General features: G+C 41.8%; 2 protein-coding genes across 3 annotated transcripts; both read right to left on the bottom strand.

Annotated features, from left to right (window-relative positions):
• Positions 1 to 7,659: 7,659 nt before the first annotated feature.
• On the bottom strand, positions 7,660 to 34,253 carry FECH (ferrochelatase). Of its 2 annotated transcripts, XM_087927416.1 has the most exons (12): positions 34,005 to 34,223; positions 31,279 to 31,384; positions 28,770 to 28,889; positions 27,741 to 27,889; positions 19,644 to 19,778; positions 19,004 to 19,110; positions 18,388 to 18,486; positions 13,345 to 13,452; positions 11,704 to 11,868; positions 10,132 to 10,191; positions 8,295 to 8,433; positions 7,660 to 8,202 (listed from the first exon to the last, which is right to left on the bottom strand). In XM_087927416.1, exons 1-11 carry the CDS (start codon positions 34,045 to 34,047, stop codon positions 8,299 to 8,301), a joined length of 1,227 nt encoding a protein of 408 aa, XP_087783542.1. In that variant the 5' UTR covers positions 34,048 to 34,223; the 3' UTR covers positions 7,660 to 8,202; positions 8,295 to 8,298. The 2 variants fall into 2 exon arrangements, with proteins under 2 accessions (XP_087783542.1, XP_026571130.1); XM_026715345.2 differs by having other exon boundaries at positions 7,660 to 8,433; positions 34,005 to 34,253.
• Positions 34,254 to 40,346: 6,093 nt separating this feature from the next.
• On the bottom strand, positions 40,347 to 71,078 carry NARS1 (asparaginyl-tRNA synthetase 1). Its single transcript, XM_026715327.2, has 15 exons — positions 70,953 to 71,078; positions 66,006 to 66,088; positions 65,225 to 65,290; positions 62,020 to 62,112; positions 60,814 to 60,903; positions 58,974 to 59,052; positions 57,607 to 57,677; positions 55,755 to 55,841; positions 53,148 to 53,369; positions 51,391 to 51,590; positions 49,693 to 49,828; positions 47,521 to 47,634; positions 45,016 to 45,147; positions 42,867 to 42,998; positions 40,347 to 41,499 (listed from the first exon to the last, which is right to left on the bottom strand). The coding sequence occupies exons 1-15, from the start codon at positions 70,993 to 70,995 to the stop codon at positions 41,368 to 41,370; spliced, it is 1,680 nt and encodes a 559-aa protein (XP_026571112.1). The 5' UTR covers positions 70,996 to 71,078; the 3' UTR covers positions 40,347 to 41,367.
• Between the last annotated feature and the right edge of the window lie 1,011 nt (positions 71,079 to 72,089).

The raw sequence follows: 72,089 nt of genomic DNA, 5'->3' as shown, positions 1-72,089 counted from the left end.
AGATGCACAAGAAGGGAGAGGTTCTTTTGGCTTCGTATTTCAGTTTTTAGAAATGGAGATTTGGAATTATGAGAAACAACAAGAAATGCCTGCAGAACAAGAAGATTGCGACAAAGAAGAAGCCATCTTTAATGAACAAGTAATCTTAGGTGGGGGGAAAAAGGAAATGGGGGAAAGAGAATGGAAAGTTTAAGATTGGGAAAAGCAATTCTCCCCCTCCCAAAATAGAGTGAAAAATAAGTATAAAATCCGAAAGCAACAGAAGAGGGAAATGCAGAAGAGAGCATTAGAAGTAGAGAGACAAGGGGGTAAAAAGGGCGGGGGAAGAAGATGAGAGGGAAGAAAGAAAGGAAAAGAAGTTATAAAGGACAGAAACAAAATATAGAGAAACAGGGCCTATTTAGAGATAATGGGTGAAAATTTAATGGAAAAGGGGATTCTGCAAAGATACATAAGATAGTATTGTTATATTAGAAACAGAAATAATTTTAGAAAATGTGAAACAATGTATGATTTAAATGTTTGATAAAATAGCTATCATAATTCAGTGAAATGCTTGTTAATAAATAAATGTAACAAAATGAATATTTAATGATTTACAAAACATATGTGAAGAGAAATAAGGGAAAAATTAATTATGGAGATCATATGTGTCTTTAAGGAAGTATGATATTTAATTGAAAAGAAGTGTTAAAGATGTTAAGATCTTAATTATTATTGATAGAACTGAATTGGAATGGAATGAGGGTTTATAATTACATATATTTATAACCCTTTTTTTTTAAGAATATAGTATTATAAGAATGTACCAAGCAGAATTCGATTGGGAGTTATGTATTATGTATTATATTGAAGGTCATAACCTTAAGGTATATATTGAAGTTTAAATAAGAGTTGAATGAATGTAATTAAAAGATATAAAGGTGTCATACTCCAATTAGTAACTCCAGGAGAAAATTTGTTTAATGAGAAAAGATACTATGAAATTGAAACAGAACAGACAAAAGTATAAATATAATGATTTGAATTGAGATGAGATGATCAAAATAAAATTGAGAAAATTTAAGAAGGGAAAAACTATATAGAGAATGTAGAATAATATAAGATATGGAATAGAACACAAAAAGGAGCATAAAATTGAGTTTTGTGTCTGTATAAAGAAGTTCAACCCGGGACCATGCTATTTTCAAAAAAGATGTTTTACTTGTATTTTGTGTGTGTGAAAACCCAAATAAAACTTTATTAAAAAAAAAAAGAATCAGTGGTGGGATCAAAGAGTTTTACCACTGGTTCGGTGGGCAAGGCTTGCTGGGTGCGCTTTGGCATGCACACACTTTGCGTGTGTGTGAGCACCAAATACACAGTTTGCACAGGTGCAGAGGCGTTCCAACTCACCTCCTGCAAGCCTGCACTCTCCCGGTCGCTTCAGCAGATGCCGCGTGGCACTCTGCTGTGCCATGCAAAGCAGCTGCGCTTCAATAACAGAGGATAAAGGAGCCTGGGCAGGCGGGTGGGCCCAACAGCAGAGTGGAGGAGATAACTGGTTCAGTGTCTGCTGCTCATCGCTGCTTTCGGCTCAGCAGAACCGGGCCGAACCGGTAAAATACCACCACTGATCAGAAGTAAGCTGGAAGGGACCTTGGAGGTCTTCTAGTCCAACCCCTTAATCTCAAAAGAGGACAGCGGTAGGGTTTTGTTTTTCCTTCTCTTATCTGCTGTCATGGCTTACAACTGTAATTACTGGCTCAATGATGATCATAACTCGAGGACTACCCGTCACCAATTTGGCAGGGCCTGGATTAAAGACAACCTACAAGCAGACAATGTTACCAGAAAGGATTAAAGACGACATACAAGCAGACCCGTACTCCTGATTAAATGTAAAAGGCCATCCAGGGCTTCGTGAATTTGAATTCACCCCCCAGAATGCCTTTGCTCCATAAACACACAGAGCACAGATCAGTAATGAGAGTTCGCTAATGGATTGGCTTAAGTATAGGACAACATCCCATCACTGTTCCAGAAAACAATCAATCAAGCACTTAATTTTTAAGCGTAAAAACTAAGCTGCCTAGAGACTGTTAATAGATAACCAAATAAATTAACAGTTGTGGGTGGGTTTTCGTTGGAGGCAAGGTCAAATTGCTTCCAATCACACACACACACACACACACACACACACACACACACACACACATCCCTCTACTTGCCATCTTTTTTTTTAAGCTCTTTTTTGAACGCTGTCCTTGGGGGTGAAGCTGATTTTTGATAAGAGGCTGGGGAAACTGGGTGAGGCTTCTCTTTCCTCCTCTTTGACAAGTCCACAAAAGCCAGAAATTTAGGAATAGAAGATCAGCTTCCCAGAAAAGGATCTCCTTTGCTCCTCTCTTATCACTTTTCCCATGCTGTCTTCAGCTTCTAACGGATGTCAGAAAGTTTGATAAGGTGGCTGGACACAAAGGGAGATAGGCCTAGCGGCAGCTGTACAAGAAAAGAGGTTTTTAGCAGGGGCCACCAGCTGAAATTCTTTCTTCCCTATAGCTGTCGCTGCTGCATTGAAGCACTCACATTTTAAAGGCAAGGTCTCAAATTCAGATCCTCTCATTGCCTAGTGAGGACTAGTCCCTTAGCCCAAGGGCCTCAACAAAGTGCTGCAGTAGAAAATTATTTGGAAGGTCATGATTTTCACCCCATAGAAAGCATTTTTTTTCAGTAAGGTTTGGCAAGCCTATCTAGGCCTGATAGAGTACTTTGGGTGGCTATATAATATAAAGCTAGGGACATGGTGGCTCAGAGGCTAAGACGCTGAGCTTGTTGATCAGAAAGACCAGCAGTTCGGTGGTTCGAATCCCTAGCGCTGCATAACGGAGTGAGCTCCCGTTACTTGTCCCAGCTTTTGCCAGCCTAGCCATTTGAAAGCATGTAAAACTCAAGTAGAAAAATAGGGACCCCTTTGGTGGGAAGGTAGCAGCGTTCCGTGCGCCTTCGGTGTTTGTCATGCTGGCCACGTGACCACGGAGACATCTTCGGACAGCGCTGTCTCTTTGGCTTTGTAATAAAGATGAACACCGCCTCCTAGAGCCAGAAATGACTAGCAAGTATGTGCAAGGGGAACCTTTACCTTATAATATAAAGCTACAATCTGCTTAACTGTAAATTGTTGAACAAGCCATCATCATTTAGGTTCATGTTCATGCTATGTCATAAGTCACAGTTTATAAATCACAGCAGCTAAGCAAACCGCACCTCACGCTTTATGGAACCAAATGCACTCTCCTTTATTCACCCAACAAACTGAGCACACAAAGGCCCTTATAATGGTGGAATCCCTACAGGAGATTATTTCACACTCACACACATCCTGGTGAAAGTGTACAATTTAAAATATGCTTCAGAGTCCAACGCCGTTGCATCTTGGAAGCTGTCTGAGGTCAGAGCAGGAACGCCCTAAATACATTAAATAATAGCTTTGTCCCACCAAAAATCAGAGACCTTTTGCAACTGTTTGTTGTTTAAATTTGCTTCCAAGGATCTGAGTACACGTAGTCTTTGACATACGCCCACAATTGAGCCCAAAATTTTTGATGTTAAGTGAGACATTTGTTAAATTTGTCCTTATTTTGCGACCTTTCTTGCCACAGTTAAGTGAATCACTAGTTACAAAATTAGTAATAAAGTTGTTAAGTGAATCTGGCTTGTCAGGAAATTGCAACCGGTGATCACATGACCACATTGCAACCGTCATAAATATGAATCAGTTGCCAAGCATTTGAATTTTGATCATGTGACCATGGGGATACTGCGACGGTCATAAGTGTGAAAAAGGGTCGTCTCTTTTTTTTCAGTGCCGTTGTAACTTTGAACGGTCACTGAATGAACCGAGAAGGGTGAGCACCCACCACCTTCTAAGATAAATGGCTTATTTAGGTAGCTAGGAAGATGGCCGAATACTAACCGTCTCTTCCTTACAAGGCAGACTATTCAAAACAGGAAAATATTTGAAGAGGCAATTCATATAGTGCTTGTTCTTGGCTCTTCTATCTTTTTTCAAATACAAATGGAGAAAAGTTATTATATTGAGGTTGCTGAAAAGGTGCCAGTCACAACCCTGTGGCAAGAGAAGTGCATGCACACTAATTACATGCTCTCTTCCAATCAAAAAAGCCACCAGCAATCTTGTCTCTCTATCATTGTCTCGTCCACTGGAAGCTGGAAAATTGTTACCCACTGTCTGGGCTAATAGCAAAAACCTAAATATACCAAGCCAACTGGAGTTAGATCACTTTCTGAGCCAACTCAGAAAGCTCAAACTGCCCAAGGAGCTGCTGATCCAGTTCTACAGAGGAATTATTTAGTCTGTCATCTGCACCTCTATAACTGTCTGGTTTGGTTCTGCAACAGGACAGACACAGATTTCAGAGGATAATTAGGACTGCAGAAAAAACAATTGCTACCCACCTGCCTTCAACTGAGGACCTGTATACTGCACCAGTCAAAAAGAGGGCTGTGAAAATATTTATAGACCCCTCACATCCCGGACATAAACTGTTTCAACTCCTTCCCTCAAAACGACGCTATAGGGCACTGCACACCAGAACTAGACACAAGAACAGTTTTTCCCCAAAAGCCATCACTCTGCTAAACAAATAATTCTCTCAACACTGTCCAACTATTTACAAAGTCTGTACTACTATTACTGTTCTCCGCTCCTCTCTGCATTCCCTGGGATGAAGAGGGGGTGAGGGGGTCTTGCTCTGAATTCCCTCTGCCTTGTTCTACCTCTCCCCTGCTCTACCCAGCCGGACTTTGCCCTTCCCCAGTTTCTTCCACTGCCATCGGAGCCACGCTCCCACTCCCTGTCAGCTGCTCAGCCTCCCCCTCGGAATCAGATTCCGACAGGGGCGTGACAGTTGACTCAGCCTTCCATCCTTCCGAGGTGGGTAAAATGAGAACCCAAATTGTTGGGGGCAATAGGCTGACTCTGTAAACAGCTTAAGAGAGGACTGTAAAACATTATAAAAAGCAGTATATAAGTCTAAGTGCTATTCAGTGGTGGGGTTCAAATATTATTGCCACCGGTTCGGTAGGTATGGCTTGGTGGGCACGCTTTGCACACATGCACACACTTTGCGTGCACGTCTGCGCCAAATACGCACTTTGCGCAGGCGCAGAGGCGTTCTAACTCGCCTCCTGCAAGCCTGCACAAGCCCGGTCGCTTCAGCAGCTGCCGCACGGCGCTATTCTGTGCTCCGCAGCCATGCTTCAAATTCAGCGGATAAAGGTGAGTATAGGAACCCGGGCAGGTGGGTGGGCCCAACAGCAGGGCAGTGGAGAGAACTGGTTTGGTTTCTGTTGCTCATCGCTCCTACCGGGTCTCCAGAACTGAGCAGAACCAAGCGAATACCACCACTGGTGCTATTGCTATTGTTATAAAAGAGAAAGAAGTTTCTATAGCTTTTTAGAAAGAAGAGAAATCTGCCTTTGTAGAACTTTTTATACCGACCTTAGTGTTAGGAATTAACAACCATCACTTCCAAGAACAGCTGATATTAGAAGTGTAGTTGGTTATGCTTTTTTTTAAAAATTAAATAAGCTCAGAATGTCCTCTTGGAACACTTTGGAGACTTCATGGTTCTTTGAACAAAGGATGACATTTTTATCTAGATACCCCATTCTGGATGAAACAGTAGGAAGTCAAAACCATGCAAGTGGTCCCCAACTTACAATTGGCTGCTTAGTGACCTTTTGAAGTTACAACAGACCTCCCCAGGGTTAGTTACAGCCCATCTTTGAAGTTCCAGTGCTTCCCCCACCCCCCCGGTCGTATAATTGCAATTTACGGGGGGTTTTCTGCTGGCCAGTTTCTTTACTGGCCGGTTTCTTTCACAATGCACTTGTCCAAGGAATAGAGGGGAGGGAATCCTTCTCGAAACACAAAAAGCACATAAGTTTAAATTTTTGCAGAAAACTAAGTTTAATCTCATGACGCCTTAAAGACTTAACAAATGTTATCACGTAAACTTGCATGAATTACATTCTAATGAAGTGAAGAGTTACCCTTACTTCCTGCAAGAATGCCTGTATTCACACGATATAACTGACTGGGACACGAGCAGGATTAACTGTGCTTGGCAGGCATCTACATCCAGAGGGCTGTGTGGTTCGAATGGGGAGCTTAAACCCCCCAACAGACCTGCTTTGGTTTGGATTAAAGTGTATGGCCTCCCCATGAGCCCTTACCAAGGAACATCATTCTAACCCAATCAGAAATAGAGCATTTGCCCACTTCTGCCTATTCAGTCCTCCAAGGAAAAGAGTTTGTGTTCTAGAGCAGTTAGATAATCCAAGACTTCTATAACTAAAATCACTGCCAAAGTCTTGCCAGCCACCGATGTTCCATACCCACTGCCAGCTTTCCTGCTTCAAGGCTGATATTAGGCACTTTTGGAGGATGTAGGAAGGTACCCTGTTTTTCAGGGGGGGGGGCCATTTTTGACATACAGCAGAACTTAAAAGTTTGCAAACCCTTTTTGTGTATAATTACCATGGGATCATTTTACTCAATGAATCAATAAACAAGTGTTGAATTTATATTTACCGACAAACTACTCAGTAAATATATTAGACTAGTGTAGATCTATTTAGTTCTCATCAGCTAGCCATACCCTTCTGGGATTCGAACCCGGGCTACTTGCATATTAGGTAGATGTATTAATCTCTTAAGCCATGGGCTCTCCTCACTTTGTCAGCTATACCAGGGGAGAGATTTTTTCTTTTGGTGAGACTGGCCTATCAGGGCACCCTGGTCTACCCAATTATGGGATGGAGCATACTGCTTTCGTTTTCGCCTTTCAGCCCCAATCCAGGAGCCTTCGCAGACATTCGCTTTCGCCACAAACTATTTTTATGTGTTGAATGCTTTACTTCTTTTGTTGGTAAATATATATTCAACACAAAAGCAGTTTGTTGCAAAAGTGACTGCCTACGAAGGCTCGTGGATTGGGGCTGAAAGGCGAAAACGAAAGCAATACGCTCCATCCCATAATTGGGTAGATCAGGGTGCCCTGATAGACCGGTCCCACAGGAAGAAACACTTAAATAAATAAGTGGAAAGGTTTTGGCTCAGTTGTTTGATTGAGTTCTCTTTATCTTGGTTTAGGACTTGTGTGGAAAAGTTTTAGATCATATTTATGCAGAAATATTGAGAAGTCAAACGGGTTCACAAACTTTTCAGTGCTGCTTTAAGTAGTGTGATCCTGTGCTACTCATAACATTGACAGTTAAACATAGTTTGTTAGCCTTTAAGCTAAATGCAATGTTCCTCAACCTGAACCTAAGATGGATGGATGCATGCTGGCTGGGGAATTCTGGGAGTTGAAGTCCACCCCTCTTAGTGTTGTTCAGATTGAGAAACACTGAGCTAATGCAAGACCTCCTGTTATTTTCATGACAGAAGACTAATGTAGCAACGCCTTAAGAAGCAGAACTTTGCAAACACAATGCTTCAAGTTCTGCATGGTGAAAATAGGAAATAGTGACTGCGTATACAAAAAAAAAAATATCAAATTAAAAATATATGCCTACTATTCTTTTTTAAAAAACCCAAATTATTTATCTATACACAAGATGTCAGCTGAAATTATTGGAAAACTAAAAAAGTAGTTTCATCATCAGACCTTTATTAGTCACAAAGCTCTAATACCAGATCTATGTTTGCCTAAAAAAAACCCTAATACCCACCAAAATGGCAGAATTTTACCAGGAAGGTTTAACTTAAACATATCTATGACAAGTATTTTTATGAAAGGCTTTCTGCAAAGACATTCGACTTGCATCTTGGCTGCAAACCTTGGACGCAGTCTTTTTGGAACCAAGCTTCACCATTTTGAGGAAAGGTTCATTCCTGCAAAGTGAACAGATTTTCTTCAGCATCTCTAGCAGAACAAAACTGGAGAACCTGTCCAAGCAACCAAAATTCTGTTCTCCTTCAGAGCACATTGGATACGAAGAACCTCAGACACTCTGTTTAATTTTATAAAATGGGGATTTTCAGCAACTCGGAGGACGAAGCCCTTTAATATGAGGTGTCTCTTCCAATGCAAAAGTCCTCAAGAGAAAACCAAAGTGGTGGAAAAAGGTCTCAGCAGGATCTCTTGTGCGAATCCCACGTGGGAATCCCGCTTGGGACAGCAAAACGCAGACCTGAGAGAGGCAAAAGAAGGCAGAGTAAATGGGCACTTTTCACAGAATCTGTACTGCCTACTCCTGCCAATGAACCGACCACCACAGCGTACGTTCTCACAGTGCCTGACTAGTGAAGAAGGATTTGGTCTTTCGACAAGTGGGATTCACACAAAGCGGGCAACTCAGGGTTAACTGCTTGGAGCATAGTTCGTTCGACTTGAGGTGTGAGCAGACCAAATCTGCCAGAGCCTGAAAAATACAAATATATATATATATATATATATAAACATTGAAGTAAAATGAGCACAATAATTTTCTAATACAGGGGTCCCCCAAACTTGGCAAGTCTTAAAGTTGCCAAGTTTGGAGACCTTTGTTCTAATCTGTTAGCAAGCTATTCTATGAACAAGTAATATTTTAAGATAATGCTAAGGTAAGACAAAACTTTTACTGTCATTTTTTATTGTGGGCACACTGGAACACATTAAAAATGAAATTCTGTTGCCTGCTCTCAAAAGTGTACACATACATAATAACACACATATAAACATGCTATATACGTATACATATGTATATGCCTACATCCATAAATATAAATACATATACCGTATTTTTTCAGAGTATAAGATGCACATGACTTACTGTATTTTTTACTTACTGTAGTATAAGACACACTTTTTCCACCCCCAAAAGTGGGTGGAAATATCTGTGCGTCTTATACAGCAAATGTTGCTGAAGCCCCGCCCACCCACCAGCCTCCACCCTTCGGCCTCTGCCTCCCAGCAATTTGCCTCCTTGCAGCAAACAGCTTGTTTCAGCTTCAGCACAGCCTGATTAGCACAAGCAGCTGACTGTCGGTTGAATTGGCCTCCCGACGATCAGCTGTTTCAGGCTGCAGGGATTGCCATTTGCCGCCTCCACGCATCCCATTTTCATCCTCCACATCCAATTTTTGGCCTCCGCGCACCCCATTTTCCACCTGTTCTGATCCCCACCGCCCAGAATTGGCCGAGACCCTCTGAAGTGAACTCAAAGAATCCTTTATTAGGAATGCCAGCAGCCCCAGCAAAAAGTTTCTCTCTTACAGCAGGCAAACAAGTCTGGCCAGCCAGAAGATGCATCATTGTCTGCCACAGAGAAATATTCATCTCTGCCCTCTGCCTTTTATCCCCAGAGTTAGGGTGGGGCTTCGCTATCAGAAGTGGCTCTTCCATCCCGAGGATCGGCCCATGGATTTCCACTGCTCTCCTCTCCTCGGTCTTCTGCACATCAGTGTGTTAGGCACTGGACCCAGCTGTTCCTCCTCTTCCTCATCGGCCATCTCCAGATCTGGGGGCCGTTGACTCTTTATCTCAGAGCTGATGGCCGGCCCAGGCTCTGCCTCTGTCTATCTCTCTCTCTGACAGCTCCATTCCCTCTTCCTCCTCGGAGCTCTCAGGTTGCCTTGATGCTGACACTGACTCCCATACTTCCTCCTCCTCCTCCTCCTCTGATTCAGCTGCTGGAGGGGCCAGTAGCCAAAAGACCACAACATAATAGAAGACTTGCCTACTACCACGAAAAGCCTATAATAGGCCTATCATTCTGTAAGCCGCCTCGAGTCGCTATGGGCGAATAGGCGGCAATATAAATTCAATAAATAAAATAAAAATAAATAAAAAAATGTCACACTTTAGCAGAAGCATTGCAAGCTGGCAGAATTCCTCCATCTAAGAGGCCAGCTTCCATAAATAAAGTGATCCCATCCACTTGGTGGTCCTCGGCCCTCCCAAAATGTTACATGTGTCCAGCAAAAGAGGGCCATTCCTGCCAGATAAACGGGAATCTATCCAGGGTGGCTTCTCTGGAGAATCCCACATTTCTCCCTCTCTGAGGAAGATGGACGGTTCAGAAATGTGAAAAATAAATAAAATAAAAAACTTTCTCAGGGAAATAGGGAAGCGATACCTTGGCGAACAATGGATTTCCATTCAGGGATTCCGCTCTTCTGATATTTTCAACTCCACACTGAAGAATAAAAGAAGGAAAACAGTTGAGACACAGTACCCTACTGGTCTTTGGCTAAAGCAATAGGAATGGAATTAGAACTGCATTTAGCTCATTTTCACAGGCACAAAAAGAGCAGTTTTCCCATATTTTGTTCTCATTTATTTATTCATTCGATTTCTATGTCTGCCCAGAGTAATTTGCTATGGATGGCTACAGATACTGAAAACACAAAATAATAAAATAAAGTAAAAAATAAAGTAAAACCAGAGGCGGTGTTTGCCGGTTCTCTGTAGTAGTCAAAATTTCCGCTACTAGTACACCAGAACTGGTCCGAACCGGCTGAATACCACCTCTGTCAGAGACTAACATCAACTGCTTATCCCAATGTTTCTCAACCTTGGCAACTTGACCATATTAGGGTTACAATTCCCAGAATTCCCCAATTAACATACTGGTTGGGGAGTTCTGGGAATTGAAGTCCACATATCTTAAAGCTGTCAAGGTAGAGAAACGCTGCTTTATCCTACCCTACTCACCGCGAGCCAATAAAAAACAAGGTTTCTTTTAACACACGAGTACATAAAATATTGTTGTCAATATGATTAAAGGCTTCAAGTTTTTACAAGGATTAAGGAGATCTTGGCTCAAACTCATACTTAGTCATGGAAGCTCATTAAGTGACTTGAGTTCAATGGTGCTTTTAGCCTGAATTGCTATTCTGGGGAGGGGTGACGGGGGACTAAAGAAGATGTACTATGTATGTGATTTTCGACTCTTAAGGAAAGATGGAATAGAAATTTAAGTAACAGTAGTAGTAGTTGTAATGTAATGCTACTAATGCTAACACTAATATCCAATCAATAGCATGGGAGTAGGATCTACAATGCCTGCAGAGACTGCCTTTGGCACCAGTCAGATTCTCTGCTCCATCCTTTTTTTATAATTTTTAAAATAATGACAATGATCTAAAATTCTTAGATCATGTACACAGTGATGGGTTAAAGATCACCTGTCTACTTGGACAAGAAGCACCCTGGGAATTAAAGTCCACATATCTTTAAATTGTCAAGATTGAGAAACACTGCTATGTGGGCTAGAAAGGAAGGTGTAGGGAGCCCTCACTTTCTTGCCTTTGGGGAAATAGTTGTTTCCTGGCTGCCTATTGTCATTCTGGTAGCCATCTGTGACTGCACAAGCAACATCTCCTCAAAATCCCATCTGCCAACATGGATTTTCCAACAGTAGATGGACATTGGCTAGGCTGGCTTGGAATCCTGGGAGTTGTGGTTCCAACACCTTTAGATATCACTTGGCTGAAAACCACTGAGTCAGAAATGGCCCTGTGTCCTCATCTCTATGAGCCAAGGTCAAACATGCACCTTCTCTCTTTCAACTTACAGCTCCTTTGTGTAATATTGCAACTGTTGAAAGGCTGAGGGAAAATCCAACCTGTAATAATCCTTTTTGGGAACACTTGCTTCCTGTTAAGGAGCTACAGGCAAACAGTGGTGAGAAAAACAATGGCCTTACCTCATTGGCTAAGACCTGCGCATATTCAATGTCAAGTTCATAGAGTGTTTCAATGTGATCGCTGGTGAACGCAATTGGAACCAACAAGATGTTCTTCTTTCCCCTTTGGCAAAGTCCCTTAATAGTGTCATCTGTCTGAGGACCCAACCAAGCCATCGGGCCGACCTAAAACAACAAAAGAGAGAAGGAATTTTTAGAAAGGACAATTTCCTATTGTTGTCGTGGTGATGGTTGTTCACATTTATGTCCAATTCTTCATGACCCCATGGACACAACAGGCCACGACCCCCTGTCTTCCACTGTCTCCTGCAGTTTGCCCAAATTCATGTTCATTGAGTTGATGACACTATCTAACCATCTTATCCTCTGCCCTTCCGTTCTCCTTTTGCGTTCGATCTTACCCAACCTCAGGGTCTTTCCCAATAAGTCTCTGTGTCAACTCCTAAAACATTTTCTATGCCCATTTTATAGCTGCCAACAGAAGCAGGAGGATGAGTTTGAAAGAACAATGCAGCAGTTTGGAAGTGAAGGTACCATACATTGAAAAGATTATACTAACCGACTGGAGTTTCTGCTGTGCAAAACCCCAACTGGAGAACATGATTGATGACTCTTGGCTATGGACGTGTTTCGCTGCAGAATATGCATTATGATACACCCAGAGGGGTCGGGGAAAACCAGGGTCAAGGGTGACAGTGAATTTCGTGTCTCAGAATCGGCTCCATCCAGGCAATGCCAATATGTTGCTCCTAATGAATTCTTTGAAGCTTTTTGAAGTTTGGCTCAAGGGTCATGATTTAAATAGGGCGATTGCTGGAATCCCGACACTCTGCTTTTTTAACCCCCTCTCTCAAAACATTAGCTTCACTTCAGTTTTTTGATAGCAAAAGATTTGGTGCCCTTTCATTCTTCTATCATATTTTTAAATGTCCTAGTCTAGCCTAAAACCTTAGTATTTCCTCAGTAATCTCTTATACAAGTATGGTCATCACCATCCTTAATTTCTTCTGGGTCCAACATCTGAAACAAGTTGTCTTATTTGAGTGATGTATAACATCAAAACATACTTTACAACAATCAGCAGATGAAGCCAGAGGAAGTCCCAGACCCATCCCCTCTTCATCTTAGGGCACTCAGGGAGGAGTGGATAAGGGAGAAATGTGAATGGCGTGGTCTAGCGGAAGGAAAGGGCCTTGATCGCCTTCATGGGCTGCAGCTGTGAGGACTGTTTAAAAGGACAAACTGCGCACAGGCCAGTGCTGGAAGCAAAGCATGAAAATATTTCTAGTCTGTCTGTTCTTATCTGAGTTCTGGCGTCCTTCCCAGTGTGTGTATTTCGATATCTGTGGACATCTTCAAGCCCTTATCCTGCCTTATCACATTAATTGCTTCAGTGTGGTTTGTGTTGTTTTTTCCTATTTATAATTTATATGTATTTTGAGTTGGAATGGAATTTCTTCCTTTTCACAACTGTTTGTGGGGGGGTTTTTTCTCGAGTCAATGATAATTGGACCTTTAAAGCCAAGGTGAAGGAATGAAATGGACTTCACCTGTTTTTGTGACTTTGTTGCTTTTGTATCCCACCCTGGGTCATCACAGATGGAGAAGCATTTTATCAGAGTTCCCTGTGGGATGGCATACCTTGGACTGCCACACAAGCCTATATGGATTACAATGGCCGAGTTTCTCCATCACCTTTTGAACAGTAGCTCCCACTTCTTGTGGATATGGATCACCACGATTAACTACCTGCAGCACGGAAACAAGAAAGAAGACAAGCAATTTTTCTGAAAGAAGAACACTTATTTGATTAAAGTGAAGGCCTTAAATTATTTTCTAGTTCTGAGCTCCCAAAGTCCCTTAATCTTTATGATTTTTCACATGCGTACAAAGTTAATTTTCATTTCTTCTATTTTAATTTTTTAATTTGTTTTTATTATATAGAATGCAAAGAAAAATAAAATAGGAAATTAAGGGAAGGAAAAGGAGCAGGGATAAGGTGGTGGTGTGAGATACAAGGGAGATAAAAAAGAAAAGGGAAAAAAAGGCATTGACTTCCGACTCTTCTTAGCACAGTACACGATAAAACCATTCCAACCTCTTTTTGCTTTTACACATTAACATATAACTAGCCATTACTATAATGACAAATCTTTTTGATCCACAAAAGCAAAGTCAAAGTTTCATTTTTTTTAATCATAAGCACAACATCCAGAAGTGATATCCAAATGAGAATATATTTTCCTCTTTGAATAAAATAATCAATTTCATCATTCCTGCTTTATCTTCTTTGTTACAAAAGTAGTATGCATTTCTAGTTGCACCTATTTATCTCTCTGAACTGTCACTATTTTTATTAACAAAACTCATTGCATTATTTCAATTTCTTTAACCTTGATGAAAAGAAACCCCCTCTTTTTTTACGGCACTAAACTTTTTAAAGCCTTTTTTTAAGTCAATTTTTTTAAATATTTAAAATGTATAGCAATAGCACTTATATAGCACTTCACAGCCTTCTCTAAGTTGTTTACAGAGTCAGCCTATTGCCCGCAACAATCTGGCTCCTCGTTTTACCTACCCCAGAAGGATGGAAGGCTAACCTTGAGCCTTGTGAGATTTGAACTGCCACATTGCAGGCAGCCAGCAGGCAGCAGAAGTAGCCTGCAGTACTGCATTCTAACCACTGCACCACTGTGGCTCTTTCTAAGTTAACTTTAAAACCAGGAAGTGACCATGCTACAGAATCCTAGTCCAGAATTTAGGTGATTGAGAAGAAGCAGAAAATACCTGTCGGCCTCCCACGTTACATTGGAACATTTCAAACTTGGTTTGAGAGACCCATACCCCACCGGGTCTCTAAAACCACTTTCGTGGCAGAGCTAAGATCAAACTAATGATATTTCAGGGACGCTCAACTATGCACAGAAGCATAATCGAGCTGACCTTATTGCTGATTAGCAAAGCATTTGCTGAAATGTCCAAGAAAGGGCTACTGCAGTATATCTAGTCCTCAATTTATGACCAAAATGGACGCGAGAATTTCAATTGCTAAGCAAAACAACTGTTAAATGAGTCACCCCCGATTTTATAACCTTTTCTTGCCATGGTTGTTAAGTGAATCACGGCAATTGTTATGTGACTCATGCGGTTGTTACAAGAATCCAGCCTTCCCCATTGATTTTCATGTTGGAAGGTTATAAATGGTTGCCAAGCACCCAAATTTTGATCAAGTGACCACTGGGATGCTGTTGTAAGTTGAGGACTACCTGTGGATAAAGCAACCATCTCTAAGCAAAGTGAAGTTGCTGGTTAAAGATCTGTCTAGCCAGATAAGCTAGCTGCCTGTTTTGTTTTTTTTCAAATGGTCATCCTTTTCCAAAGTCCATTAAAAACAGTCACAATTTCTCCTAGCCTTGAAACCACACTGATTAGGAAATAAATATATTTATAGATTTTCATTTTTAATACACAGGATTGCTTTAACTGGAGTTATTCTCCAGCAGCAGCATTATTTGCGGTACGGTTTTCAAACCTATTTTGGATCTACTGCATTACTGAGTTGTTTCTGTTTTTGCCAAAGACCACTAGATGGCGCCAGGTTTCCACAAATTGCAAAACCTGAAGTGCCAGGAGACCATTTCAAGTTTTAATGCCACATTTCTTTCTATAAACGGAACATTATCAGCTCTGCTTTACACTATTTTGTTACGCTGTTAGAACCGTTTGACAATGACTTCCAGAAAAAAACAGCATTAACATTTGGAGTTCATGTTCCTTCTTTTAAGTTACAGAAATTACTCTAACAAAGAATGTGGATTCAAGTACGAAGCCTATTTTTTATAAGGAAGATATGAACAGCCTAGCAAAATACCTTGTGCTAAATTTTAAGCCCGGTGGGAAAAAAAGTTTCCCGCTTTAATTCTTTGCAGATTGTTTCCTGAAAAGAATTATTATTATCTGGAATTTCATCATGCCCGCTTGTGTAGCCTCAGTCCTGGCAATCACCCTAACAAACAAGCATGTTATATCAATCAGTGTGGACTTCAAAGTGGTTTACTACCGGTTTGGTGGGTGTGGCTTGGTGGGCACACTTTGTGCGTGCGCGCACACACTTTGCATGTACGCACGTGCCAAACGCATGCTTTGCACACACGCAGAGGCTTTCCTACCCACGTCCTGCACTCCTGCACTCTCCCGGTGGCTTCAACAACTGACACGCAGCAATCTGTCGTGCCATGCAAAGCATCTACACTTCAAACGCAGGAAGTATGGTCAGTATGGGAGCCCTGGGGGGCGGATGGAACCAACAGCAGCTCATCAGAGAGAACCAATTCGGTCTTAGCTGATCTTCAGAGCTACTGGATCGCCAGAACCGGCCTGAACCAGTAGCATCCCCACCTCTGAAATCAAGGTATAACTTTAAGATAGATGCTGTTCTTCTTCTGTGCTGCTTCCTGCTCTGATCTTTCTCTTTTTCCCAAGAACTCCCCATTGGACGAGGAGTGTCACATGTCAACCAGGTTACCCAGGGGTGGGATTCAAAATTTTTTTAACAACCGGTTCTGTGGGCGTGGCTTAGGTGGTGGGCATGGCTTGGTGGTCATGTGATTGGCTGGGTGTGGCCAACTCAATATCACTCACATCGAGGCACGCATCTCCTCGCCTGGCCTCTCACGACTGTGGGGATGCTGCAACAGTCGTAAGTGTGAAAAATGGTCATAAGTCCTTTTTTTCAGTGCCATTGTAACTTTGAATGGTCACTCCACACAAGCAAAGTACCAGCAAAGGTGGGGAAAAAAACTCCAGAGACGTTCCTGAGATAGGAAGTCTAGTCCTGCCAAGAATGTAATAAGGGTTAACGGAGAGGCAGTTTCTGTAAGCAACACCAGAATGTTTCCTTCCTGCCTTCCTTAGAAGGATTAGGCCAGTAATTTCTTCTAACAACCGGTTCTCCGAACTGCTTAGAATGTTAACAACCGGTTCTAGTGAATAGGTGCAAACTGGTAACCCCTGAGATTACCTCTGTGTAACACTGGGTTAAAAAAATGCACTCCATCTCTTGTTTCCTTCAGGGCTGACTTTTTGGCTGAAGTAACCTATAGAGAAGGCATCTGCTATAAAAAGTGCCTTTTTTACCATCATAAGCAACTTGGGTGAAACTATGCTTGGCAATATTTACTATGAATAGAGGTAATAGAGGTCTGTTACCACAATGAAATTAATTAATTAATTGATTAATTGATTAATTGATTAATTGATTAATTCATTAATTCATTCATTCGGCACCCATCTTGGCAACTGGGCTTTCCTTTTGGAATGCTTTTTCCTTCAAAATGTTTCTCTTCGAAATGTTTTCAAGGAAAAAAAAACAATCCAAGAAAGTCTGCTTGTTTTTTGGAAAAAGAATCTTTGGGACGACTTCATTTCAAAGTGATTCAGGGCAGGTGAACAGCATAAAAACATTAACAATATCAAAAAATATATATTCCTAATCCATAATGAAGCATATGGTAGAAGCAAAACAACTGCAGAGTTCAGGTTTAAAGTTGAAAGCAGGAAAATAAGGGGTGTGAAAGCTATTAAGGAGACCTTGGGAGAACATCAACACGATTTTTTGTTAGATCCTTCGGTTTATTCCTATTTCTGCAGGTATGTTTCTGGCCTGCCATCAAGAACAGGACACCTAGAGGCATGTTTCATGTGCTTTTAGGTAATGTTCTCCAGGTTGTAAACTTTTCTTTTATCACTAAAATCTTGCAAGGCTTCCGTCGTTTTCACATGACATCATGAGAAATTTCTGAGGTCTACACACAACGATGCAAAAACATAGAACTGAGGTTGCTGAAATCATAAAAGATCCCAGAATCTCATGAGATTCTAACCATGTTGAGTATGTAGGCAAATATGTATGTATGCATTTATTTGCCTGGACCATTGTGCAAAATCAGTTAAGAATACACCTACTGCTAACAAAGATCACTATACTCAGTTTCTTTTCTTGCTGTGATTCAACATCAATCTTTGCTATTTCACCCTGTTTCAGGGCTCCATCTTTACACAAAAATAAACAACCATATAGTTGCTATATGGGCTGTTGGTCTGAGCGCTGAGCCTGGCACTGTGGTTGCAAACGTTTTGTCACCATTCGGGGAGAAATCGTCAGAGTGCTTTGAATTGCTATATTCCGTTATCCTGAACTGATGAAATGGCTCAAGTATAAGGTAGATGTCAACTCATAAAATATTTCTATGGTCTTTTTTAGAGTTGCCAACAGAAAGGGAGGGGGGAGCAGTGCAGCAGCTTGCATTCCATAAACGTTTTCAAAGATAGTTTCTAGGTGACCAAAGTTTCTGCTACGCAAAATTCTAACTGGAGAGCATGATTGATGACTCTTGTCTATGGATGTGTCCAATTGGAGAATATGAATTACGATACACCCAGGGGGTGGAGGGAAAACAAGGGTCAAGGGTGACAATGAATTATGTATCTCAGAGTCAGCTACACCCAGGCAGTGCCGGCATGTTAACTCCCAATAAATCCTTTTTAAGTTTTGGAAGTTTGGCTTGAGACTCATGATTTAAATGGAGGTAACTGCTGGAATCCTGATAGTAGATTTCTATTAGAAAGATGGAAAATACTTTCAGCTTTAAAGCAGAGATTTAACAACTGACTGCTGTTACTCACTGACATTGGTAGAGAATGAGCAGAGAAAAGGATCACCGCCTCTTTTTTCTTATCCGGTGGAAATAAGTCTAGTTCTTTCTTTATGTGGTCTGCAAAACACTGAAAAGCAAAAATAAGGAACGTAAGGATTTAAGGGCATTAAATACAGGTAGTCTTCGATTTATGATGGTCACTTAACAAATGTCTGAAATTACAATACGAACAGTAATAAGTATGTTCCAAAGTTCCAACAGCTCCTCCCCCCTCCCCCCCATGGTCATGTGACTGCATTTCAGGCTCTCAGCAACTGGGCCATATTTATGGCTACTTGCAATGTCCTGTGGCAATGTCACTTAACAATCAATCACATGATTTGCACTCATGACTGCCATAAAAACTGTGTAAAAATCAGGTGTGGTCCTGTTTAGTGCCTTGACCGCAAGGACTTATGTCTCAAATTCTAAACCCGATTGTAGTCGTAAGTCAAGGGCTCAGATAAAACAAAGGACATCCAGACAAGCCTACCAATATAGAAACCCTTTCTGAGGAGAAGTGGGAGGAGAGGAAAACTGAGAAAGACATGACAACACTCTTGAGAAATCTGAAATAACTTTGTGTGAAATCTCTTTCTCCATACCTGAATGAGGAGAGGATGCGTTGGCCACCTGTCAATCGTACTCCACTTCATCTTTGGTTTTTCTCCTTTTTGGTGATAGTAGCGATATATTGCATTCAAACTGCTTCCTGAAGGATGCAAAATAATGAAGTAGAACAAAAGGCTAACCCAAGAAAAGATCATCCCCTTCCCTTCTTACAAGTCTTTTTTTCAAATCTCTTATCCTGCAGCCATTACCAAACCTGAGCCCCAACCAATAACTCGCTAACGTGATGTTTTGAGGTGGGACAGAGATAAGAACTAGAGTGTAAGCCCTAAAATGAGCTACACCCTTTAAAAAAGGAGCGAAACTGCTTGAAAGCTGTAAAAAAATGGAAAATGCTGATTTGTTTCATGACATTAAGACAGGTGGACTTTAATTTCCAGAATTCCCCAGCCAGCAACGTGGCGAAGTCCACCTGTCTTAAAGTTGCCATGTTTGAGAACACTGTCCTAATCTATCATCCCCAAAGCAGACAAGCAAGCTGAATCCATTTCTTCCCTCTATCTTGTGACATAATTATGTCTTCTTTAGCCCAAGTTTTTAAGTCACCCATCCCTAGTTTTGACCCACTCCTCCTTTTGGAACTTAGCAAATGACCTTATGCTGCAAGGAACTCACCTGTGGTGGAACAGCTATACTGTGGATACTGCGTGAATGCAATGGCTCTTTCAATACCATCTTTTTCCATCTCTTCGATCGCTTCTTCCGTCAGAGGATGGACATAACGAAAGCCGATATAATACTTGTGTGGAGCTGAAAGCAAAAGAGAATGAGTGGCTATCTACCAGTCTATGGAACAAACTTTTTCTTGGAGATATATCAACTACGGCAATTTTCCTCAGTCTATACCACTGTTTCTCAATCTTGGCAATTTTGTGGACTTCTGAACTTCTTGGATGAGAAGCAAAACATTTTCAAGGGGAAAAAATATCAAGAAAATCCAGCTGCCTTTTGAGAAAGCATTTATGGGACAAACATGAACTGGTCGATTGAGAATCTCTAAGACATTTGTGGACTTCAGTTCCCAGAATTAACTATCAACTATCATAGATTTAGAAACATTGATCCACACCCTCCAGCTATTTGGGACAGCTACTCCCTACAACCCTGGCCTACCACATTGGATAGAGTAATTATGGTCCAACTCCCTTCTCTAATGGGATACACACCTAATGAGAAGCACACATTTCCCATGCTGTCAACAAGACTTGGCATTTTATCCAGGCTTTGGGGTAAATAAAGGGAGGATGACTAGAATTGGTTTTGGGGTATCCCACGGTGATGACTGAAGCACCAGGTTATGCTTTGTTTTATGATTTTTATGGTTGTGGGTTTTATTGTTGTGAGCAGCCCAGAGTTGTGCTTTAGGTTGGGCAACCATACAAATCTTTAAATAATTAAAAACTCCAAAGCATCTGGAGAAGTGGAAAAAATTGCTCAGATGAGCAACAATTCTGGAGATCAGATGAAATGAGTCTGCTAGCAAACGAGATCATAAGAAGCTCCCTTTAGGGTCACCTTTGCATAATATGTGGGCCAGTCCAGTATGGGAATCAGCCAGTTTGCACCGGTTCACATAAACCGGTAGCTAATATTCTGAGCAGTTCTGTGAACTAGCTGTTGGCAGAAATCTTCCAACAGCCCTTTCTTTTTCCCACCTTACGGGATTAATCCTGTCAGGAAGGCAGGAAGGAGGCGTTCTGGTGTGCCTCTGTGTCTTGTTTCTAGCCTAATTCTTATCTTTATTATTGCCCTGCTTAAGTGTTTTCCAAAATTGCATCTGGTTCAAACTTTGTTGGCCATGCCCACCCAGCCACGCCTACCCAACTGATCATTAGGGCAGAGAACTGGTTGTTAAATTATTTGAATCCCACCACTGGGCCAGTCCTACTGTTAGGCAGAATGGCAGCCTTAGGTAGGAGATGTTTGTGGGCACTGTGTACAATGTTGTGTGCGTGATAAGACTGGTTTTACAAGACTGGTTCTGCACTCCTTAAATTAGTCCGTACTCTCAAGGACAAAGACACTTCACTGTCACCCATACTAAAAGAAGATTCCAAGGATGCTGTCTGGTCCTTCAAAGACTTTGAACCAAAACTGCTTTAGGTATATGGAGATTTTCAGCCATCCAGGTCATAGTTGTCTCAAAGGTGCTTTTTCTCAAAAAGCAATTGGATTAGTGTTGTTGTTTTTTCTTGCATAGAAGAACAGCTCTCAGAAAGAGAGAGAGAGGAAGGGAGTGAGGGAAGGAGAGAGAGAGAGAGGGAGGGAGGGAGGGAGGGAGGGAGAGAGAGAAATAGAGAGAGGGAGGGAGGGAGGGAGAGAGAGAGAGTTAATGACCTGATGACTGCAAAGAAATACACTTTTTACACACACCAAAACCCATCGTCCTGTCAGAATCTATCCTTCCATCCCCCAACCATCCAGTCTCACAACTGAAGAAGGTTCTTGACTGAGAAGCAAAATGACTTCTTTCTCAAGGAAGAAACAGTCCAGTTGCTTTTAGGAAGGAAAAAAAAACACTTTTGAGACAAAACTGCTTTAGTTTCAGCCCTTTTCAAAATAGATTTTTTCCCCTTCCTTCCTGTCAGGCACAGTTGGCAGAAAATGGATCCAGCATTAACAACAAGGAGGATTTGCTAGAAAGCTTCTCAAGTCCTGCTGTCAATATTGAGGTTGATAAAGCTGTTTGATCTGGTTTAAGGTAATTTATGGGCTAAAAGACTGTCCAAGCTTTCTCTTCTGGAAAAAAAAAAAGTTTTGGTTCCATTCCTCCGGGAGCAGTGCTTCTTAGCCACTCTAAAAATGTGTGGGCTTCAGCTCCCAGAATTCCCCAGAGATCATGCTTGGTTGGGAAATTCTGGGAGTTGAAACCTGCAGGTCTTAAAATTGCCAAGATTCAGAAACATTGCTCCAGAGGATTACATAGAAAGTACCGGAAAGATCTCAAAAGCGGATTAAAAAAGGACCTAGTGGAAAAGGAAAAGCCTATTATTTGCACATCACATTTAACCCGATTACTAAATTAAGGTATTTTCTGGGTTTAAACAATGCATTGAGTTATTAACTAACCAACGGGCTGGATCACTGTAATATATGGAAGCCATAGTACAGACAAAACCCCAGCTGAGTTAACGTTGAACAGATTTAGCTCATTTTGCAAATGCAGCTACAGTGCTATGTATTTCAGTGATTAAGCACAACATGCTACCAGCCACAAGGGCTATACATCAGGGGTGTCAAATTCGATTTCATTGGAGGCCGCAGGGTTGTGTATGAACTGGGGGGAGTGGGTGTGGCCAGAGGGTGTGGTCAGCTTGACATCACTCACATTGGGGGTGCCTGTGGTGGCCTGAGCGCTCTGCCAGAGAAAATGGGCTCCCAAGCTCTGTTTTCGGCCACAACGGCCTCCTGCAGCCCTCTGCCAGCCTGAACTCCATTTTTGCTGGTAGAGGGCTGCAGGAGGTCATTGTGGCTGAAAACGGAGCCTAGGAAGGCCGCACACGGCCCTCTCTAGCTCTGTTTTCACTGGCAAAGGCACCGTGCGCCTGTCCATCACAGTTTTCAGAGTGGCTCCGCGGGCCAGATTTAATACCCTGTGGGTCAGACACGGCCCACGGGCCTTGAGTGTGACACCCCGGCTATACATGATACTGCTACTGCAGTGCCTTTGAGTACTATATGCTTGAAGATACAAATAGGCAGAAGCTATTTCTTAGTATTTACAGCTTTTCTAAGGGCATCTGGCTAGCCATTCCTGGAAATGGAAAACCTGGAGAAATAGATGCATCATTCTCTAGAGCAGTATAAAACGAGCTACACCCTTAAAAAAAAAAAGAAGAAAAGAGCTAAAATGTTTCCAAGCTGTAAGAAAATGGACAATGGTGACTTGTCTCATGATTACTATTTACAGTGTTCCTCAGTATCTGGCAACTTTAAGACATGTGGACTACAAGTCCCAGAATTCCCCAGCCAACATGCTGGCTGGGGAATTCTGGGAGTTGAAGTCCACACTTCTGAAAGTTGCCAAGGTTGAGAAACATTGCTCTAGAAGCCAGGAGGTCAATTATTGCAGGTGGTTAAAACTCTAATTCCGGAAAAGAAAGTGTGCAGCTCATTTTCTACAGGAGGAAGAGATAAGAGATCAACACTGGAGACAGTCTAATCAGAATCAAACCTTTCAGCGCTCAGCTCTCCTACAGAAATCAATGGGCTTTAACTGCTAGAAGCTGCTATGAGTCAATCCTGAGTTCAGGTGACTGCCTGGACTAATAACTTTAGCTTTGTTGACAAGTTTTTTTTATTCAGAAGTGGTTTGCCATTGCCTGCTTCCTACTTCTAAGAGTGAGTGATCAGCACAAGGTCACCCAGTTGGCTTTGTCCCTAAGGCAGGAGTAGAACTAAAAGTCTCCCACTGATGCCTTAACCACTAAATTAAATTCATTCATTCATTCATGTAAAATTTTACCTGGGACTGGATGGGAAATCATCAAGAAATCCTAGATCATGGGCTAAACTGGGATTTTTTTTAAAAAAGAAAAATTATAGATGAAGTGAAAGCCACATCCAAATGGTTTCCAAGAAAACTACAACGAAGTGTCTCTATAGTCACCAACAGTTAAGCTCAACTTGAGTGAATATTTACTCTTTTAAAATCCTTGATACAACTACAACACAGAGGACTTTAAATCTTCAATTGCGACCTTTTCCTCCACAAGGAAAAATGGTGGGATTATGCCTTTATTTTGGGAATAGCTATATGTGCCTTTTATCCAGGTGAAAAATATAATATTTCAAAAGCTTCTTGCAATAATAAAATGTCACTTCTTAAAAAAAAAAAATCAGTGCAACGGGCAGCCCCCCCACCAGCTCAACCAAGAACATCACAAATCCTGCCTTGATCTAAGCAGTGCTTCTCCTCGCTGTCCTGAAAATTTCTCCTGCAAAGACATTAGCATTCTTGCCATGGTGTAGAATTTAAAAAAATAAATACATTCTGTGACATAATCAGAGTCCATGTTAAGATGCAAGAGACATTCAAACAGATAAAGTCAGGGCGGCTTTCAATTGGGAAACCACACTGTGAAGTAAGGAGTGAGAAGGTCTGACAAGTGCAGATAATACTTCCTAAACCATTAACTTGCTGCTCTGAAGTCCCAACCCTTTAACTGCCTAATTTGATGAAAAGGTGTCTGGCTGTTGAAGAATGGAAAGTCCTCGGGGCTCTCTGAGCTTGGTTGTTGAAGGAGTTCTTTCCATTTTCTGGCCTGCATCCCAAAATTTGGATTGCCCACTAGGTCCACAAGGGACATGGTGGCTCAGTGGCTAAGACGCTGAGCATGTCGATCAGATGATTGGCGGTTCAGCAATTCGAATTCCTAGTGCTGCATAATGGACTGAGCTCCCGTTACTTGTCCCAGCTTCTGGCAACCTAGCAGTTCGAAAGCATGTAAAAAATGCAAGTAGAAAAATAGGGACCACTTTGGTGGGAAGGTAACAGCGTTCCATGCGCCTTATTGGCGTTTAATTATGCCGGCCACATGACCACGGAGACGTTTTCAGACAGCGCTGGCTCTTCGGCTTTGTAACTGAGATATGTAATAGAGATTAGAGCCGGAAGCGACTACCACTTATGTGCGAGGGGAACCTTTACCTTTACTAGGTCCACACCTACTAGGAATTCACACCTACTAGGAATTTCATTGCCCCCTTGCTTGATGTTGCAGCAAAGGAACAACATGGCACAGCCTGAGTCCAAATTACATGGAACAATGTGAATCCACGTTGCTCAAGGAACTGTCTCACCCTATCGGGATAGGCCTCACTTGCGCAGGCAGAAAAAGCCTGCTGAGATCCTGTCGGCTAAGGAATCTGAGCTGGTGGGATCCAGGAGAAAAGCCTTTTCTGCCACGGACCCTGCCCTCTGTTATCCCCTCAAGGTCCTCCCTCAGCCTTCTGAAATCTAGCTCTGCCAATTAGCCTGGGGACCGGATTTTGAGGGGAAGGGTGCCATGCTGGAAGAATTTATTGGATTAAACAGAAGATCCCACCTCCATCTGTTGTATTCTCCTGCCATTTTAACTATTATATTTACTTTTTTAATCTTTCGTAATGCTGCTTTTAATAAAGTATAAGCTGCCCAGAGTCATCTGACTACGTTGGGTGGTATATAAATTTAATAAGTAAATAAATAAATAAATTAATAATAAATGAACTCAATTATAATTATTATTAGCATTAGTGGCACAGTCAACCACATTATTATTAACAGTATTTATACAGCCGTCCATCTCACAAGAAATTACTCTGGGCAGCGTGCAACAAGCAATAAGCACCATCAATATGTAAAAATGTTCATTATGAAAATATAAAAGGCCATTATAAAAAAAGGAAAAAAGCCACTATAAAAAATTAAAATATACAAACCCAGAGAGAGTAAAAAAAAAATCAACCACAATGAAGCCATCTAAGAACAACTCTGGCTCCTTGTCCCCTTGCACAAACACTGAGAGGGCTGACAGAAGAATATTCACATACTCCCATACACTCCCTCAACTTACAACCAATTCAACTGTTCAAAGCTACAACGACCTTGAAAAAAGTCACTTATGACTTCTACATGATCCTATTTGTCTGAATACTTATATTTGTTCAAACAATGATCTTAGCTGAACAATAACTTACTAACCTATGAAATCTATGTCAGCATTTGTGAGGGTGATGGAACCATTTGAATAGAGCAGAGGTCCCCAAACTTGGCAACTTTAAGACGGGTGGACTTCAACTCCCAGAATTCTTCAGCATAGCATAGCTGGCTGAGGAATTCTGGGAGTTGAAGTCCAAAAGTCTTAAAGTTGCTAAGTTTGGAGACCTCTGCAATAGAGGGACTTTGCAAGTTAAACCTTCCCCAGCCGTGGGAAGATAGAGCCAATTCTCCCTCATCCAACAACACTGACCAGATGGATTACACCACACACGCACACAGATCATGCCTGAATCAGCTCCTGCTTGTCATCTCCAAAACTGGGTACTTGTATAGGTTATTTGTACAGTGTGCCTTGGAACTGTCCCTTCTTATCAACCGGTCCACATTCAAGGGAGGAACTGACTAGATGTTGGGTGTAGCCAGTGGCACTTTCTTTGTTTAATTATACAGGGTGTGTATACGTTTGTGTGTGCAAACCACAGCCAAATGGGAACCTTTTTAATCACACAGAGGCACATGCAAATATCAAGATTCCTAATAGGTGCCACCTCACATTTTAAGAAGAGATGTTTAAAACCGGTCATTTTCAGAAAACATTCTGAGGGAAAAACTTCGGATATTTTTCTTAATCACATTTTCCTAGTGAAAGTTGTCCTTTCTGCCAGATCTTACTTAGTGCTCACAAGATAATGATTCTTTCTCACCGCACCTACACTTGGGAGCATCCTGGGATGTGTGAAGTAATCACTAGGCCACCAACAGAGTTCTCATTTGCACAGGTGAGAGAAAAGAAGAAAAAGTTCTGATGGTTGACCTCTACATATAGCTGGAAACACATTCTTCCTTCTGGAAAAATTAAACATTTTATCTCCCTGTCCACTTATTGGTTGGATTATTCTGAAGGATGGCATAACTCTTAAGAACATACAATGATTAGTACAGATCTCTTATGAAGGTTATTGAGCAGGGAATGGAAGGGATAGTATTTACTAACACATTACAAATCAAGGTGTTTGGGAACCCACACTTTACAGTGTTTTAGCAAGCAGCTGGAAAAACTAAATTAGGAATTTGTCAGCCATGTCTTTGCAGGGCCCAGAACAATGAAAGCAGTAAGCCTTACTTATTTTGGACATGTATCGTGGAGTTAGCGATACAAGTGTGATGCTTTCATTAAAATGACAAAAGCATTCAGGGCCTCAGGGAACTTGTAATCACGGTACAGATTTAACCAACTAGTTTAGTTGATCTCAAGAAAATGCTAGAAGCTCTATATTACAAGAGTAAATGCAGGCATATCTTTTTAAATACTCCCTCTCTTTTTTGGTTGTTATACATAAATTGCTTCAGAAGATGGATGGGTATATGATAGATAGACTGACCGGCCGGCCGACAGACAGACAATGGAAGGATAATAGACAGATAGATAAACAGGAAAGTAGGTAGGCAAATAGACGGATGGATAGATATACATAATAGATGGATAGATATACATAAATTTGATAGAGAGATAACAGGATAATAGAAAGGCAGGCAGACGGATGGACAGATGGACATAGATGATAGATGATAGGTAGGTAGATAGGTAGGTAGGCAGACAGACAGATGGGCAGACAGATCGACCGACAGATAGACAATAAAATTACCTTCACTGGAGCAAAGATAAAGCTGCACTTGAGTTTGATTATGTGGCTCTAACAAGATTGCTCGAGTTACAAGAAGAAAATGTGAGAAAAGTGACTTGCTCTTCTAGGCAAGAGCTCCCATATGAGAAGATAAGAGATCTCCCAAATCCAATTTAGCTGTAAATAAATCAATAAATAATTTCAAGGCTAAACTTTCCAATTCAACTCCAACCTAATTTAATTTTAAAAGCAACGCTGCCTTATTACACTTCACTGGAAACCCTTCAGTAAGGGTATCCAACTGCTATTCAGATTTCTGAACGTGTTTTCCCCCATAGCAGCAGCTTCAACAAAAATAAATAAATAAATAAATATCTGAAATACCAGACTCAGGAGACATTTCATTCAGCAACTTCACCATGCCTTCCCCCTGGGCCTCGGTCCATTTCTTGATAGGTGATCCACCTCCGATTCGCCTGTACTGCTCTTGGATTTTTGGAGTGCGTCGCTTTGCAATAAAAGGTCCTAATTTGCTGAAATACGTAAAATAGATATGGTTAATAATCATACATTTTACCTTCTTTCCCCCTTGATGGGTTAAAAATAAAGTTTAATGCTAAACACACAGACACACTAAGAGTGCGAAGGCCACAACTGCTTGGATCCTCACATATACTATACCAATACACTACAACATCTTAGGTTCTTAGGAAGGTTCTTTGTGTATAACGGTCAATACCATCTAAAAAACTGGCAGCTGTGATGTCACATGTTTGTGTATATAATAATAATAATACAGACAAAAAGGCGAAATCCAGTCTAAGCATCTGACTGACTGTATGACCAACCATAATGATAATAGGATGTAGCAATTCCTCAATATTTTGCATCCTGGCCTTACCCAGAAGCGGTAGCTTTTTCCTGTTGCAAGGGCTGACATAATCTGAAGAATGATTAATGGTTTCTAATACATTCTAGTATATTTATATTAATGCGTAATACATGATTAAGAAACAGAAAGTAGGTACAAATAGGTGCAACTGGATAAAGAAAACATGTACACAGGAACATTCATTCATTTCTTTAGATATAAATGTATTCTCCTTTTCCCTCTGGGTGCTCTCAAAATATTTTGCTAATCCCCAAATTCCAGGTAAAGGCAAAGAATTCTGCAAGCCTCGTGGTGGAAAAAGATGACCTACTAAAATCATCCTGCTAGCTTAGATCCCGAAGTAGCTAATATGCACTCTATGTGAATGAGAGGGCTTGGAAGAACCCATGATGCTACAGAAATGCAAAGAAAGGTCCTTTAGAAAAACAAAATTAATTAGACTCATTTTGTGCAATTAAACAAGTTCTTAAGCCTCTCTCTCAAGTTCATTAAGATATCCAGTAGCTGGAGGATTTTCTTACTTTTGCACAGGAAGCGTCATTAGATCTCTATCAAGAAAAAGTCTTTGGAGGAACTCATGGACATCTTCCAGAGTCTCTGGGCCTCCCATATTTAACATTAAGATCCCCGTTTTAGGTTTCCTGTGGAGAAAAAAAAGATAATAAAATGCTTTTTATACACCATTGATAAATTTAAAATTATAATGTATATGGCAGGATTCTGGCAGTTACTCCAATTAAATCATGAGCCTCGAGCCACACTCCCAAACTAAAAAAAAATTATTTGAAGTTAACATTCTACATCCAGCATTTACTTGAGTGTGGCCAACTCTGAGATACATAATTCACTGTCACCCTTGATCCTGCTTTCCCCCGCCACCCCTCTGGGGTATCATCCAACGAAAAACGTCCATAGCCAAGAGTCATCAATCATGCTCTCCAATTAGATTTTTTCCTGGCAGAAGCTTGTCATCTAATCAGTCTTTGAAGAAAATATGAATGGAATGTACTTTCGATTCCACACTGCTGCCTCCTCTTTGAAACTCCCCCCACTTCTTTCTGTTGTCAACTATAAATACAAAATGTTTTATGAGTTGACAGCAGTGGTGGTATTCTACCAGTTCGGCCCAGTTCTGCTGAGCCAGGAGCAGCAATGAGCAGCAGAGACTGAACCAGTTTTCTCCGCCACTCTGTTAGGCCCACCCACCCACCTGGGCTTCCATACTCACCTTTATCCTCTGAATTTGAAGTGCAGCTGCTTTGCACGGCACAGAAGAGTGCCACGCAGCAGCTGCTGAAGTGACCGGAATAGTGCAGGCTTGCAGGAGGTGAGTTAGAATGCCGCTGCGCCTGCACAAATGCCTCTGTGCCTGCACAAAGTGCGCGTTTGGTGCATGTGTACATACAAAGTGTGCACACATGCGCAAAGCGCACCCACCAAACCACACCCACCAAACCACACCCACCAAACCGGTGGTAAACATATTTGAATTCCACCTCTGGTCGACAGTATAATTATATATTACAAAATTATAATTTATAATTAATTGTAAAGTGATAATGTATAAATCAAAGACAAATTTATTTTTGGGTTAACTGTAGAGCTATATTTCTCCACCTCAGTGACTTTAAGACAGGTGGAATGGACTACATCTCCCAGAATTCCATAGCTGGACACATTGTAAAGTCTACTGCAGAGTCACATTTCTATAATTTTGGGGGCACAATTTTGAAGTCAGCTTCTAACTCCCTTCTTCCAGGACTTTTTCCCCAAAAGGTCTTGTTTATTTATTTGTTTGTTTATTGCATTTAGATTCTACCATCTCATTATCAAGCAAGCCCTGGGCACCTTACAACATCATAAAATAACAATCTAAAACACAACCTTTTTTGTGGTCAACCAGTTAAGGTAGATGATGGCACCTGGCACCTGGGCACACCTTTTGTGGATAATGAAGATTGTTTTTGTCTTTGGTTTTTTCCTAGGTATCCCAGAGTAATTTTGATATACCGCTGTAGGGAAAGTGCTATGGCTGAATGGAGAAAGAGAACATAGAACGTAGAATTGGAGGGTTGGAGGGATCTTAGAGGTCTTCTACTCCAACCACCCGCTCAAACAGTCCTGGGAAAATATCAATCCATTGAACGTTAACCTTACAGTATTTGTATCTCACAGATTAAAAATACCATGAAGAGCTGATTCCAGGGAATAATTCTAAAAACAATAAAAAGTGAATTCTTTTAAATGACCTCTGTTAAATAAATTTCTTCCAACCGCACTGTTCTCTTTTAGGACAAACAGGCAAGTCTTCAAAATCTTACTTCCTAAGCAAAAAGGAAATTGACTACAGCTTTATCCTTAGGCATATTTCAAATCCCCAAGATAAAAAAAAAACAACCCTTGAAATATTCTTCTATATCAAATCTCAAAGCAAGTAACGGTAATCTTATACTCGGAAGTTAATTCTTCTAAATTCACCGATACACGCCTAGCAAGAGATTAGAATTAAAAACACATGGAGTATTTGATCTCTCTGAGCTTGTTTTCTGGCAGATGTTTCATTACCTAACTAGGTAACATCAGCAGTGCAGGTGAGGGTAGAAACTACACCCCCCCACAAACACACATTCAAACTAACAGGGCAAGCCACTGCATATATACAGGCAGCAAACCTTACTCTCACTGATAATGTTACCTACTTGGACAATGAAATATCTGCAAGTAAACAACTCAGGGAGTACCAAGGACTATACTGTTCAACCCTGATCTACAAGTATTCTCTTCTATTGGAATAGAAAGCATATTATTAAAAGTTTTACAGCAAGTTTTCTCTACATAGAGAATTCCAGCTACAGGAACTGCAGCTTTGAGACAAACCAAAGCCAATAAATTAATGAATAGATTACTGAAAGGAGTAGATTTTCTTCCTCCCTTATCAGTTTGGTCAACTGTGGCTGCTTTAACACCCCTTAAAATGCCAGGTGAGAAGTACAATATGCCTATCCATTCAATTCCATTGGTGTGTCTTACCTCTTTTCAGGTTGAATATGTGGCTTTGCTTTTTGGACAGCGGCTGTTGACTGCCATCTCCAATGCAACTGGATTCTTGTCTGATTCCAGCTGTTCCTTTTTGCAACTAAAGGAAAGACAAGAGACCAAACAAAGCCATTTACTTCCTATAATTTTACTTCGTGTTTTGAAAATAATTTGGTCATCTAAAGTATACCCCAGAGCCACAAGTTAAATCAGTGTGCTATTGACTCTGTTGTGTATAGCAGGGCTCTCCAACCTTGGCAATTTTAAGACTTGAGAACTTCAACTCCCAGAGTTCCTCAACCAACTTTGCCTGGTATACAGTACAATTTTTCCTGAGTCCTTGCCTTGGAAGAGATGCAAATGGAGTCAGGAAAAAGAAGTTGATAGAAAACTACATCTGTGTTTGATTTCATTGAATTGACAGTGAAACCAACACATCTAATTAACATGCTTCTCCTTAAAACAATCATTTGTTCCTTTTGTCATATTAACTTTACACAAATTGATGACAATTTCTGAAATTATTGTCCTGGAATCCTCCTGGGCAGGCCAAAAAAAGTGGTTAATTTGGCACACCAATGAGCTACGTCCCAAAGTGGTACACAAATGGACATCTCATCATGTGAGAGGATCTCTTTGGTTGATAATGCCTTATAGGCTTAAACACAATTAGCATATTTAAGGAACCACTTGTTTTGGCAGATAGACATCATTTAGCTAGCTAATCATCTAGCTATCAATCAAAAGTTGGAGAATGTAGAACTACAAGCTGAAATCTGTTCCCTAACCTGAAGATTTAGAATGGTTATCAACAGGAATTTTTGGAATCTTACAAAATATTTGAATCCCCTACCCTCCTTGAGCCTAAGGAAAAAACCTTTTAGAGCTGACATAATGTTTTGCACTCTTCTACCCTACGTGGCAGGTATTATGAAATCGGACTTCAACTCCCAGAATTCCTCAGCTGGAGTTGAATAACAGGCATCTTAACGTTTTCAAGGTTGAGAAACATCGCTATAGAGCAGCATTAATAGCCATATGACTGGAGCAGGGGTGGGTGGGCAACTATGGCCCTTTTTTACAACCTGTGAACTTCACCTCTGGCTCAGGAACTCCTAGGAGTTGAAGTCCATAGTTGTAAAGGGGCTATAGTTGCCCATCTCTGCTCCGAGAGATAGAACCAGTTCAAATGCATGTTTGTAATGTGACTACTAAAGAGAATTCAGAAATTACCTTCCGTTATATTGTAATGATATCTAATGTCATGAGGAGGATGTGTAGTCAGAGAAGAGAAAATCTCATTCTCCAGAAGCAAAGGGAGAAGTGGTAATGTCTCAGAAGACGTGTAATGACACTTTACATCAGGGGTCTTGACAGCTTTAGGACTTGTGGACTTCAATTCCCAGAATTCCTCCACCAGTCATGTTAGCTTAGGAATTCTGGGAGTTGAAGTCCACAAGCCTTAAACTTGCCAAGTTTGAAGGCCCTTGCCTTACAATAATGCTTGTGGCTGGAGCTTTTTTACTTGGTGATCTCAAAGGGCTGACATATCTAGGCACCCAAATTCTGCAGGGTCCCTCTCTTCTTCTTGAGGTTATGGCACAGGGACTTGACAACTTTAAGACTTGAGGACTTCAACTCCCAGAATTCCTCCTCCAGTCATGTTAGGTCAGGAATTCTGAGAGTTGAGAAGTTCACAACTTGCCAAGTCTGAAGACCCTTATGCCAGAGCTGCTCTTAGGGGTGCACTTTCCTTTATGCCAGAGGTCTCCAGACTTGGCAACTTTTAAGAGTTCAACTCCCAGAATTCCTCAGCCAGCCATGCTGGGCTAGGGAACCCTGGGAGTTTTTTTTCTTTTTTGAAAACAATTTTATTGGTTTTTAAAAACAAAACAAACAAAACATAAAAACATCCAGCTTTTTTTCATAAATATACAAACAGTGTGTGGGTTGGTTTACCAGTTTTTGTGCATTCATTTCGCAGTCTCAATTACAGTTACATTACATAATAACTCATATTATCAATCAGAAATTATGTATCCTAGTATCACTATTAAACAATAGTGGAACCCTGGGAGTTGAAGTCCACATGTCTTAAAAATTGCCAAGTTTGGAGATCCCTGTTTTATGCAAACTGCGGCAGAGTGGGGTAACAAAATCCTTCCCGGGGTGTGTGTGTATTGGGACCCTAACCCTTTCCCCATGGCCAGGTTACCCTCTCGAGCCTCGAGCCACCCTTGCTTTCAGGGCAGCTTTCGTGGCTTGCCAACCCCAGAACACATCGGCGCGATTTCTGGCTTATCCGATGCAAGGCGGGAGAAATGCAAAGGACCCTCCAGATCCAGAAGAGCTCTCGGGCGCGTTTTGATGCCGGGGGGAAAGCTAACGGTGTCGCTATCAGAGATGCCTCTGGCCCCAGCCCAGCAGTTTAGCTTAACAGCGGCCCGGCTGAGTGCAAGCACCCCATAGCCTTTCCCCTACAGTAGATCGACCCCCACACCAAAGCTATGCCCATGCCGGCCCCCAGCCCCCTGCAAGAGGCAAGGCAAGTCCTCCAGCCTCCAGCATTCAACGAGGCAGCGAAGGGTGGAAATGCACCTTGCATTCCGCCTTCCCAATCTTAAAACTGCGGATCTGGAGGATCCTGCAAGAAATCTTGTCGTCCCCCTTTTTTAAAATAATTTTTTTAAAAAAACTCACAAGGCAATCGACATACTTACATGGATGCAAGACTCGACTCGCAGCTCGGAAGGCAGCAGCCATATTTGTGCAAAGTCAATAGATTCTCCTCCTGTACGGCAGCCGCAAGGCAGAGCGTCTTTCCAAAGGGAACCGGATTGCTCTGTTGCATTCCTTTCTCCGAAGTCTCTTAGGCTCTGCCCGGCATGCTACTTCCCCTCAGCAAACCCGCGGGAGAGAAGGGAGCCCCTCCCTCCCTCTCGGTGGTTGCCGGGAGACAAAAAGAGGGCGGAGTCACAGGGCAAAGCGGTGAATCAATGAGGGGGCCGAGTGACTCAGCGCTTCGGGTTCGCATGGAACTAGCTGAGGGGAGATACGGCTCGTCGCGCGTCTGAGCCTCTCAACAAGCAGGGGTGGGGGGCGAAATAACTTTAGTATGAGGATGAGAGACCCCTAGGAAATCCATTGCTGAATTTAGGCAGACGAAAAACACACACTAAAAAATCCAAATGGCCGTTTGAAAGTGGCAAAAATACAGAAGTCTCAAAAATCCTGCCAGGTAGTGGCGGTATAGACCTTTTTCAGCTTGACAACTCTTAATTGCAAAAATTTCATTGTCTACTAATCATTACAAATGGAGTCCCAAAGGTGCTTTTTCAAGAGGCAAGCTGGACTTTCTGGTTTTTCTTTTGAAGACTTTTTGCTTCTCATCCAAGAAGCTTCTTCAGTTGAAGAAGAGTTTGAAGAAGCTTCTTGGATGAGAAGCGAAACGTCTTCAAAGAAAAGCTGCCTCTTGAAAAAGTACCTTTGGGACAACCGTGACCTGGATGACTGAGAATCTCCATAGACATTACAAACTAAGATAATAATAATAATAATAATAATAATAATAATAATAATAATAATAATAATAATAATAATAATAATAATAATAATAATAATAAAAAGAGTGCTTGGCACAGTAGGTGCAGAAGCTGGATTTATTTATCTTGACATGTTCATGTGTATATTAGAGGTGGAGATCCTTTGAGAGCTGTATGCAGCAAAATTTCATTTTAATGTATGCTGATTAGTGTACACTCAAAGTGACAAAGTTAGTCTAAGTCGGGTGGGTCTTCAAACTTGACAGTTTTAAGACTTGTGGACTTCAACTCCCAGAATTCCTCCTCTGCTCATGTTAGCTCAAGAATTCTAGGAGTTGAAGTCCACAAGTCTTGCCAAGTTTGAAGACCCTTGGTCTAAGACTAGTCATTGACAGATTCGGATTTGCTAGGTATTTAGAGTGCCAGTTGGCCAGCAATGTTTGTGCTTCTCCAACTTCAAAGCATGAACTTGGTGTGGGCAACTGGGGGCCCTAGAGTCAGATACAACTCCAAAAGTGCATTTTTGCAGCCCATGATTATTGAAAACTGTAGCATAATCCTCCAAATAGAGATGCCAAAGCAGAAACATTGGTGTTTTATCTTCGCCTGAACTCTTCATCCAGCTGGATGAATTGCCTTTTTTTTGTAAGTGGAGATAGGAACAAGATACTTCTTGTGAGGTTCATGATGTCCTCGCCTCTATCAGTAGCTGCCTTGAAAGTTCTGTTGCAATGGAATTATAAGATAAAAATGCAGAAAGTGGGCAAGACTTTGTGGTTGCAAAAGACTTATCCAAAGATCACCCAATATTTAGTGAGTTTATTACCTCCCTCAGTACAAATTAACAAGGTTCCATATTGTCAAGGTTTGTGGGAACAATTATTGTGACAGCCAGGGGAGATTTTTGTTACTTTGGATAGTGAGATGGGCGGCGTATAAATTAAATAAATGCCTGATCAACCAGAAATTCTTAAGTCATTCTTCATTGTTGATAGGGTTCGAACGCCATCACTCTGCTAAACAAATAATTCCCTCAGCACAAGTCTGCATTACTATTACTATTAATCTTTCCACCCTTCCTTTCACCCATCTCCTCCCACTTATGACTGTGACTATAACCTTCTTGTTTGTATTCTAACAATTTTTATTGACTGTTCCCTAGTATGATTTGATTGCTTATTGCACCCTATGACTATTATTAAGTGTTGCACCCTTTTCTTGACTCTTGACGAATGTATCTTTTTTTATGTACATTGCGAGCCTTTGCACCAAGACAAATTCCTTGTGTATCCAATCACATTTGGCCAATAAAGAATTCTGTTCTATTCTATTCTAATTTGTATTCTATTCTATTCTCTATCCCTGTGATGGCGAACCTATGGCACACGTGCCACAGGTGGCACGCAGAGGTATTTGTGCCGGCACACAGGCAAACTTACCTCACTGCACATGCACGCGCCTCATAGCTGATTTTCATCTGGTTTGAGGCCTTTTTCAGCCTCCCAGGCTTGAGGAAAGCCTCTGCAGCCTGAACAATAGGCCCGTTTCATCACTTCCTTCATCAGCTGGGAGGCGCAGTGCAGGTAAGGGCGGCAAGGGATAACGCAGGGGGTGCATGCATTGCCTTCTGGGTGCTGGCACGTAAGCGCATGTGAGCAAGTGCACACACAATTTTTGGCACAGGAGCCCAAAAAGGTTAGCCACCACTGCTCTAACCTTTTCCATCCCATCCCATTCTATTTAAGTTCTATTCCTATATCCTTCTACTCTATTCTATTGTACCCTATGACTATTATTAAGTGTTATACCTTGTGATTGTTGACTCTTGATGAGTGTATCTTTTCTTTTATGTACACTGAGGGCATTTGCACCAAGACAAATTCCTTGTGTGTCCAATCACACTTGGCCAATAAGGAATTTAATTCTATTCTATTTTTGTATTGGATACTACAGACATAAAACAGGCAGTCCTACTTGTGCTCTAGGGACTATGTATGGCCACATCTATAAACTATACATATCTTTTATTCATGAGCAAATATTATAAAATGTACTGTACTAGAAGCGGAACTGCAAAGTTCTGATGAATTTCAGGAAAATTTGTACAGGTAGCCCTTGACTTACACCGTTCAAATTTACACCTGCACTGAAAATGTGACTTAGGGCCAGTTTTCACACTTATGACTACGGTAGCATCCCCACAGAAAGTGATCGAAATTCAGAAGCTTGGCAATTGACTCATATTTATGATTGTTGCAGTGTCCTAGGGTCACACTATGCCCTTTTGCAACTTTCTGACAAGCAATGTCAACAAGGAAGCCAGATTCACTTAACAACAATTTGACTAATTTAACACTATAGGGATTCACTTAATTGTGGCAAGAAGGGTTGTAAAATGGGGCAATCTCACTTAACAAATGTTTCACTTATCAACTTAAATTTTGGGCTCAATTGTCATAAGTTAAGGACTACCTGCTTCACTAAGACACCATAATTCCTCACAGCAGAGAAAAACAAAATGGCCCACTTCTTCGTGTCATTTGAAGCCATAATGAGGTTTGATTGAGCTTGGTATGTTAAGCTACAATGCCACTAGAAAAAGTTGAAAGGATCATGTACCTAGGTTCTAATTTACATGAAAGCTGCGACATGACCACTGAAGTAAAGACAAGGATAGAGGAAACCTCGAACAGCATTCTTCAAAATGAAAAAGGTCTTCTGCAGTAACGACATAAAGATTGAAAATCAGGTTTGTCAGATGCTACATCTTTTCTCTCCTGCTCTACGGAGTAGAGAGTTGGTCTCTGACAGAAAGCCCCTTGAAGAGACTAGAAGCATTTGAAACGTGGATCTCATGTTACATTATAAGTTGGGTTGACAAAATCAGAATTTGGGGGTGATAAGCCACCTGGAAAGCCCAGGGAAATAATCAAAACCATAAAAAAGCAGAAGTTAGAACATGTGATGTGACACCCAGAAAAATACAGCATCCTTCACTTAACCCTCCAGGGAAAGATTGAAGGCAAATGAAGTCCAGGTAGAAGAATAATAATACTGGCAACATGATCGCCAATGTCCGATGGCGGATATGGCACAAGAATGTTAAGCTGCCCACAGATTTTGGAGACACAGCATACTGCAACAGTTAAAGTGTTGGCTGGCATTGGGGATCCTTTCTCACTTATGGAAATTTTGTAAGTGACTTTGGACCTGTCATACTCTTTCATCTCAACTGGCTTTACATGGTTGCTGGTAGGTACAACTGGATGACCTTATGAGTACCATCTTGAGCTCTTGAAGGATAAGGCAGAATGTAAAAGGAGCTTCTGTGGCGCAGTGGTTAGAATGTAGTACTGCAAACTACTTCTGCAGCCAGCTGCCTACAATTTGGCAGTTCAAATCCCACCAGGCTCAAGGTTGACTCGGTCTTCCATCCTTCCGAGGTGGGTAAAATGAGGACCCAAACTGTTGGAGGGCAATATGCTGCCTCTGTAAACAGCTTAGAGAGGGCTGTAAATCACTATAAAGTGGTATATAAGTCTAAGTGCTATTGCTATTGCTATGTATCTCTAGAAAAAGAAACTATACGTTCCGTATGATTGAAGCAGCACAATAGCCTGGTTAATAAATGTTGGAAAAAAATTATCTATATGGTCCAGAAGAGTTGACACTGACTTAATGGCATATAAACATTCAATATATTTGAGGTTGGTAAAATGTGGCCTAGGGAATCTCTTAATATAGTGCAGGTTTCCAATCAATTTCAAATGTTGAAGAGATAAATGGAAAACTGGCAGGTTGCCAAGTAAAGCCCAAAAATGGTGGTTTGTTTGAAAACAAGCCCAGAAAGAAGGCAAACCTTAATTGTGGTAGAGCATTTGTAAGGGGAGGAATAGTGTTTCTTAGCCTACCAACTTTTAAGCTGTATGGACTTCAACTCCCAGAATTCCCCAAGCAGCACAGTGGCTGGGAACTTCTGGGAGTTGAAGTCCTCTCATCTTAAAGTTGTCAAGCTTGAAAAACACTGGCCTAGATCAGGGGTGTCAAACTTGCATCTTATCACAACATTTTCTCCTTCAAGTATGAACGTGGCCAGCACTTGTCATACATCCAGCATGCAACTTTTACAGCCCTGGCCTAGATGAACAAACCAGGCTGAAGAAAATCAGTGTTAACTATTTGTACAGGCAATCACTAATTTATAACAATTGGGACCAGAATTTCCATTGCTAAGTAAGGCAGTACCACACAATTTCACAACCTGTTTTGCTAAAGCAAGGGTCTTCAAACTGGGCACAAGTTTAAGACTTGTGGACTTAAACTCCCAGAATTCCTGAGCTAACTTGACTAGAGGAGGAATTCTGGGAATTGAAGTCCACTAGTCTTAAAGCTGTCAAGTTTGAAGACCCCTGTGCTAAAAGAATCACTTGGCTTGTTAAGTGACTCATGTGGTTATTCTATGAATCCAGCTTCTCCTTTTTTTTTGGTAAAAAGTCAGCTGGGAAAGTCACAAACAATAATCACATGACTCCAGGTTACTGCAACCATCCTAAATACATGCTGGTTGGCAAGTGCCCAAATTCTGACCAGGTCACTGGGTATAATGCTATGATTTTAAACGCGAGTACCCATTGTAACTTCTTTCTAGTGGCCACTGCAACTTCAAGCAGGTGCTAAACAAATGGTTGTAAGCTGAGAACCTCCTAAAACTTATTTTTAAAAATCTTATAGTATATTCCAAAAGAAAAATGTTAATTCTCTCATACCACCTGGTTGAAAGGCAATAGCTTCAAACTAATTGGATTATTATTTTACCATTATTTTTCATTATTCATCACTTTCCTTATGTTCTATGCTTACTGGACCACGGATCTTATACAATCACAATTTCATGTCTCTTTTCTTTGGCCTACTCTGGGAATCCTTTTGGCTAGTAAGTAGGAAGACGGCAGCTTCAAGTACATGCAAAAACCTGATTGCTCAAACTTAAGCTGGCATGGAGACTGAAACTTCATTATGAATGGCCCAGCTGTGATTTATTTGCCCACCTTATGATTAGGCCAACATGACTGCGAGGGGCAGTTGAGGGGCACCGGATCTCAAAAGGCAGATGCCTTTTTCAGTCTCTTCTTCCCAAAATCCCATTAGTTGTTCCTGCTCTTTGGAACATCTTGCCATAGAAGATATCCCCCTTTTTAGCCTTCAGGAAAGGCCTTAAAATCTGGTTATGCTAACTGGCATGGAGTCCTGAAGGAGAGAAGCTGTTGGCTGGAGGTTACCAGGACTAACAGTGTGAAGACATGCCACTTCTTCACTCCAAGCCACTGTTTCTTTTTAGCTTGTTTTAATTTTTGCAATTTTAATCTGTTTTTACATTTATAATTGTGAAGGCTTATTTATCTTGAGGTAGTAAGCGGCTCAGAGTCACCTGAACTGCGAGTTGGGCAGAGAATAAATTTGACAAATAGACATTTTAAGAAGTGGCAAAAGGAAGACAAATGGGACAGTAATGTGGAACAGTTTTTTTTCCTCCAATGCTCTGAATTTATTGATTGCAGATTTTGAAATGGGGACACAGCAGTTAACAGAAACAAGTTGAGATAAAATGTACATCAAAGAATGCTGCCAGAGCTGGGAATCCAAAATCTCCTGTGTTTCTTCCAAATTTTTTTCCTAATTGTTTTTTTTGGTGGCTCAAAGGCAGTTTACCTTTCAACTGTCCGATGTCAGTAAAAACATTTATAGGAAAGCTAAGCACAATTTGGCCCAAATACTTGCAGACGAGGAAATATCAAGAGTATTAGCAATACATTCAGCTTTTTTCAATGTCACTTCCCAGCTCCTTTGGAGGGAATAAAGATGTCAAGTATTTTTCTGAATCAACCATTTAGCCTAACCCACATACATAGATCTTGAAAAGCAAGCTAATTAGCCGTAAAATACAGAAACCGTTCTCATGAGCCATGATGGAACTTAAGTAGTAGTCATCTTTTAGGAAAGTATTGAATGCTTAGTGCTAAGAGTACTAAATACTCATTAGACTATTTATAAGACCCCAAGGTAGCGGGTCAAAACTGGACTAGAATTGTCCTTTTTTCGCAGGATTTTCTTTATATTTAAAAACCATTTTATATGCCTGCAACTTACGTTTGTATTGGCATCAGCAAAGACTGCTTCCTAATGTTTATTTTCCCCAAATCCGAAATCAAATGCTGAATCCAGATCCTGCTGTTTTCTTTATACTTTTCTGAGAACCCAAGGCTACAAAGTGTTGTTACAGATCATATGACCTTAAAGTACACCCCACAGCGAGTTTCCACTGGCAATCAATGATTTCAAATATACTAAAAGAAGACATGAGAGTGAAACCAGATTGAGACAATCAGAGGGGAAGACATTTCTGGAATCAGCAGACTGGAATTTAAATTCCAGTTCAAAGCAATTTCATTTGAAAAAACAACATCTGTATGTATGTTTGGGACAGAGACATAAAATTATGAGAAGGAAATTGGATAGACTTTGTCCATCAAGAAACTGTTGATTAGGGTTTGCATCGCTGAACAAATCGAGGATATAGGCATACATCTCGGATATGGTGTCTGTTCAGAATCCAGGTAAGGAATCGCTCCAGGCCTAATCCGTAACCACCATGAGGACATGTGCCATATTTACGCTGCAAAGCCAAAAATGAGACAGGCGTCAATTAATGCCTAATGATCAAACCACCTTGCAACCCCAAACCATGACTTAATAGTGTACCTTTATATGTCGTGCTAAGACAATGTAATTTGCCTGGGGTTTGCTTATAATGCCATCCCTCCTCCATTGCTAAGCCATGAAGTTGTGCAAATCAGACACCTGAGATTATTTAACACCTCATAGCTGGGGACAACTTAGCCTTCAGTACTTATATGGGTATTCCCACTCTATTTCTAAATAATTCAGGGTTACGATGAACGAATCAAATTCCATTGTCACACAAGCCTGTTGTGGGTTAGTCTAAAAAAAAAAAAACTGTAACCCCGTTCCCCAGTTGATATCAACAAGGGAAGTTTGTGCTGAAGAGCAGAGACTGGAGAATGGCTGCCATTCTGAAGTCTTGCTCCAATTTGGAGACACTATATGGATTAGTAGTTCAGCATTAAGAAAACCTTTTAGCCATGAAATCCAGCTGGGTGACTCTGAGCCACTCACTCTCTTAGTCCAAACTACCTCACAGGCTTGTTGTTTTGGCAAAAATAGGAGGAAGAAGGGGTATAAGGTAAGTTTGCTGCCTTGAATTATTTATAAAGTATTAAAGGCAGGATGAAAATTGGATGAATAGACAAGCTGTCTGCTCATACAGACCCACTGCATATATTCCAATTGTCAGCTGTTATTCCATATATTGCCCCTTAGATAACAACTGACAATTTAAAACAAATATCTTCTCCCTGATTTGCAGGGAGAAAACAGATGCATGAAAACTCATCAGCAGAAACAGAGATTATAGACTTTTTCCCCATAGCCAATTCCTCCTCTTGCCAAAACATCTTCAATCTCTTCCCCTTTGGAATAAGAAGCAGCTACCTAACAAACAGACTATATCACATTCAGTGGGTAAGGGGTGGAACCTAAGACAAATGAAAAAGAGTTTGGAAGTTTGAGATAAGAAGCACATTGTGGTACTTTTTTCATGCTGAAGAATGAATTTCGCTTTAAAGAGTAATACTTTGCCCTGCAAAACGTGCTTAAAACCTTCTGAATGTTCATTTTATTCAATTAACATTCAGTGATTATTGATAGGATTTACTGCCATGTATTTAATTATAGGCATTAAATAGATTGATAATTATATTATGTTACCAATTTGGCAAGTTTGTCTATAACTGTTCCAAAAGCTTTCTGGGGCCTGTTTTTAGCATTTTCTACATTAATTGGTCCGCCAAAGTCTGCTGGATTTGATTTGATTTTTGGTTTGCCTTCCAAGAATACTGTGTTCCTGCCACATGGTAAATGAATGACAAGACAGGCCACCAACTCATAACACATAATACATACCTGGTCTGTATACCAATAATAAGGGGTGGGATCAATTCCTTCTCTCTTGTAACCTTCTAGTAGCTCCTCACTGTCCCAAATACGCATGGAGCCTCCCACAATTTCACCAACATTAGGCATCAACACATCAACCTATATAAATCAAGACAAAAAGGCAATTGAGAGTCAGAAATGCATATGACTTAACTTGGTTTAGAATTGCAACTCCTAGCCCACAACAATTATTGTATAATAATTAACCTTATTGTAGGTCACTCAGCAGAGTTGGGAAGCCAAACGGAAGGTGCTGGGTTTGTAACATGTATGGCCCAAAGATTAAAGATGAGCAACACAAGGATTCAGAAAAAAAATTCTCCTCTTCCCCTCCCCCTTCTCAAATAACCTATGTGTCAGTCAAATATTATAAACAGAGGCCTCCTGTGAGCTGTGGATTTGAGTGACATCTTGTGGCCAATGACCTGTAAAACAGCCTCTCGGGAAGAACATTCCAAACTGTGTGCTGGTGCCCAGAATTTTTTTCAGTCTGAAAGGAGTCTTGGAGAGTAAAATTTAATCCCTTAGAATCGCTCTTTCCAATTGAGGAGAGATGCACTTCAATGCTGGAATGTTCTTTTTACCCTTTGCGCTACAAGTTATGGTTACAAATATGTGTAGAACATTCCTCCCCAACCACAATTTGGCTTTCAGCATGGATTTAGACAGCACACTAGACCAATCACATTATGGTTTAACCAACCACTCACTGACTTAGGATCCATCTACCGCAGGGGTGTCAAACTTGTGTGGTCACGTTGCCATCATGTGACATATTGCGACTTTTCCCCTTTGCTAAAACGGGTGGGCATGGCCAGTATGTGACGCATCCGGCCCATGAGTTTGATACCCGTGATCTACTGTAACATTTTACCCATGACTAGCTAAGATTCTACAGCATGGGTGTGAAATGGTGCCGCAGCATGTTGATATTGTGTGATGTTTCATGGTATTTTTGCCCTTCGCGGAGCTGAGGTGGGCGTGGCCTGCACATGACACATCCGGCCCCCGGGCTGCCAGTTGGACACCACTGTTCTACAGCATATCATTTTGGGTGTCATCCGTTTTGAACATATATAGTCTTTCTTTTCCAAGTGTATTAATTCTTTATAGCAGGGGTGTCAAACTCAAGGCCCGTGGGCTGAATCCATTTTGGGGCGGGGTGCTTAAATCCGGCCCATGAGGCCGGCCTGGAAATATCAAGGGGTTGGTACCTCTGGCGGTTCAAACGGGCTGCATGCGGGCTGCCCCATGACTTGTTTTCTCCCTCCATGGCCTCCTGCAGCACTCTGCCAGCTGAAAACGGGCCCAAAACAGCCTGAAAAACGGACTGAAAAATGGTCTGAAAATAGCAAAAAAATGGGCCTAAAAACAGGCCCCAAAATGGGCTGAAAGACTGAAAACTGAAAAATGGGCTGAAAACCAAAAAACTGCCCCCAAAATGGCTGAAAAATGTCCAGCAGTGTGCTGCAGGAGGCATCTACCCTACCCTCCACCCCACCAGCCTGCAGGAGAACAACGCAATCCAGTTTGACACCCCTGCTTTATAGCATAGGAAGCCAAACACAGTACCTACAATCTGAAGATACATAGCCCAGGAGGGTCTATAGAAATTCTCAATCATCCAGATCATGATTGTCCCAAAAGTACTTTTCAAAAGGACAAATGGACTTCTCTTTTTTTCCCCTTGAAAACATTTCACTTCTCATCCAAGAACTAAAGAATGGATGGAGAGATAAGATGTGAACCGTTTCCAAAGAGAAAAAAAAAACCCCGAGAAACTCCAGTTGCCTTTTTGAAAAGCCCCTTTGGTACAGACCAGGGGAATCCTGCCTGCAAGTGGATGAGATCCCCTCTCCCAAAAGCTGCCAGAAATCAAGAGACACCAGGGGAGGCAGAGGTGCAAAACGACAGCACGGCATTCTAAACGGTGCAAATACTCAGGAATCAAGGGTTGCTTTTTTGTTTTTCAAAATCCTGTTTTGAATAGGTTTAAAGACCTGGCTATAACCAGGTGGGGAATTTAGACTCCACATTAGGAAGAGGAGTAAGTCTCCCCTCCCCCCCCCCCCTCCGCCATCTTGCATGCAATACACAAAGGGGAACACAAACTGACAGATTCAGTAAGACGGGCGTCCTCGGGGCAGCGCTGCATGTAGAAGGATTTAATCTCAGCAGGAAATCGACAGAGCAAGATTGGTTCGTTAATAGCATCGGTCATCTGTCTCTCTGGAGCTTCTGGGATATCCTGTGGTTGAAAAAAAGCAGCAGTTAATTTCTCCTTCTGCCTAAAACTGTTCCACTTCCACTGATTAAGCCCCCTTCTATCTCTGGAGTCACTTTTTTTTTTTTAACTAGCCTAAAGCCTTGTTAAGCTTACTGTTATTTTAGCAGCCAAATTTGGGGATCAACCAGTGGTCAGATCAAAGCAGGGGTTCTTCAAATTTGAATTTTAAGACTTGCGGACTTCAACTCCCAGAATTCCTCCTCCAGTCATGTTAGCTCAGGAATTGTGGGAGTTGAAGTTGCCAAATTTGAAGACTCTTGGATCAAAGCTTAGGTTGACCAAAACAGCAGTCACAGAGGAAGTGTAGACGACCTGAGCCAATCCTTCAAGGAGCTAGACAAAGCCTCCAGAAGACATGGCTGTTTCAACCTTTTGAGGGACACTTTACAGGTAGTTCTTGTCTTACAATCATTCACTTAGGGACAGTTTTGAAGTTACAATGGTACAGAAGAAAGTGATTTAAGGATAGTGCTTACACTTATGACCGTTGCAGCAAGCCACAATCATGTGATTGTCATTTGTGATCTTCCCAGCCAGCTTCTGAGAAGCAAAATCAATAGGGAAGGTCACAAGTCACAATCACATGATGCCTCACGTAATGACTGTGGCAAAAAAAAGTGTCATAAAATTGGCTGCTGTTGCATGATGTCTCATTTAATAACCACACGGCTTACAATGAATTTTCTGGTCTTATTGTGGATGTAGCCGCTGAAAATAAAATTTGAACACCAGATAAGCTTTTACAGTAAGTCAAGCTGGTCCAATATAATAATAGCTTTACAGGTCATAAAAAATCGATTGAATTCTCCTGGAGATTCAGATGCCCTTATGATTAGCTCCACACATTAAATTAAGATACTGTAGACCTTCCTTGACTATTGTTTACTCAAACTACCATTGGTTAAGCTGACATGACTTGCCAAGCCATAAATCGGGATCTATAAATCACAATAGATTTATATGTCACATGAAGCCAAGTCCAAACAATGTTATAACTTTGGATAATGTGCTACCAGATCCACAGCCAACACACAATCTGGGACAAGAATTCAAATTTCATTTCAAATTTCAATATCTCCTATAAGCCATAATGGATCCTGAACCAAAGGCACAAGAAGGAATGATTATACTTTTTCTTTCTCTGATTGCTCTAATCTGATACTCTAATTCTCTTTTATCTTTTCACATCCTTTCCCATACAGAAAGGGATATGAGATCTGAATTTACTTAAACTTTTTTTTCATACACAATTCAACCTCCTCCTATTTTTTTTCACAACAACCTGGTGAGCTGAGCTGAAAGACAGCAACTGGCCCAAAGTCACCCAGCTGGTTTTTCATGCCTGAGGTGGAACTAGAACTCACAGTCCCCTGGTGATTTGCCCAAAGCCACCCAGCCAGCTTTCAACCCTAGGGCAGGACTGGAACTCACAGTCTCCTGCATTCTTAACCAATATACCAAACAGTTCTGTTTGTGTTTTTGGTGTTTTTCTTTTTTATTTTAAGCATTTTTTGACCACCAAGAAAACTCTAGACTGCAAACTAGACTGGAAGTCCGAAAAAGTCCATGAGGATTCATTGTCATCGCAGACAGAAATAGTGTAGGGACATAGTCTGAGAGACAGGCCAAAGAAAAATATCAGGAAGAACTCAAAAGGAAGACAGCTAAAGAACAATTATTTGGGAGAATAACGTTTAAGGAAAGGGAGACTACACAAACTGATGTACTTGATTGCTGGGGATTTTTGAAATTAGGACAACAGCCATAATTTGCAGGTTAGCTTGATATCCAATAACTTAATAATTTAATTCTTCTTTTCTTTAGACTAGCCAAATCCAAATCCTGCAGCCGTTCTTCATATGTTTTAGTCTCCAGGCCTTTAATCATCTTAGTTGCACTTCTCTGCACTTTTTCCAAAGTCTCAACATCTTTTTTGTAATGTGGTGACCAAAACTGGCTGCAGGATTCCAAGTGTGGCCTTACTAAGGCTTTATAAAGCGTTACTAATACTTTACCTTATTTCACGTGAATTTTTTTTATTGCTTTCAAGTGGGATTATTTTTTTTAAAGTTTCTTATTTTATGTTTTACAATAATCCATTTCAAGCATGTGTCGACTAGGTACATATTTCTTGTGCTTACAATTATAAGTGGGATTATTTTTGACTTTCCAGTCTACCCTGGGATCAACTGGTGGTTTCCCATCCAAAACTAACACAAACCATCCAAGATCAGCTAAATGCTGCTACCCAGTTGGGCCAGATGCTTAACTGCTTCTGCTTCTTCAGGTACAAGAGAAAGGCTAGGGTGCTTAAAAACAAAATCAGAAGCTTACTTCTCCAAACTCGTAGTAGGTGTCATCTTCCTTTTTCACCTCATGTTCCTTGAGCCATATCAGGGCTTCTGTGTAGTCCATCCGTTTGAAGGGGCGCTTGGGAGGCTCAAAGTTCTGCAATTACAGGTGAAAGATGCATCGGTAAAGATGGCAGGACTTTAAAAACTACAACAGTTGAGCGGTTTAATTGTATTACAGATAGTACTTGACTTATAACAGTTTATTTCATGACCGTTACAAACAGCCCTGAAAAAAGTGACTTATGACCGTTTTTCACACTTATGATTGTTTTGCAGCAACCCCAAGATCAAAATTCAGGTGCTTAGCAACTGACTCATATTTATGATGTGATGACCCGGGGTTTGGCACAAAGGCAACACAGTCATATAATCAGTAGGAGTCCCTTTATTAGCTCCAACTTTGCCCCCAATGTCCTAGTTACCTTCCGGGCTGGAGAAAAACTCTCCCAAGAACTGCCTTTGGCTGCAGAGAATCAAGTCCAAAATGTGGTCAACAAAAACTGTAACTATAAGTCCAAGCAAGGCAAAATGAGGTAATTATTTCAACAGGGCAGGAGCAAGAATTCCAGACGTGAAGGCACGGCAATAACACAGTTGGGAAGACACCAGGAACACAGATAAGCAAAGTCAACACAAGATAAATTCATGTTTGTTCCCAGCTGCTGCCGCACTCAGCATGCATCTCTTTTAAAATCTCTTCCCAGCTGGCTAATGAAGGGAATCAGGGCCCTTTCCTTCCCCGTAAGCCACGCAACCCACGTTGCTCTCTTCTCTGTTCCTCCCTGTGTGCCCTGGGATGAAGAGGGGGTTGGGACTGGGTTATCCTCTGAACTCCCTCTTCCTTGTTCTACCTTTTCCCTGCTCTGCCCAGCCGGAATTTGCCCTTCCCCAGTTTCCTCCATCACCAACGGAGCCGCACTCCCACTCCCTGTCAGCTGTTTGTCTTCCTCCTCAGATTCGGACTCCGATGGGGGCATGACATATGACGGTTGCAGTGTCCTGGGGTCACGTGATCCCCTTTTGTGACCTTCTGACAAGCAAAGTCAATGGAGAAGCCAGACTCACTTAACCACCAAGTTCCTAACTTAGCAACTTCAGTGTTTCACTTAACCAACGTGGCAAGAAAAGTTGTAACATGGGACCAAATTCACTTAACAAAGGTTTCCCATAGCAACATAAATTGGGGGCTCAATTGTTGGTCGTAAGTCGAGGACTACCGGTATCCTCTTTGGGTCACGTTCTATCTTGACACTGCCAGACATTCTGACCACTAGTGAACCATAAACGTACAGATAAGTCCTCAACGTTCAACTGGATGGCTTAGAGCAGGGGTGTCCAACCTTGGCAACTTTAAGACTTGTGGACTTCAGCTCCCAGAATTCCTCAGCCAGCAAAGCTGGCTGAGGAATTCTGGGAGCTGAAGTCCACAAGTCTTAAAGTTGCCAAGGTTGGACACCCCTGGCTTAGAGGCTATTTGAAGCTATGACAAATCTTCCAAGCTCTACTTAACCACCCGATTCCACTCTCCTTCCCCACTGTGTTCTCATGACTGCATTTGGGTTGCTTGTCAACTGGCCAACATTCATGGCTATTTGCAGGGCCTTATGTTTACAGGACTACAAATTACGTTTTTCCCCCCAGAAACTGGCACTTTGTTCTGATGCCTGAAAAAAAAAAAAAAAACCAACCCATAACGAACATTTACTGACCCTTGTAAAATAAAAAAAGATTATAAAATCAGATCCAATCACGTGATGACCTGCTTTACAACAATCATAACTTATGATCGTAATTGTGGGACTCAGGATCCTCATTCAAGGACTATCTATACACATGAGCCTTTAAAAACATTTCATACGTATATTTGTGCCTGCCTCCTTCTTCGTTTCTACCGCCTCCCTGGATTATTTAGATTAGATTAACATATTAACAGAGTTGGAAGGGACCTTGGAGGCCATCTAGTCCAACCCTCCCCACCACCACTCAAGCAGGAGACCCTACACCATTTCTGACAAATGGCAGTCCAATCTCTTCTTGAAAGTCTCAAGTGAGGACGCTCCCACAATTTCCAAAGGCAAAGCTGTTTTATTTTACAGAGAGATTTGGTTCTGCAACAGGCAAACTTGCAATTTTTTTTGTCTCAGCCACTTACCGGATTGAGGGCATACACTATATCAGACACTGGGGATTTGAGGACCCTATCCACCACATCACAGACGAGATCTTCCAGACGGTTCAGCAGGTCTTCATAGCTCATGAAAGGGCACTCCGCTTCAATGTGAGTATATCTGGAAGAAGAAACCAGTGACTTCACACACACACAAACAAGGCTGGGAACTACCATGCAATTCCTCATCCCCTCTAGATACAACCCTGGCCACTGAATGCACCTTTACAAGCACATCTGGAGAAATTACTCCACTCAGGTTTGGACTGGATTATGTGTCCGCACACATCAGTTAACCATTTTTGGGAAAGTGGCAGAATGAAAGGATGGGAAGAAGGAGGATCTTTCTTTCTTTCTTTCTTTCTTTCTTTCTTTCTTTCTTTCTTTCTTTCTTTCTTTCTTTCTTTCTTTCTTTCTTTCTTTCTTTCTTTCTTTCTCTCTCTCTCTCTCTCTCTCTCTTTTCTTTCTTTCTTTCTCTCTTTCCTTTCTTCCTTTTCTTTCCGTTTTCATCCATCTACTACCCACATATTTTATTGGCATCCCCTGCATTATTTCCTGCAGTGCTTCCTCTAAGCAAACAATCCAGACTTTTAGCAAGTGACTTCCTTTAGTGCTTTGCATAGAGAAAAGGAAGGAAAGACACACATGAAAAGAAAACAAAGGGAGGGAAAGAAAGAGATGTTGGAAAGGAAAAGAAAACCATAAACTTCTCCTGACTTTGGGCTCCAGCCCTATCACTGACCTGCAGGTCTTGCGGATCAACATAGAACAAGATAAAGTAACAGATTTGGAGGAGACTTTAGAGGTATTCTACTCTTAGCTTTAGATTGCTTCTCTAATTAACTGCTTCTCTGTCATCTGCACCTCTATAAATGTCTGGTTTAGTTCTGCAACCCAACAGGACAGACACAGACTTCAGAGGATAATTAGGACTGCAGAAAAAACAATTGCTACCAACCTGCCTTCCATCGAGGACCTGTATACTGCACCAGTCAAAAAAAGGGCTGTGAAAATATTTACAGACCCCTCACATCCCAGACATAAACTGTTTCAACTCCTACTCTCAAAACAACACTATAGAGCACTGCACACCAGAACAACTAGACACAAGGACAGTTTTTCCCAAACGCCATCACTCTGCTAAACAAATAATTCCCTCAACACTGTCCAACTATTTACAAAGTCTGCACTCCTATTACTATTAATCTTCTCATCACTCATCACCCATCCCCTCCCACTTGTGACTGTATGACTGTAACCTTGTTGCTTGTATCCTTACGATTTATATTGACTGTTTCCTAGTATGATTTGATTGCTTATTGTATCCTATGACTATTATTAAGTGTTGTACCTTCTGATTCTTGACTCTTGACGAATGTATCGTTTCTTTTATGTATATTGAGAGCATTTGCACTAAGACAAATTCCTTGTGTGTCCAATCACACTTGGTCAATAAAGAATTCTATTCTATTCTATTCTATTCTATTCTATTCTATTCTATTCTATTCTATTCTATTCTATTCTATTCTATTCTATTCTATTCTATTCTACTTCTAGTCTATTTCTATTCTAACCATGTTCCATTCATCTCAAATAGAAATACAGTCTACTCCAAAAAAGCCCCTGAGCTGAAACACATCTTAAAAGTTGCTAAGGTTGAGAAACAGTGAAATAGGCATTTACTCAGAGAGGTGCCTGCGTGTCCTCGACTGTTCTGCTCGGTAGGACTGGGCAATGCAAAAAGTGTCCCCCAAGGCTGGGATGCAGGTCTCCAAATACAGCTGGGATGACTGGGTCAGATAAGCTTCCTCGCCAAAATAATCCATTTTGAAGAGTGTTGAGCCTCCTTCTACCTGCGTTTGAACCAGGGTGGGTGGGGTGATCTAAAGATAAAAGAAGACGTTGTACAGGACATTGAGTTTATTCCCAGGACTTCCACTTCGCACAGAGTTCAAGATAGAAAAACTACACCCGTTGGGGACCTTACCAAAAGAAAACCACATAGCTAGAAACTTTCTTCAAAGGTGAGGGAAGAGAGAGAAAATTCTCTGTGGCCAGAAAAACTAGCAAAAATGTTATTAGTTTTGTTAAGGAGGATTGAGAGCAAAAAATAAGTATAAAATTACATCTGCAGCCAAAATTTTCTTGATGGTGTCAGAGTATATTCATTAACCGGCAGAGACATGGTTAACAAGGTCAGCCAATGAGAGCTGAATTGGGGCTGAAACTTGAGAGAATTTGGGCGTGGTTTATCTCTGTTCTGTGCTCAGCTCTAAAGTGAACAAGAAACTAACTTGCTTACTTGCTGAAACCAATATCTGCTCTGAGCTGCTGCTGCTTGTGTTTTTGATTATTACATTGAAAGAATCTACAAATGGTATTGTAAACTTTACTCATATTAATATCTTTATAAAGAAGTTTATGATCCTGCTGAATCAACCACCTCTGTGTTTTCTGGACTTGAATTTAAGCTGAAAACTCTTAACAGATGGTCTACCAGGATTAAGCCAAATAAGGTTGAGACTCATATTTAATTTAGGTGGTGTAGGATTTAAAATTAAAAAGTGTTATAACTTGAGGACAGGATATAAGATCTTATATCAACTAAACACCACACAATCTCCTAAAGTGGAAAATATATTTAGCTAATGGTTCGGAGGGTAAATCCTGTATTTGTACAGTTACAATTCAAGCATCTTTCCTGGCTCAGGAATGCTGGGATTGAAGTCCACAGGTCATAAAGGGGCCATAGTTCCTCCCCCTACTCTAGAGTATTTTGGCATGATGCTCTCATCGGCTTGCAAACTTCTTTCACTACATGGAATAACGTCATGCCCCCATCTGAATCGAGGAGGAACACAAACAGCTGACAGAGAGCGGGAGAGTGTCTCACCCCCTCTTCATCCTAAGGCACATAAGGAAGGAATGGAGAAGAAAGCAACTTGGGTTGCATGGCTTACAAGGGAGGAAATGGCCCTGATCCTCTTCACAAGCCACACCTGGGAATGGAGTTTAAAGGAGAGGCAGATGGGAGGAACGGTTGTCGGGAACAATTGCTAAGTTGTGTTGGCTGCTGTTATCACAGTTCCTGGCATCCTCCCAACTGGTTTGATTTACTGCTGTGTTACTTCACTTCTGAAACTCCTTATCTTGCCCTGCCAGATTTATTACCTTATTTTGCCTTGTTGGATTTATAATTTAAAGTTTTCTGTTTACAATGTTTGGATTGGAATATCTGCAGCCAAAGGCTGTTGTGGGTTCGTGGGAGTGTTTTTCCTCCAGACTGGAAGGTAACCGGAACACTGGGGGCAAAGTTGGAGCTAATAAAGGGACCCATACTTATTCTCTGGCTGAGTTGCCTTTGTGCCAAGCCCCAGGTCATCACAGAATAATCTGAGAAACCAGTGGCTTAAGAGCAATGACGCCAGAAGCATACTTACTTCGTAATATCCGTGGTCAAAGAAGTGGTCGCGGAAGCACTGGATGACGGTGGAGCGCACCTTTAAGATTCTGCTCAAGGTTTCCCCCCGGATCATCATGTGCCGGTTGTTGAGCTGCACATCCACATCTGACTCTTCATTGACCAGGTTATCGGCTCCTCCAGCAGGAGCCAGACCAATGAGTTCCCAGTAGTCGCAACTCAACTCGTGACCTCCTGGAGCCTGTGGGAATTCAGATTTTTAAAAGACGGAAGACGCTACCACAGTAACACTCACTTAGCACTGAAGATCCTGAAGGTGAAACTCAAAAGACTTTGGCCACCTAATGAGAAGGAAGAACTCACTGGAGAAGAGTCTAATGCTGGGAAAGATTGAGGGCAGAAGAACAAGGGGATGACGGAGAAGGAGATGGCTGGAGGGAATCCAAGGAGGAAGACGAACAGCTGACAGTGAGTGGGAGTGTGGCTCTGTGGGCTGTGGAGGAGGGAGGAAGGGCAAAGTCCGGCTGAGCAGAGCAGGGGAGAGGTAGAACAAGGGAGAGGTAGAACAAAGGAGAGGGAGTTCAGAGGAAGACCCAGAGCCACCCCCTCTTCATCCCATGCAGGGAGAAACAGAGAAGGGAGCAACGTGAGCTGCATGGCTTACAGGGGAGGAAAGAACCCTGATTCCCCTTCTGGGAAGACAGTTGATAAGAAAGGCAGGCTGCGTGCGGCAGGCTGCTGGGAACAAACATGACTTTATCGTATGTTGTCGTGGCTTATCTGTGTTCCTGGCATCTTCCCAACCGTGTGAGTTTTGCCATGTTTTCGAGTCTGAAATTCTTGCTCCTGCCCTGCCAAACTAATTACTTCAGTTTGGCTTGTTTGGACTTTAAGTTACAGTTTGTGTTGCTCATGTTTTGGACTTAATTTCCTGCAGTCAAAGGCTGTTCCTGGGAGAGTTTTTTTCCAGCCAGAAGGTAACCTAGACATTGGGGGCAAAGTTGGAGATAATAAAGAGACTCTTATTGATTATCTGACTGTGTTGCCTTTGTGCCACACCCCAGGTCAACACAGAAGCAGTCAGCGTGAGCTTAAATGGACTTCGGGGGATGGTAGAGGACAGGAAGGCCTGGAGGAATGTTGTCCATATGGGTCGCAATGGGTCGGACACAACCTTGCAACTAACAACAACAAAAGCACTATCTGAAACTCAGTGAGGTTAGAAAGGCGTATTAACAATTACAGGTAGTCCTCGACTTACAACAGTTCATTAAGTGATCATTCGAAGTTACAACGGCACTGAAAAACATGACTTGTGACCATTTTTCACTTATGACTATCACAGCATCGCCATGGTCGCATGATCAAAATTCAGGTGCTTGGCAACTGGTTCGTATTTATGACGGTTGTAGTGTCCCAGGGTCATGTGATCACCTTTTGCGACCTTCTGACAAGCAAACTCAGTGAGGAAGCCAGGTTCACTTAACAACCGCACCATTAACTTAACAACTGCAATGATTCACTTAGCAACAGAGGCAAGAAAATGGGCAAAACCCATTTAACAAATGTTTCACTTAGCAACAGAAATTTTGGGCTCAGTTGTGGTTGTAAGTCAAGGACTTCCTATATTTCATTGAATCAAAGGATCTCTCCTTTCTGGAATGATCAGCGGATTTCACAGACAGTTTTTACATAATCAGTATCTCTTTAAAGGGATAACTTGTAACAGAAAATCAAACCAGCCCAACGAAAACTGAATAAACTCCTTGACAAGAGAAAGAAAATGAGAGCCATTCACAAAAGTCAGACCAGTAATAAGTTAAAACTGACTTTTTACTCAACGCTAAAACAGCCCTTCCCACTAGATCAGGGTTTGAGTTCAGATATCATACTAAGCTGTAACACACTTTGGTTTATTTTGACTTATTATGTTTATTTTATTTATTTGTCAGTTGCTTACAAGATAATAGGTATAAGTAAAAACATAGTTATGAATACATATAAGAAAAATAAAAGAAACAATAGGACAGGGACAGGAGGCACGTTGGCACGCTTATGCATGCCCCCTACAGACCTTTTAGGAAAGGGGTGAGGTCAATAGTAGAAAGTCTAAGGTTAAAGTTTTGGGGGTTTGGGGAAGAAACCACAGAGTCAGGTAGAGCCTGGACCCAATATTATTACTTCATAAAACAGGGTTTGCAATTTCATTGTGATGGACAAACCTGACAAGTCTTACTGGCTTATTCAAAAACCAACATTATGTAAGTTATGACTCAGCACAATTTGCAAATTTGGCTGTGCACTGAAACCAAGGTAACTTAAGATATATGCTGGAAAAAGTTGGCAAAAGTTTGATCTCCACATTACTACATTAAGTCATTCCGTCAGCAAGAGAAAATTCCAAACGTGAATATTTCCTGGGCGTTAAAAATTTCTACTCAAAAGGTCAGCACGCCAGAAAGTCTAAAGTCCTCATTTTATGACTTGACACACTAGTTTGCTCATCCTTATTGTTCACTGATTGAATACAGAATAAAGAAATAAAGAAACAAACACCTTTATGGCGGGCAACTTTCGAGCAAACATAAAGTCCTTTATGTTAAAAGTAAAAATAAAATGCACTTACCTGCTTGCCTTCAGGAACCAGATTGAGGGTGCCATATACCGCAACGCTGCTCTCAGTTGAAAGAACCACTCCATTGTAACACTGACACTACAGGGAGAAATAAAGGAACATTTAGTCAATGTCACCAGAAGTTTAAAAAATAATAGCTCTGTGCCTTCAAGTCAGTCTTGACCCCTGACAATTGCTTAGACAAGTCCTTTCAGTTTTCTTAGCAACATTTTCGGAAGTTGTTTGCCATCGTTTCTTCCTAAGGCTGATAAAGTGACTGGCAGGGATGTCAAACTCAAGGCACACGGGTTGCATCCAGCCCGTGATGTAGTTGGATTTGGCCCGCAGGACTGTCCTGAAAAATGTAAGGAGCCAGCCCATGTCACTTCGGCTGTCTACCTGCATTGCTTTGGCCCAGTCTACCTGATGCGAAGAGAAAACATCAGGCCAGCATGGCTTCGGCCCAGTCTACCCGATTAGAAGAGGAAACATCAGGACAGCATGGCTTCGGCCCAGTCTACCCGATACAAAGAGGAGACATGGGGCCAGCATGGCTTCGGCCCAGTCTACCCAATGTGAACAGGAGACATAAGGTCAGCATGGCTTCGGCCCAGTCTACCCAATGCGAAGAGGAAACATTAGGCCAGCATGGGTTTGACCCAGTCTGCCCAATGCAAAGAGGAAACATCGGGCCAGCATGGCTTCGGCCTAGTCTACCCAATGCAAAGAGGAAACATGCCAGCAGTTTGGGGAGTGGCATCAAGCTGACCATGCCCACCCAGTTGGCCATGCCCACCCGGCCCCAGGGGTCAACCACAGCCCTGATGCAGCCCTCAATGAAATTGAGTTTGACACCCATGGCCTAAGGTCACCCAGATGGCTTTGTGGCTTAGGCAGAACTAAAACTCGCAGTTTCTAGGCTTCTAGCCTGATGCCACTACACCAAATTGGTTCTTAAAAATAATAATCGGGGGGAAAACCCGTTTTCTTATTCATTTTAATGGATTCAGTCACACCACATTGTAACAAGATTTGTCAGCCACTCTGGTCACCAATTAGGGAGGAAAGAAATAGAAAACAGAACTTCATACAGGAATGCAAATGTATACAGAATGGATGAATATTTTTACAGTACAGTAGGTGGAAGACTAAAGAACATGAAAGCAAGATAAAAATGAAAAGAAAGGATTCTAATCATATAAGGAGCAATCATATTAAACATAATGTAATGTGATTGCTCCTGGTGTGTTTAGGATCTTTTCTGTTCTTTCACATTGAAAACTACAATTTTGGGACAAATTTGGAAGGTGTCTGGGGCTACACCCAAAGCACTTGAGGAAAGGATGAAAGCCCAGAAAAATGGAATGCAAAGTAATTTGATGTAGGAGAAAAAAATACTGAATAAAGCTGAAAGCCTTAGCAGAAAACTTGGAACATCACAGAATCTACCTTCTGGGAGAAAACACAAGCTATGAGAAGATAAAAAGTTCGGTCAAGTTTCACTAATAAAAGATTAAGGTTGCATGATGATAATGCAAGACTGTATGATGAACATCTGGTTGGCCTTTGTGGGATAAGGATTGTTAAGTCAAATGTCTTCGATCTGATCCCTGGGCTATGCTTCACAATCCTTATCCCACAAACGCCACTAAGATGTTGTCACTTGAACCATGCTGTTTAGTGATATCCTCTCTATAACCATGGAGGTTTTCCACAGAACTGAAAAGATGATGTGCAGTCAGAAACCTTTTCTACCTTTCTTTCATCATATGTTGACTTTCAATTGATTTTAGGGCTGCTTGAATAAAATTAACCAGGATATGAAATTTTGATGCACTTAGAACAGACTGAAAAGGAAACTTACTAGTTCATCTGATAAGACACACTGAAGGAAGCCTGTGCCATCTCTTAAGACAATAAACATCAAGTTTTTCCCTGTAGAACAAGAGAAAGAATATCAATTGTATAATCATTTAATTTCCATGTTAGTAAATAACTGTTTCTCTTCCTACCTATCATTTCAAAACTCGTTCTTACTGAGAGCCTTGAGAAGTAGGTAAATACTTTTGGCAGAAGCCAGAAAAAAAACCTGCTGCCATCCTAAGAACTAGTCTGGGGGGGGAAAGCTTTCATGGGTGGCAGATACATTGATATTTTTGACAGAAGGTGAGGCACGTTAGGGTTAAAGGCCAAAACATATTACATTGAAGCTCAAGCAGCTTTATGGGCACCCCTGGGGGCAAAGTTAGTTCTGACAAGGAGAGCCTCTTTATAAATATATGCAAATTACAAGCATACATGTAGTTGGATATAGAACAAGGTATATCTGATCAAAAAAGGGAGGTGGTGGCTCAGTGGCTAAGATGCTGAGTTTGTCAATCAAAAAGGTCGGCAGTTTGGCAGTTCAAATCCCTAGCACCATGTAACGGAGCGAGCTCCCATTACTTCTCCCAGCTTCTGCCAACCTAGCAGTTCGAAAGCATGTAAAAATGCAAGTAGAAAAACAGGGAAGGTAATAGCGTTCTGTGCACCCTCGGCATTTAGTCATGCCAGCCATATGACCACGGAGACGTCTTCGGACAGCGCTGGCTCTTTGGCTTTGTAACAGAGATGAGCACCGCCCCCTAGAGCCAGAAATGACTAGCACATATGTGCGAGCGGAATCTCTACCTTTACCTTATATCTGATCACACTGTATATAAAGAGCAAGTATTGATTGGATGTAACTCATCATGTTCCTAGAGTTATCAGTGGGGCAGTTAGGGTGTAAGTATGAGGCAGTGGGACAGGACTACAAAACAGAAGGGTTCAGAAAGAATAATGTAGTAGTTATTCCATGGATAGAGTTTCTTTCTAGAATTTACTTCCTTCTGGCTTCCCAGAACTCTGATCACCTCTCAGTATCTTTTCCAGCTTAACGGTCACTCCTTGTGAACGTTAGTCTAGAATCTAGACTATTTATCCTCATCTATCTACAATTTATATCCCATCATATCTGTAGCCCATAGGAGGGCGAACGAAACATCACTTTCCAATTGGGAGTCAGTGACACTTGCAAAGATCAAAATATCCAGATCTTCTGGAACATGGGTATCAAACTTGCTGCATCATGCGATCTTTTCCCCATTTGCAGGGGCGGGCGTGGCCTGCATGTGACTCATCTGGCCTGCGGGCCACCAGTTTGACACCCTGTTCTGGAAGGACCCTTCGGCTGTGCTAGATGGTACTCACCCTGCCTACGTAATCGATGGACCCAACCAAACACCTTTACTCTTTCCCCTCTGTAGGCTTCCAGGGTACGAATCTTCACCTGTAAAAAGACAGGTAATTTAAAGAGATAAAGAGACAGGCTGCCAATTCAGAAGCCAGACGAAATCAGAATCTTCTAAAATGCATTCAGAATCTGGTGCTACTGGTGTTTTCCTAGCCAGAGGTTACTCAACAACCGCTGTTCAAAACTTAAGATGCTTCAACTGCCCTAAACAGGAATCAGCCAATTTATTTCATTAATTACACAGGCTAACTACACAGACAAGCACAATAACAGCCATATTAGTTATTAGCATGCAAAAAAAAAAAAAACCCACTTGTATGGAAATCTCCTTTGGGTTAGGGTTAGGCCCCCATGAAATCACTGAGAAAAATCAAGGTGACAAAAACGTTCAGAGGTGCACTATAGTTAGGGGGATATGCCCATTACTCTCAACTTCTTTATCGTAAAAGAAATATTGGCTTTCCTGTGCAAATCAATCTGATTCAAATCAGGAATTTCAGTATAATTGGAACATCTTCTGATACACGTGTGTATTCCTCTCGCTTGGTTACAGAGAATCACCAGGGACAAAAACCCTGGATACTACCAAACCATCACTCTATCATTTTAATTTTAGCTTTTTATCACTCTAACACAATCCCTTTATCACTATCAATGGCCTTTATCAAAAAAGACTGTTGCCACCCTCTACACTCACCCACACACATACATTTCATGCCTTTGCTGCAGATACAGAGAAAAAAAAATGGCTAAGCTAGTAAATGGGTTTTCTTAAATTTTCCGCAAGGTCAGTTTGGCAGCTTCTGTGAAGGCAAACAGCCGGGGTGATGCAACAAAGGCCGCCCAACAGGAATTTGACAGAGCCTCCCAATTACAGTTTTCTGAGTAAGCATGCACAAGATCCTTCCTGATCATCCAGCCATGCCATCAAAGTTGGATCGTGTCATTTCCAGGGCATACACATAAGGTAGATTTTAATCCACATTGAGTAATTGCCAGCATGCCAGCTCAGAATCTGTCAATAGGGACATCAATATGGAGAAGATTAAAAAAAGAAGACAAGATGACGGCTGCATTGAAAAAGGATGAAGCTTCAATTGCAGTTGACTTTTTAAATGTCCTCCCTGGGATGGGCACTCTGATCTGAAAGGATATTACTTTCCCCTTGAGGATACTTTCAATATAGTTGGGTTTTCATCTTTACAAAGGGCTATAGAGCTAGAAATATATTCCAGTATAGAGTCTTTCTAAATCTAATGCAATCTAATGCAATCTAATCTAACCTCAATATCTCGACCACCCTAGATAGCTGGAGAGTCCCAGTAGATCAGAGACTGTTTTATATTTTATATTCAGTTTCTTGCAAAATTCTCCCACCATCCCACTACCTGGCTGAGAATTCTGGAAGTTGCAACACCAAAATTTGCTGGGGGGAACTGTATTGACTGTAGTTCTCTTAAGTTTACAGAATTACATTGCTCTTCTGTCGCTTCTCCCATTGGAAAAAAAAATGGTGTAGGCCACTGTCTGGAGCTAGGATAGATCTGGAATATGGGGTGGGTATTGTAAATAAGGGAGGGAGGGAGGCAGAGAGAGCGAGGGAGAGAGAAAGAAAGAGAAAGAAAAGAAAAGGAAATCTGGCGTGACAGGGAGGAACATGGAGGTAGAACGGGGCATGCAGATACCATGTAACCTATCCTTCTGCCATCAAGCTAATTTCCACACACATCCACTACCATTTCCCCCAACATGTTGCAAGTTCACAATGTGTGTTGTTTTTCTGAAGGTGTTACTCACACATTTGGGCTCCGGGAGGCTGAGGTCTTTCTTCATGATAATTTTCTTTGCTTCCTCCAAGTTCTTTTCACGTCGCAGCAAATCTTCTGCCTATAGATTAGGTTTCGGGTCTGATTAAAAAAAGCTGACCTAAAAGTTTGGGGCATATCCCCTATAATGTGTGGCTTATCCTAATTTGAGAACAAAGCCAATGTTACTTTACTCAAACAAAGCACGCCTTATGGGTGCCATTCCGATATCTGGACTTCCAGTTCCCAGGATTCTCTGATAGTCATGCTCACCAGAGAATTCTGGGAGCTGACAGTGCCAAGTGAGGGAAGGCCATCATAATGGACGGTTTGCACCTTACTGTAAACCAAAACAAATCATATTAGTGCTCCATTTTATGCCTAAACAAGTTGTGACAACTTGCCAAATATTTCTCTACAACTTTAATGAATAAGTGACAATTTAAACCTGACACTGAATGGCCCAATTGTAACTATTTATTACACCATGATAATTCTTGACAACTGCTCCCTTTTGTATGGTTATACTCAAGAACTCTGATATATCTGCCAAGAGCTTTTGAAGATAAATGCAAAAGTTCAACATAAGAAGTTGGGCTAACAATCTGAATGGTGATGACACTCCAGAGGTATTCAGATCCACTTGGATTGAGATCCACTGGTCTGGAATCCACTTGGATTCAGATCTACTGGTCTGGAATGCTGGTTTATGCAAGGATCAGCAGATGACCAGGTTCCCCGTTCATATTAGATTATGGTTTGCTTATCTGGGTTTGATAAGGTTCACACAACACATCCAGTGAAAAGAAATGCCAAGAAATGCCAAGCAGGGGTTTCTAAACTTGGCAGCTTTAAGACTTGTGGACTTCAGCTTCCAGAATTCCTCATGCTGGCTAAGGAATTCTGGGAGTTGAAGTCCACAAGTCTTAAAATTGCGAGCTTTGGAGACCCCTAGCTCAAGGCAATGCTTCAACCCAGCTGATGCTTTGCAAGAACTCCTGTAGTTTAAGGTGATATGGAAATCTGTGAATTTGGGGACTAATCCACAATATTTCACTCCCAACGTTACTTGATGCCACGGAAGATCCAACTTCATTTAAATCTCTCTCTCTTCTCTCATTTGTTTCAATGAACAAATTAAAAGGGCATCTTGAACACTTTCATCCTTGAGCATTGCAGAAGATAGTTGCCAACTTACCTCCTTCTTTTCTCTGGCTTCACTCTTCTGCTGCTCCCTCTGCCACAGCTTTTTCACATTTTTGAGTTGGCTCTTGGAGATAGTTTCCCATCTCTAGGTAGATTAAAAGATAAACAAGAATCCCGAAGCTGATTGTTGAGCCAGACAAGAAAAATCTTAAGCCACCATCCCATTTCTAATTTTGACAAGGAATCTCTTTTGGCTGTTACTTCATAAAAGCTGGTATTCAATTAAAACCAGAATATGGACATTGATTCAGCCACCACTCCCTCTTATTTGCTGCCAAGACAATATACATCATTCCTTATAATTCTTCTAAGGAATTATAACGAATGATACATATTATAATAAAGAATTATAATAATTCCTTAGAGGAATTATTCTGTCATCTGCACTTCTAAAACTGTACGGTTTGGCTCTGCAACCAAACAAGACAGACAGACTTCCACAGATAATTAGAACTGCAGAAAAAACAATTGCTACCAACCTACCTTTCACTGAGTACCTGCATACTGCACAAGTCAAAAAGAGGCCTGTGAAAATATCTACAGAGCCCTCACATCCTGGACATAAATTGTTTCAACTTCTACCCTCAAAAATGACGCTATATGGCACTGCACACCAGAACAACTTGACAAAGGACAGTTTTTCCCCGAATGCCATCACTCTGCTAAACAACTAATTCCCCCAACACTGTCAAATTATTTACTAAGACTGTACTACTATTCTTCTCATCCTTCCTATTATGCATTTCCTTTTCTACTTATGACTATAACTATGTTGCTTGTATTTCTATGATTTATATTGTTTTGTTTCCTAGTACGATTTATGTTGATTGCTTATTTAGTGCCCTATGACTATCACTAAGTGTTGTATCTTACGATGCACGATGAATGTATTTATGATGACTATGATCATGATTTATCACTTATATTTTTATGTACACTGAGAACTTATGCACTGAAGACAAATTCCTTGTGTGTCCAATCACACTTGGCCAATAAAGCATATTCTATTCTATTCTATTCTATTCTATTCTATTCTATTCTATTCTATTCTATTCTATTCTATTCTATTCTAATCAGTGTTTCTCAACTGTGGCAACTTGAAGATGTGTGAACATCAATACCCAGAACTCCCCAGCAAGCATGGCCGGCTGGAGAATTCTGGGAGTTGAAGTCCACACATCTTTAAATTGAGAAGCAGACTTTGTATAGTCATTATTGCACAGAGAAGTGTCAGAGGTAGCTAGTCATCATCGCCAAGACAACCATCATGGTTCCAAATTCCTGGCTGTGGGCAAACAGCTGAAATAAATGTTAATTAACAAGAAGGACCAGACTTGCTCTCCTTGACCATCTCAATTTTGTTTCAGGTGAAGCTTGGAAGAGGCCAAACGTTTCTGGTTATAGTTTTGTAGAACTGGAGCTAAATCAAAATGGATCAGGATTGCATTCTAGGAATGCATTCCTCATTTGCATAGAATGATAAGACACAAGGCAACTTCCGAGGTCCAAAGTTTGATTATTGGTGACATCCAATTATTTACAAGCAGACCATGGATCTCAACCCAAACACCCCTTAAAATGATATGCTAATGAGTTGCATACTCAATAGAACAGGGGGGGGAAACTTTGGGAAGAGATCAGAAATTGAAGAGTGCAAGAGAGAGAAGAAAATATATCCCCACTGCCTCTCCCAAGAAAACGATAGCCACATATCACACTTCAACATGATGTAGTTAAGGCTCAGTTTTAATAATTAAAAGAGTTTTTTCATGAGTTTATTTAAGACCCCGATTTTAAAAGCCTCTAACCACAATTATACCTGCTGAATTACAGAAACTTTGTTTTTGCTGTTCAGTCAGTACCGTATTTTTCAGAGTATAAGGCACTCCGAAGTATAAGATGACTTAAGGGAAAAAAATCTGCCTCTGCCTCCCAGCAATTTGCCTCCTTGCAGCAAACAGCCTGTTTCAGCTTCAACACAGCCTGATTAGCACAAGCAGCTGATTGTCGGTTGAATTGGCCTCCCAACGATCAGCTGTTTCAGGCTGCAGGGATTGACATTGCCTATTGCCACCTCCGCATGCCTCATTTTCGGCCTCCGCATCCCGTTTTCACTCTTCATGCACCCCCTTTTTGGCCAGAATGGGCAGAAAATGGGGCATGCGGAGGCCGAAAGCAGGACGTGTGGAGTTTGAAAATGGGATGTAGAGGCTGAGAATGTGGCACATGGAGGCGGCAATAGGTGATGGTGGTCCCTGCAGCCTGAAACAGCTAATCGTTGAGAGGCCGATCCAACTGACAGTCAGCTGCTTGTGCTAATCAGGATGTGCTGAAGCTGAAATAGGCTGTTTGCTGCAAGGAGGCAAATTGCTGGGAGGCAGAGGCCGAAGGGTGGGGGCCAGTGGATGAGGGTGGGGGGCTTCGGCAGCATTTCCTATATAAGATGCACAGACATTTCCACCCACTTTTGGGGGTGGAAAAAGTGTGTCTTATACTACAGTAAGTAAAAAATACAGTAAGTCATGTTGACTCTTTGTGACCCTATGGTCCATAGCACCCCAGGCTCCCTTCTTCTCCACCGTCTACTGGAGTTAGCTCAAATTAATCTTCATTGAGTCGATGACACTATCATCCATCCATCTCTCTCTCTCTCTCTCAACTCCTCTAATCGTTGCAGAATACCTTATGCCACCAGACTTGAATTTCTAGACCTAGAAAACCTAGAACTACACTGCCTTCGGTTCAATCTAAGTACAGTACATAAACTTATATATTGAAATGTCCTACATGTCAGCTTCAACCATAACAATACAAGAGCACACAATAGATACAAACTCAAGGTTTACCGCACCAAACTTGATTGCAGGAAATATGACTTCAGCAACAGAGTTGTAAATGTCTGGAATGCTCTACCTGACTCTGTGGTTTCTTCCCCAAACCCCAAAAACTTTAACCTTAGACTGTCTACTATTGACCTCACCCCTTTCCTAAGAGGTCTGTAGGGGGCGTGCATAAGCGCACCAACATGCCTACCGTCCCTGTCCTATTGTTTCTTTTTATTTTCCTTATATGTACCCATTTCATGTACTCATAATTATGTTTATACAGAAGCTAGTGATATATTTCTGCTTGCTAATTTCTGAACTGCTGACCAATATTTTTGGTTTCTGGAAATGATAATGAGTTGTTTAACCAACCTGGTTTTCTTTTTGGGAGTCCACATAGATAGTAGGAAATGGTTCCTTTCCAGTAGACATCAAAGCCTTTGAATAATAAAAAAGACAATTAATTAATGGATAATTGGTTAAGGCACATATTTCTAAAGTATTCATCATTTTCCTGGTTAATAGATATAATGTACTAGCTCTATATCCATGCTTTGCTATGAAACTGTTATTGGGCTTAGTTTTTGGGGAGGAAAATAAGGGGGGGGGGGGAATTGTGCCTCTGCCTACCAGCATCCATCAGTATTCATCTGGCTAGTGTCCTGTCTGTGTGTGAGAGAGTTGAGGGCTGTTTGGAAACTGAAGCAGTATTTGCTGTGTGAGCAAGGAGGAGACAGCAAGGAGCCTGGGTGTGGCTTAGCTCAACTGTTCTGTTCTAAAGCTGGTTGCTGCTGTGAAAGTGAAACTGAAACTGAAACTCCTCTCCTCTGCTTGTGTTTTGCATTTGGAACAGATTTCTTTTCAGGTGGGGAACTTTTTAGCGTCAGATAATAATAATAATAATAATAATAATAATAATAATAATAATAATAATAATAATAATAATAATATACGAAATACTAATGCTCTGATTGTCATTTCGAAAAATCCTTTCTTAGAAGCCAAGAGGAACATATTCATTTTAGTACCGTAACTTTTTAAAAATTTCTAAATTCTGGATTATCAAAAATAAAAAATCCTAAATTCTGGATTATCAAAAGATGATTTGTACCAAGAAAACTACCCAGATGCTTCAGTAATACTCAAAAGATACCTTCAAAGCTGTTTTGAAAGGTTTATCCTGGGTCCCATCACCAGTGCTGTCACATCCTACTCGATCAGATACATAAACCTCTCCTGCGGATACAAATAGAAATATTCTTGGCTAAGCACAAAGTACACACACACTTACACATATACCTCGACAATATGCATTTCTGAGCCCCTGCAGGAAAATGGTGACTTGCACTTAACAGACTCCATTTGACCTTCTGGATCTCCGGTGTACCAAAGCAATAAGCAATCTACTAAACTTCTCCCAATCAAGGAATTCAACTTCATGACCTATAATATCAGCAGGCCTTTTCAAACTGTAACGTCCATCAGCATTTGGGGGAAAGCTCTGGCTTCGATAGCCTGCCCATTTGACACCAATGGATTCAAAGCTTTGGCACACTCAGAGAATGAAAAGATCCATAAAGGCCACCAGGTCTAACATCTCCTGTGTGAGAATCCACTTTAAAGACATTTCTGGGGAGAGAGAGAGTATTTAAAACCTTCCCACCAAGCGGAGTTCACAAATTCACTGTGTAGCTTATTCCAATGTCAAATTGCGTATTCTGCTTTTTTCTAACTGCAACTGGAACCATTTAAATTTCCTGCAAATTAAGACAGTTTTTTTTTTAATCTTTGGGGAGAGTGTAGAAGATCTTCTTCTATGAGATCAAGATCTCTTGATCTTCTTCCATGTACAGATCTTTCAAGTGCTGGAAAAATGGTATCATATATGCCCCGACACCAGTGGTGGGATTCAAAATTTTTTACTACAGGTCCTGTGGTGGGGTGGTTTGGTGGGGGTGGCAGGGGAAGGATACTGTAAAATTTCTGTTCCCTCTCCACTCCAGTAACCTGCTTTTCAGCTCCGTTCTCCTGTGCAGGGCAATAGAAGAAGACTCAGCCAATCAGAGAAGAGAATAGACGGGGGCGGGGCCAGTCAGAGGTGGGATTTGCTGGTTTTCCAAACTACTCAAAATTTCTGCTACCGGTTCTCCAGAACGGGTCAGAACCTGCTGAATACCACCTCTGTATCCCGCCTCTTAAAGGTGAACATCAGTTTCCTCCATCCTCTGATTGCAAAACTTGAATTTCCAGTGAACATCCCAAGTGGAAGAGGAGCCACAGGAAAATTTCCTAGTGTGATGACCCAGAGTATATCAGAAATATAACAAAATCCAAAATGTAACTAAAAGTCCTTTAATGCCTTCAACTTGGCTTCACTGTTTGATTGTTCACAGTGGAGGAGTAAACTATTTTCAAAATAACATTTCAAAGGCAAGAAACACAGTTCATGTTCAAAGAGCCAACAACGAAGCAAAAACCAAAAACAAACCGCATTGAATAAAGGTTCCTTGACAGACCAGGATAGATAATTGCCAACTTCAGGAAGATAACCAGGGACAGTCGATTGGAAGAATGCCAACCAAGATAAACCTTCTTTAGAAATAAAACACTAATTTGTCTCCAGCGTGTCTGTTAGCACGCTGGTGCAACCTTTTATGCAGATCTCACACCTGCAACAAATGAAGAAGATCATGGCCCTCTCCTTCCAAGTAGACCACGTCTCTTCTTTATCCTCTCCTCCCTGCATGCCCTAGGATGGGTAGGGGATGGGCCTGGGTCCTCTGACTGCTCAGCTGGCCTCTGCCCTTCCCCAGCCTCCTCCACAACATCTGGAGCCACACTTCCACTCCCCGTTGGCTGTTCCTCCTCTTCCTCAGTCAGTCTCCACCAGGGGCATGACACCTAGCCATTTTCTTTATGTATTTTCCACACAGGAGGGGCAAATAAAACCAACAGGCTGCAGGGATTCAGCAGAATCCTTAATATTCCCTCCTCCCCAGAATCCCTGTAATAGATCAATGATTCCAAGAAAAGCAAGGGCAGAAGAATTGCTAAGCAAACCCACCCATTAGAAATAAATTCCCTGTATCTACGAAGTTTGCTATTCAAATGTGGCTGTTGAACTTCACCTCTCACGCTTTCAAAATGTAACTTTAAAAAATGATATCTATAAGGAAGCAAAGATTCTCATGCTTGTTTGAGATCTCTTCAGAGGGCAACTCCAGGCTGACTTTATCTTGGTTCAGCCAAACACAAGCAAGTATGATTAGGGCTTGATGGAAGAGAACCATGAACCTTCAAAGCTGTAGGCCAGTGATGGCTAAGCTTTTGGTTGTTGCGTGGTGAATGTGCGTATGCATTCATGCAACAGCATGCACAAATGCCTGCACCCATAATGCAATGCACACGCAACCCACTCCTGCCGCCCCCTGCACAGGCGTATGGGACCCTCTGCACTCCCCGCGCCCCCTGCGTATGCACGCACATGTCTCCCACATCGCCCCACCCCCTCCATGCATGCACGGCAGATAACCCCAAATCAGCTGGCTGGCAGGAGGCGTGCGCGCATGCGCAGTGGAACTGAGCTGGGGCGACAGCTCGTGTGCCCGCAGAGATGTCTTTGTGTGCCACTTCTGGCATACATGCCATAGGCTCGCCATCATGACTGTAGGCTATAGACCGGGGTAGTCAACATTTTTATACCTACCGCCCACTTTTGTATCTCTATAAGTAATAAAGTTTTCTCTAACCGCCCACCGGTTCCACAGTAATGGTGATTTATAAAGTAGGGGACAAAACCCCTACCGCCCACCATGAAAGCTGGAACGCCCACTAGTGGGAGGTTGGGACCAGGTTGATTACCACTGCTATAGACTGAGATATCAAAAACACAACAGCGAAAGGCAATAGGTTAAGAAAAATGTAAGGCACTTGCCTAGCATGGAGGAAATGTGGCTTGAAGTAGTACATGTGAAAGGGCTCTGAGTGTCGTGGTGATGCAGCTGCTAATATGGTCTTGGGAATGCCTTAACAGGAGTTGCGAATCCAGCTTATAGAAAGCAATTCTACTCTGCCCTGGTCAACTGTGTCCAGTTTGGGGTACCATCATTCAAAAAGGACAGTGACAAACTGAGGCAAGATCTGAGAAGGTTACTAAGATGATGTGCAGTAAGCCCTCAAACCCTATGAACAGAAACTTTTCTTCAAGCTCTTTGAAGAATAGTCAATGGGTCTGAGTATATTTGGCCTAGAGAATTGCCAAGGACTGAATTGTCTGTAAGAAATCCTCAGTCATCCAGGTCATGGTTGTCCCAAACCTGTTTTTTCAGGAGGCAACTGGACCTTCTTGGGTTTTTTTTTCTTTTGAAAATGTTTCACTTCTCACCCAAGAAGCTTCTTCAGCTCTGATAGGATAGTGGGGGATGGAAGGATTTATATTCCTTGCAGACAGCTGGTCATTTGCATCCTTTTAGAGCAAGGGTCTTTAAACTTGATAGCTTGAAGACTTGTGGACTTCAACTCCCAGAATTCCTGAGCAAACATGACCAGAGGAGGAATTCTGGGAGTTGAAGTCCACAAGTCTTAAAGCTATCAAGTTTGAAAACCCCAGTTTTAGAGGGACATTGAAGCACTTGGAGGTATATCTGTGTCCTCAGTGCCACCTGGGTAGTAGTGCTCCTGGTTCCTGTAGTCTGCAATTTTTTCCCTCTCTGGAAATCCATTTCTACTATCACACCATTCCAAAGGCATACATTCAAAATTGTATAGCTAAAAGTCTGTAGAGGTTTTCAGTCATCCAGGTCATGATTGTCCCAAAGGTGCTTTTTCAGGAGGCAACTGGACTTCCTTGGTTTTTTTTTTCTTTTGAAGACATATTGCTTCTCATCCAAGAAGCTTCTTCAGCTCTGACAAGACAGTGGTGAACATAAGGATTTATATTCTTTGCAGTCAGCTGTCAGAACTGAAGAAGCTTCTTGGAGGAGAAGCAAAAGGTCTTCAAAGAAAAAACAAGAAAGTCCAGTCGCCTCCTGAAAAAGCATTTTTGGGACAGGACTCATCCTCATCCTCGCATCTGGCCTACTGAAGAGACAACTGAAGAAAGATATGAGATTTGCCTTCAAATGCCACATAAAAGGGAGAGAAGAGAGAGGGCTAATAATGTAGGGAAGGCAGCCAGGAGAAACTTTCTAACTATTACATCAGCCAACTGTCCTTCTCTGAAAGTCTTCAGGCCCAGGCTGGTTGGTCAGCAGCCTGAAATGTTGTAGTGGACCTGCACCCAGAATGGGATTTGGAGTAAATGACTTCTAAGATCCTTCCATTTTGTCTACCAAAGCAATGACACATCATAAACCCAAGGAACCAGGTGATCATGAAACTTATTGTTAAAACACCAGCCAGGATGGGTTCCAGGTTCAGTTTCCTTTCCCACAACTAAGAATTTTAAAAAAGTCTTTTTCTTTCCTTTGAGAAGCAAATGGGTTTGATCAGTTCACGATTGGGAATCTATGAAATTCCACCAAAGACGGAATACAAAGCTAACGAATAAATGAATGAATGAATGAAATGAATGAATGAATGAATGAATGGCCTGTTTTGCGCTGCTTCTCGAATTGGGGAACCAGAAGCGACCCAGATGCGCCACCCCACATTTCTCCTCGAATCGTCCTTTGCAATGCCCCGTTTTTCTGCCATCAAGTGATCCAGCGGGGGGAGGGGGGGATCCTTGCCAAAAAAGGGGGGGATTTAGGGGAGAAGCAAGAAGCCGGACCCAGGTGGCAGCCACGGAGGCCTTCCCGCTCCTTCCTCTCGCGTTTATATCCCCGGCGAGAACGCGTGGAAAAGAAGCGGCCGTGGGGCGCGATGGTCCTTTTCCAACACGCCATGAGGGCTGCGGCAGGTTTTTTGCAAGCTGCTGCTTGGAGTCCCGGGCTGGCAGGGAACGCTGGGACTTGTAATTCCTAAAGGTGAGAGGCGATTTGCACCGGTCCCCGAGCCAGGTTTTCCTTTCGCTTCCCGGTTCTCCCGCCTTGCATGTTGGCTCCGGGCTCGGTTCCGCGTGCCCACACACACATAACACTTCGGCCCCTTGCAAACTCACCCAGGCTCAGCCTGTCCGTTTTCTCCAGGATGACCTCCGACATGGCGACTTTTGGGAAAGGGTCCCCCCCACGTCACGGAAGGCTGGGCGCGGCTCACCCGGCAGCTCGTTCCTCTCTGCGGTTCTGACGCGGACAGGCAAGCCTATTGCATCAGGCTGTGGAGGCCAGCCCTGCCGCAAAGCGAGCCCGCCCCTTCCAGCCACCGGCGCTCGTTGGGAACGGAAAGCGTCGTCAGAAAGGAGGCTGGGCCGAAGAGTCTGGTGCTTTCGCCGTGATTGCGTGTCCTGCGACCCGGCCTGCTGGTTGGTTGGTTGAGGTGCCGGGAGGGTGGGGGTGAATAGCGATAGCGATAAGTCTGTAGGGTTTCTCAGTCAACGACCCTCTAAAAGGATGCAAATGACCAGCAGGAATCTAAATCCTTCCATCCCCCACTATCCTGTCAGAGTTGAAGAAGCTTCTGGGATGAAAAGCGAAACGTCTTAAAAAGAAAAAAGCAAGGAAGCCTCCTGAAAAAGCACCTTTGGGACAACCACGACCTGGATGACTGAGAATCTTGACAGACTTTTTAGCTATGCAATTTAGAATGAGTACCCTTTGGATGGGGTGGGAATAAGAATGCATTTCCAGAGAGGAAAAAAAATTGCAGACTACAGCAACCTGGAGCAACTGCTCTGGAGACCCTGAGGGCGCAGATAAACCTCCAAGTGCTTCAGTGATCCTCTAAAACAAGGGTCTTCAAACTTGGCCAGTTTAAGACTTGTGGACTTCAACTCCCAGAATTCCTGAGTTAACATGACTGGAGGAGGAATTCTGGGAGTTGAAGTCCACAAGTCTTAAAGCTGTCAAGTTTGAAGACTCCTGCTCTAAAAGCATGCAAATGACCAGCTGGTCTGCGAGGAATCTAAATCCTTCCATTTCCCCACTATCCTGTCAGAGCTGAAGAACCTTCTGGGATGAGAAGTGAAATGTCTTCAAGGAAAAAACAAGAGTTGCCTCCCCAAAACAGCACCTTTGGGACAACCATGACCTGGATGATTGAGAATCTCTGCAGACTTTTGGCTATTCAATTTGGAATGAACACCCTTTGGATGTGGTGGGAGTAAGAAATTTGCAAACTACAGAAATCTGCAGCACTG

This window comes from Pseudonaja textilis, chromosome 2, assembly GCF_049901715.1.
Source record: "Pseudonaja textilis isolate UNSWEBS1 chromosome 2, rPseTex1.2, whole genome shotgun sequence".
Taxonomy (NCBI): domain Eukaryota; kingdom Metazoa; phylum Chordata; class Lepidosauria; order Squamata; family Elapidae; genus Pseudonaja; species Pseudonaja textilis.
This window is presented reverse-complemented; position numbering and strand designations above follow the sequence as displayed.

Bases quoted from the DNA above. Each gene is read 5' to 3' on its own strand.
- FECH (XM_026715345.2), bottom strand. From the start codon at position 34,047: ATGGCTGCTGCCTTCCGAGCTGCGAGTCGAGTCTTGCATCCAT. The intron at 28,890-31,278 runs GTAAGACACACC...TTTTCTCCACAG, and splicing joins CATATTCAACCTGAAAAGAG to GAAACCTAAAACGGGGATCT. The intron at 19,779-27,740 runs GTATTTCAGATA...TTTTGCTTTCAG, and splicing joins TGAAATGTCTCCTGAGTCTG to CTCCACACAAGTATTATATC.
- NARS1 (XM_026715327.2), bottom strand. From the start codon at position 70,995: ATGTCGGAGGTCATCCTGGAGAAAACGGACAGGCTGAGCCTGG. The intron at 57,678-58,973 runs GTGAGTACCATC...CTTGTTCTACAG, and splicing joins CCATCGATTACGTAGGCAGG to GGAAAAACTTGATGTTTATT. The intron at 41,500-42,866 runs GTATGTATTATG...TTGGCTTTGCAG, and splicing joins ATTATTGGTATACAGACCAG to CGTAAATATGGCACATGTCC.